Consider the following 72089-nt stretch of genomic DNA (forward strand, 5'->3'; position numbering starts at 1 on the left):
TCTGTTGAGCACAGACGTCGTATTATTTTCTTACAGTTATTGCTCCTTTGTTAGGATTGTCTTAGTGCCATAAACAAGCTCGGGATATAGTATTTTTGGGATTGAGGTTACCATGTGCGTCATTTGTTCTTTGGAAGACCCAACTATGTGCAACATACAAACAAGCTACATTCACCTTCACTTCTATTCAAAATTTTATATATATCACACAAGCCAATATATTCAGAAAAGATAATTCTAGGAAACTTTATTGCATCCACTTTCCTTTATTCCATAATCTATGCCAGTCACATCCCCTATCACCCTATCCACATTATCCTCCTCAGCTTTTGTATGTTTGATGCTTTGCTTTTCCCTTCTCCGCTTCATCCTCCCTCAATCTTTAAAGTCTCCCCTCCTCTCTTCTTTGTCTCACACCACTCCCCTACTATATCCCTTCTCACGCCACTCCCTTCTCGTTGTTCCCCTCCTTCCACTCTGCTACTCCTTGTCGCTCTCTCGTCGCTTCCTTCTCGTTGCTGTCTCTCTGCTACTCCCAATGGCCCCTAGCAAAAAAGCTCTAATAGCATACTTGGAGGAGCTGTACTGTCAATATTATGATATAAAGGATGGGTAGGTAGATGTGCCATTGCTCCTTGGGGGGCATCTATGCCCCCTTGCACACGTCGAGGGTGAAAAATCATTCCAACCAAGACAAGACCGATCACGTGATCCTGAAGGATTCTATTGAGGAGATGCTAAGCTACATCCAAGAGAAAAGCCACATGCCCAAGGAAGCCCCTTGTGCTAAGGAGCAAAAGAAAAAAGAGGTGAAGGATAAGAAGAAGAAGAGAGATAACAAAGGAGAGGGTAGCACTTCATTGAAGACCAAACGATGAAGTATGTAATTACAATTTATAAAGTACTCTGATTTGGAGAATGTAATTACAAATTTTAGTATATGAGAGGGAGCCCTCTCTTCTATCTTTGTTGTAACCCCTCTTGCATATTTGTTATGCTGTATGATGAGAATATGTTGTATCCCTCTCTTTGTTATTTGTTATGCTGTATGCAAATAAGAGAAAGAGAGGGGGGAGAAAGAGCATGTGAAAATAAGATAAAGGGGAAAGAGAGGAGAAGAGAGGAAATAAGAGAAGAGAGGAGAAGAGAGGGGAAAGAGAGGGAGGGGAAAGAGAGTGGAAAAGAGAGGGGAAAGAGAGGGAGGGAAAAGAGAGGAAATAAGAGAGAAAGAGAGAGGAGAGAAAGAGGATGTGAAAATAAGAGAAAGGGGGAAGATCGGAGTGAAGGAAAAGAGAGGATAGAAGAGGAAAAGAGAGCAAAAAAGAGAAGAGAAGAGAAGAGAGGGGAGAAAAGAGAGGGGAAAGAGAGGGAGGGGAGAAAAGAGACAGGAAAAGAGAGGATGGAAGAGGAAAAGAGAGGGGAAAAGAGGGAGGGAAAAGAGAGGAAAGAGAGGAGATAAGAGAGAAAGACAGAGGGGAGAAAGAGGATGTGAAAATAAGAGAAAGGGCAAAGAGAGGAGTGAAGGAAAAGAGAGGATGGAAGAGGAAAAGAGAGGGGGAAACGAGAAGAGAGGGGAGAAGAGGAGAAGAGAGGGGAGAAGAGACGAAATAAGAGAGAGGAGAAGATATGGGAGAAGAGACGAGAAGAGAGAGGAGAAGCGAGGAGAAGAGAGGGGAGAAGCGAGGAAATAAGAGAGGGGAGAAGAGAGGAAAAGGGAGAAGAAAAGAGAGGGGGAAAGAGAGGATGGAAGAGGAAAGAGAGGGGAAAAAGAGGGAGCAAAAAGAGAGAAAAGAGAGGAAATAAGAGAGAAAGAGAGGGGGGAGAAAGAGGATGTGAAAATAAGAGAAAGGGGAAAGAGAGGAGTGAAGGAAAAGAGAGGATGGAAGAGAAAAAGAGAGGGGAGAAAGAGGGGGAAAAAGAGAAGAGGGGAAAATAAGAGAGGGGAGAAAAGAGGAAAAGAAAAGAGGGGAAAGAGAGGGAGGGGAGAAAAGAGAGGGGGAAAGAGGAAAAGAGAGGGGAAAAGAGGGAGAGAAAAGAGAGAAAAGAGAGGAAATAAGAGAGAAAGACAGAGGGGAGAAAGAGGATGTGAAAATAAGAGAAAGGGGAAAAAGGGGAAAGAGAGGAGTGAGGAAAGAGAGAGGGTAGAAAGAGGATGTGAATATAAGAGAAAGGGGAAAGAGAGGAGTGAAAGGGGAAAGAGAGGAGTGAAGGAAAAGAGAGGATGGAAGAGGAAAAGAGAGGGGAGAAAGAGGGGGAAAAAGAGAACAGAGGGGAGAAGAGAGGAAATATGAGAAGAGAGGACAGAGAGGGGAAATAAGAGAAGGGAGAAGAGAGGAAAAGAGAGGTAAAAAAGAGGGAGGGAAAAGAGAGAAAATAGTGAAAATAAGAGAGAAAGAGAGGGAGGAGAAAGAGGGTGTGAAAATAAGAGAAAGGGGAAAGAGAGGAGTGAAGGAAAAGAGAGGATAGAAGAGGAAATGAGAGGGGAGAAAGAGGGGAGAAGAGAGGAAATAAGAGAAGAGAGGAGAAGAGAGGGGAGAAGAGAGGAAATAAGAGAGGGGAGAAGAGAGGAAAAGAGAGAAGAAAAGAGAGGGAAAAAGAGAGGATGAAAGAGGAAAAGAGAGGTGGAAAAGAGGGAGGGAAAAGAGACAAAAGAACGAAAATAAGAGAGAAAGAGAGGGGGAAGAAAGAGGATGTGAAAATAAGAGAAAGGGGAAAGAGAGGATGGAAGAGGAAAAGAGAGGGGAGAAAGAGGTGAAAATGAGAGAGGGAAGAAAAGAGGAAAAAAAGAGGGGAAAGAGAGGGAAAAAGAGGGGGAAGAAGAGAGGGGAAACGAGAGGGGAGAAAGAGGAAAAGAGAGGGGAAAAGAGGGAGCGAAAAGAGAGGAGAAAAGGAGAGAAAGAGAGGGGAGCAAGAGAAAAGAGGAAAGAAAGAGAGAGAAAGAGATGGAAAAAAGAGGAAAAAGAGAGGAGAGTTCCTACACCCATCACTGCAGCTAGTGCTTAAGGCACTAGCTGTAGGCCAATGCATTCACGAAAAAAAAAGAAGGAAAGAGAGGAAGCACATTCTTATCTGGAAATGATGCGTCTTGGCATCGGATGATCCTTCTTGGAAGAGCAGGTGTTTCGTGTTTATTGCCCTATAAAAGAGAGGAAACATACCATTTTAAGAAAACTAATTAATGAAAGGAGGAGTTTGGAGAAGCAACATTCCAAAGGGTACGGATTGAGGAGACAAAGAGGAGCCTACAGATAAGGAGAAAGCACGAAAACAATAGGTAGAGCTTTCATACTCTTCCCTTTCATGATTGTTTTTCAATGTATTGTTTCTTCCTTTAGAGAAAGAAAAGGAAAGGAAAGGAAAGGAGGAGAGAAACTTTAGAGAAAGGAAGGGAAAGTGAAAGTAGAGGAAGGGAAACAAGAGGAGAGGTAGAAAGAAAGACAAAGAAACCATACAAACTTGAAATAGAAGGGGAAGAGAGGATTTCTTACCTTGAGATGGAGAGTGAGCTGCAACAAGTCTTGTAGGTGCAGAGGGACAATGTAGGAGAGGATGGAGAGGTGGGAGGGGCAGCGAGGAGACAAGAGTGAGGAGGCAAGGGTTGCTGGCAATGGAAGTGAAAGCGAGGGAGAGAACACATTACAAATTGAATGGCATCATGGGACAAACAGCAAGGGTTTTTGGTTCCTAGAATCCGTCGATATGAAAGTGGGTATATAAAAGTAGAGCGTCGGTATGGATGTGTTGAGATATCGAGCTCCACTCGTGATATGCTAGGGTGACCGTTATGCATTTATGTCACCGACTTGTTAGCTGTAGATGCGGTTGGTAAACCGCCCATGAATAATAACTGGATGACAGCTATCTTTATGTACTCTAGTTAGTGGCTCAGTTAGTATGCCACCTAGGTTAGCTGAGTTTGGTTTGAGACCCACATATAGGGTTCAGCTATTCCTTTTGTACTTAGAGAGAGTTCTTTTGGCTTTCACAACTAAGAAGAGGAAAACTATTTTCAGCCTCCACCTTTCTTTTGGCTTTCACAACTAAGAAGAGGAAAACTGTTTTCAGCCTCCACCTTTTGTGTGTATTGTCCCATTGTGTATGTGAGAAAGCTGCAAGTGAGACTCCTTACTTCTCTCCCACTCCCTTCACATGGTATCAGAGCTCGGTTTGTGGTAAGGAGCTCAAGAAAGCAAACCAAGTTTGCGGTGTCTTGGTAAGAGGATGAGTGTTGCTTTCCTTTTTCGAGTTTGGGAGCAAATCTCTGCAGATAGCACAACCGAAAAGTGCAAGAGTACATTGTCTCAGATTGGGATGCCCTTTGCGGTGTGGCGAGAGGGCAGTATATGCTGCGGGGCCTGTTTTGGTGGCAAAAGTTTTTCGCAGGTACTCAGAATAGTGCCCTATTTTTTGCTGTGCGACCACTATTCCACAGGTCGGTGAAAAGTTATCGCAGAAATTGCATCATATGCCTGTGCGCCTAAATGCCGACGGATTGATAATGGTGGATAGTATATACTTTCCAATGCAAGTCTTTCTAGTGGTTTTTGGGCTGAGGCAATGAAGATTGCAATGCATGTGATCAATAGATCACCTAACAGGAGATTGAATGGTGGTATTCCTGAAGAGGCAAGGAGTGGCAAGAAGCCCTCTTACTCTCATTTGTGTATATTTGGGTGTGAGGCATAAGTACATGTGCCAAAAGAGCTTTGGAAGAAGATAGATCCGAAATCTAGGAAATGCATCTTTTTGGGTTATGGTGAAAGTGGAGAGATGGGCTATCATCTCTAGGATCCAGAAGCAAAGAAAATCATATGAAGCCATGATGCATGATACAGCTAGAAGGCTTTGAAGAAAAGGGCAAAGAGCATTTGGTTTGCAAGCTAAAAAAGAGTCTCTATGGCCTTAAGCAAGTGCCTAGAAAATGGTATCACAAGTTTGATGCTTTCATTTGGTCCGAGAGTTTCAGAAAAAATGAGATTGATCACTGTCTCTACACTAAAGGGCTCAGGATAATAGCGTGATACTCATGGCACTTTATGCGGATGATATGTTATTGGTTAGCAAGAACACTTATGAGCTTGATGCATTGAAGGCCAAGTTGCATGAGGCCTTTGACATGAAAGATTTGGGACCTGCAGGTCATATTCTTGGTACACGCATCACGCGTGACCGGAGTAGGAAACTCCTTTGGTTTTCACAAAAGGAGTATGTTACAAAAGTGTTGCAGCATTTCGATATGGAGGGGGGGAAGGCAGTAAGTACTCCATTGCCTCCATATGTGAAATTGAGTCAGGCAAATAGTCCCAAATCAGATGAGGAGAGGACCATGATGGCCAAAGTTCCATAGGCTTCAACGGTTGGAAGTCTTACGTATGCTATGATAGCTACTAGATCAGACATTGCATTTGTAGTGGGAGTTGTTAGCCGGTATAGGGCTAATCCAAGAAAGAGGCAGTTAAGTGCATCATGAGGTACATGAAGGGTACCAAGGAGGAGTGTATCTGCCTTGGCAGAGGAGAGATGCATATATTTGGATACACAGATTCAGACTACGCAGGGCATGTGGATAGCAGGAGATCCACTTCTAGTTTGTGTTCATCTTTGTAGGTGGTGCAGTGTCGTGGATGTCTTGTGCACAGAAGTGCATTGCTTTGTCTGCCACAGAGGCCGAGTATGTTGCTGCCACAGAGGGTTGCAAGGAAGCACATGGCTTTGATCGTGTCTAATGAGAGATTTGGGGATTCATACAAGTGTACTGACATTGCATAGTGATTCCATGAGTGTATTCAAATACCACAGAATCTGGTCTTTCATGCAAAGACCAAACACATTGAGGTCAGGTACAATTTTATCAGGGAGGTACTTGAGGACAAGCGCATAGAGCTTGTCAAGGTTCATACAAATGATAACCCTATAGATATGCTGACAGAGAGTCTACCTAGTCAGTGGTTTGAGTATTGTCATGTATTGATGGGCATTTGATAGTATGCTCATTGGTTGTTCTCCCTTAAAGGCACATTGGCCTTTAAGTGGGAGGTTGTGGGGGTTAAAGGCCACTGTACCTTAACCCCGATTATGTACAATACTCAAACACACATATATATATATGGATGAAATAGAAGATTAGGGTATTTTGTACCCACCAAAAGTTGTCTCTCTCAAGCTCCCTCTCACTCTCTCAGCTTCCGTTGCGTCCTCACAAAGAGTGGGTGTTTGAAGGGATTTAGGGGGGATTTAAGCTGCAGGGTGTTTGGTGAAAGAGAGGGGTTTAGGGGGTTTGAGGGAATTTGAGGGATTTGGGTGTTTGGATGTTTGACTTGACTTGGGGTATGGTTGTGAATGTGTGCAGGTGGAGAGGATGAGTAGTGACAGCTCATCGGATAGGGAGCCACCTCTCGGGAGTTTAGAATGGCTTTGTGAGAGATTGCCTAGTCCTTGCACGCATTGCAGGCGAAGGGTTCATCATCAGCCTTGTATTGTCATGTGCCACTTGCTGATGTATGGAGAGGCACCACCAAAAGAGGATATTGGTCAACATGCTAGTGCATCTTCGGTAAACCAATGATATTTGGATGATTCATGGATATTTATATGGCTTGTCCTTGTTACACACACTAACCTTGCGTCATTATATTATACAGGATGAGAAGAGCAGCGAGGAAGCACATGCACCACCACCACAGTTTGATCAAGATGATCTTGAGGATGATCCTCTAGAGGAGGACGAGGGTATGGTGAACATGATGGATTCGTTTTTTGGAGGCACCACAAGAGATGGGGGTGAGATGTTTGAGCATGAGACCATGATACGAGATTTGGCATCAACATTGTTGTATGATGGTGCAAGAATGTCAAAACTACGAGCTTGCCTCTTAATCTTGAATTTGCAAGCAAAGTATGGATGGTTAGACACAAGTGTCTTAGCCTTGATGAGGTTTGATCTTAGTATCTCATTCCTAATTGTTTTAATTAATTAGTATCTCATTCACAAGTTTTTTGGATATGCAAATTGTAATAGGTTGCTCCAGAAGATGTTGCCTGTCCTAAATACCATGCCCAATTCCAGAGATAAAGCAAAGAAGCTATTGTTGACGATGGTTGGGATGGATTATGACACCATTGACGCTTGCCCTAATAATTGTATTCTATTTCATCACGAGTATGGTGATTTCGTTAATTTCCCAGAGTGTGGAGCATAGAGCTATAGACAGGATTTGCTGGAGGAGACGATCCAAGTGAAGGTCCTGAGACATTTTTCCATCATCCCCAGAATACAACACATGTTCAAGTGCAGGTCCATTGTGCAATTGATGATGTGGCATGCTACACACCAATGACACTTTAAGGATCCCATCAGATTGTGCTGCTTGGAAGCACATAGACAACATGTAGCCAGACTTTGTGAGGAAGCCATACAATCTACATCTGAGGCTCTCTATGGATGGTGGAAGGGTTACACTCCACATCCTAGTCGACATGGCCCATAGTCTTGGTGAACTATAATATCCCATCATGACTAACAATAAATAAGGGACACCTCATACTTGCCCTACCTGTGCCGGAGAAGTACAAGGCCAAAAATATGGACGTGTACATGGAACCCTTGACCAAGAAGCTGCATGCCCTATGGAGGGGCATAAATGTCTTTGATATTGCTAGGGCCCTGAGGCAAGCTGCAGACATGTGCATTAGGGGAATTTTGATGTGGACCATGCATGACTATCCAAGATTTGGGAGCGCGCAAGTACATGCTTTTTCATGCCTATTGATACCTTTATGATTCTATTGTGGTGTGATCTATGCATGTCTAATGACCTATGTGTCCATGCATATATGTAGGACTTAAAACACAAGGGTGCCATTCTTGTCCTATTTGTGGCCCTAGTTTGAATACGCGACACCTCAAACATATGAGGAAGATGGTTTATGAAGGTCATGCTCAATATCTTCCGCTTGATCATCTTGCACGTCAAGGCCAACTTGATCCATCACCAAACCGTAGGATGGCAAGTGACTGGATTCGGGATTGGAGAGCTAATAGTGAGGAGCCTCCTCCTGGTATGGCTGTCTATCTTTCACGAGCTTCCATATTGGGGCGAATTACAAAGCAATCACCTCTTGGATCCCATGCATATCTTCAAGAATGTGAGGGCTTCTATTGGGCACACTTGATTGGTGACAAAGACACAAGGGGAGTGTGAGAAGACTTGTATGAGATGGCTAGGATGCCTCACTTGTGTCCCCAAGAGCATGTGCGTAGAACTCAAGATCATGGTTCTACAACCCAGGAGGGTGATTCAGGAACCCAAGAGCGCTCTCCACAAATTATTCTCCCAAAGGCACCATGGATCCTTTCCAAGGTAGAGGAGGCAAGGGTCAAGGCGGATATTGCATCTTTTTTGACACCCATGGGACACATGCATTGGGAGCATTTACAAGGGGCAATAAGCTTAGTGGCCTCAAGTCCCATGATTGGCACAAGGTCTTATAGGTATTCTACGTGTTAGCTTGAAAGAAGAGTAGAACTAAGATTGTGATGCTTTTGTGTAATTAACTTATATGATTGTGACAGATTGTTATAACTCCTTTGTTGCTTGGGCAGTTTCTCGGTAGTTTTTCCTCCCAATTACAGTGAGAGGATGCTTATCAGAAGATGTTAGAGCCGCTATCTACAAGAATAGTGGCATTGTCAGATATGCTTACTATCATATCGCCTTCATTATATTTCATACAATTTTAAATGATGAATATAAAATATTGAATCTTACAAGTGCATGTGGAATAGGTGGATCTCACAAAAAGAGATCTCTCTATTGAGCATCAAGAGGGCTAAGGTGGAATCCATTGAAGTTGTGTGCTTGCTTGAGAAGCACTTTCCCTCAAGCATTATGATGACTCAGGTGCACTCGCTTGTACACATAGTTGATGAGGTCAACATTGCAAGAACCCTACATAGTCGTTGGATGTTTTTCCTTGCACGGTTCATGAAAACATTGAAGGGATTTGTAAGGCAAAGAGCTAGACTCGAAGCAAGCCTGGAAAAGGGATGGTTTGTGCAAGAGTCATTAGTATACATCACAGAGTTTCTTGCATCCATGGATCCCAAAATGCCACATGCTTGGAACATCAAGGATGATGATCGTGGCATTGCAAAGGTTCCCCAAGTTAAAGGGGTTGAAAGAAAGCTGAGTAAAGAGCAAAGAGAGAAATTCAATAAGTTTTGTGTCCTCGATAGTTTCGAGATGCAAAGATGGGTGAAGAGATATGAAGAGGCCAAAGCAAAAAGAATAAATGAGAGGGCGAGATTTAGAGTCATGCATAGTGGAGGGTGCCATATCCACTAGACCTTGCTCTTCTCCTCAGACATATGTCCCATGATTGGCTACAAGAAGCTCTTCATGAATCTGAACATGATGGAGAGGATCTGGATCGTTTGGATCCAAGATGGTGTTACGTGGTCCAAGTTGCTCCTCGAAGCAAACATATTTTTGAAGATAGGAATGTGGATACGGAGATGCCGGCAGAAGATCCAAATAATGATGCCGATGGATCTAGGGAAGAGGATGAAAATGACGATATGGGCCACAAAGAAGGTGACAATAACGACACTATAATGGAGGAAGGTGGAGGTCATGACTTTGGGGAACAAGAGGGAGAACTAGAGGCCAATGAACTAGAGGATCAAGTCTTAGGTAGACATACAATAGGGGATGATGATGTAGGTGATCAATTGTATATAAACCTTGAGATAGACATATTTGGCATGCAAGACTTGGCTTAAGATGAAGCTGTTGATGTCAATGCTACTCATTCATAGTTTTGACATCGGCGAGACTTCTTATGTGTAATTTGGCCCTCATATTTGTATAGTGACATTTGGTACTTTAATTTGTATGTTAAGTTCACTATCAATATATGAGTGTTTTGATCTCAATTTTGGTGCACATACTCTTATATTTTTTATCTTTCAAATGACCAAACTTGTGGTCCAAAATTATTTTGGGACCCTTGGAAATGATGTTCTATAAAAACATCGATATGGAAATTTGTACCCAGTAGGTGCAAGCGTTGGTAAAAGCGTTGGTACAAGGGTTGATAGCAGTTGGTATGGTAGTCGATATATATGTCGGTAACAACAGATATACCGACGAGCATATCGATGGCTATTTTAACGTCTACACTGACACCTTCCCTGCCTGCCAACCATACCGATGATCTTCGTGCCTGCGCCTGTGAAGTCTCGAAAGACAATGTCGAAAAGAGGCCAATGTCTTGTAGTGGTGGTTTAATAAAGCTTTATTGGTTGAGTTATAGGTAAGGCTTGAAGTGGTAGAAGCTTCTCAAGCAAGATGTGTGTCAGTGTGACATGCGAGATTGTAAAATGTATGACTAAGTCGTTCAAAGGTACAAAATGACTCACAAAGGATCACTTTCAAAAGTAAAAAATGACTCATTCAAAGGTACAAAACGACTCGCAAAGGATCATTTTCAATGGTAATTAGCTATGATTATTCATAGAAATAGAAGGAAACACCATAGGATTCATCTCTTGTGAGTTTATATGGTGTAAAAGTTGAAAGTCGACATAAGCCTTATATGATTAGGTGTAGCCATTTTTTGTGAAGTCATTAGGGATATTTGGGGTTTCAAAAGTGCCTCCAATTAGTGTTTCCTAATTTCAAGGGATTAGAGAGAGATTTGAGGATTAACAATGAGAGTGCTCCTTTGTGTGGGGCAATGGTACATTGAGGTGTACAAAAGGACATGTTGAGCATTTATGGGTGGGGAGATCTCTCACCCACTGTTTAGACCTGTGGTGTTCACTCCTAGCCATTGATCTCATCTACAATCTAGGGGATACATTCAAATTTGTCATAGAACCCTCCAAGCCATTAGATCAAGGTGTAGATCCAATGGATACCATCAAAGGATACTCAAAGGAAAGAGGGATGAAATCTAAAGGATCTAATGGGTGAGATAAAAAGAGAAGAAGGCTCATTTTAAGCCATCCATTTAGAAAGAGATCCAAGGGTGGAGATGCAAAGAAAAGGCATTGGAATCCAATCCATTGATCTCAAGGATATCCAAGGGTGGAGATGCAAGAAAAAGATGCTTCAATCCCCACCATCCATTATGCGCCTCAATCTCAACCATTGATCTCAAGTGTCTCCATCTACACCCTTCAAAAATGTGCCTAAATCTAGGCCCTTCATTTGATCCTTTGATCTCCACCATTGGATCCCTAATGGTCCACAAAAAATGGCAGCCTATCCCTCTTGATTACACCTCTATTTTGTCAACCTTTTCTAGTTTGGAGCCCACCAAATGTGCCTTCCACCAATTTGAGCATCCTAGGCCTTTGATCCATCCACCATCCATGACCTCCAGGCCAAGATCGCGATCAATTTCACGATAAAGGTACCCATGTCAGTTGAGTAAATGTTAGGGTACCCTTAGCCCATGGGTTACCATAGTGGTATTAACTTAATCCATTTCTTAATCCATTCCTTATGAGGCCCTTTTGAGACCCCAATTCTCCCATAATGTCAGGGAATATATTGCATATGGCTAAATTTCTCAACCCATTGCGTATGCATTTCTTAATGGATTCTGACAAAGTCGGTGTCTAAACTAACATACACATTCTAAACTTGAATTTGAGATCAATAAATTACATGATTGGCATCTTGAATGAGATCATTAAACTGTTGCCAATGCTATAATGCCTGTGAAGCATGCATCTTGGATTATATATGATATCCAAAAATTTTTAAAAACATCAAATAATTTTTCTACACATATATGGAAGCAATTGTTTATTTGAAAGTGCACTACTTGGCCTTCCCACAAACCAAAGGAGGCAACCAGTTGAGAATGTTTGCTATGGTTTAGGGGGTCTCCAATACGGTGTTGCAATTGTGTGAGGTTTGAAAGACAAACTCTTTGAAAATATTTAATCCAGACTTATGGAGTTTAGTTCACCCATAAATGGATGGTTTAGGGGGTCTTCATTACTATGCTGCAATTGTGCATGGTCAGAAAAGAAAACTCTTTGAAAACATGTAATCCAAACTTATGGAGGTTGGCAAATTTTGTAGCTTAGTTCACCCATAAGTGGTCGCACTAGAAAAAACTAAATTCATACATGTGCAATGCTCTTTGAATAAATCTCACATTATTTATCATTTTGTATTGGTTCCTTTTAGAGACACTGCTTTACAATGAGGCCCATAAGCATGTCAAAGGTGGTTCTATTTCTTAATCTATAGCATCAAACCCGCTAGCGAGCCATTTCGCCTTTTTCTTTTTTCAGCCATTTTGAGCCTCTTTGCACTCGTTTAGGGGGCACAAGTTGGTGACCTGTACAACCGACGCAGCAAAACACGACCTTTAATTTTTTCTACAATTTGACAACTCCTCCTATTGCATTTAAGTTTTTCACTAAATTTACTTCATGGACAAGTGCGGAATGCGATGCCATGTAGGTGCCTTGCATAAAATGATGTGCCACCAAACAACATGATGATGTATCCCTCATAATGTGTCATGATTTTATGACTTATATGACATGAGAAGATGAGCACCTAGCAATTAGGGCCTTGCATGGGATGATGTGGTAGAAAGCAACCAAGCCTTCTAACTTAAATTATTTACAGTAGGCAGCCTAGAAGGAAGTTTTCCTTTTCTAAGCCCTCGTTAAGCCATGTGTCGTGATTATAGGCATTGATCTTTATGAAGATCCAAGGGTTTGAAACGTGCTTTCTAGAAAAAAAAACTTTTGTGAGCTCTCCTTAAGCCATGTGTACAATTTTAGGCCCTTGATTTTAGATTGATATAAAGGACTAAAACACTCCTTCCAAATTTGACCCAAAAGCATACTTTTTTTAATTAATTCTTCCCACAAATCTATTATATAAGGAGAGAGATAATTGCATATTTTCTTTCTTGCCATCACTTGATTGCATAATTGTTAGACAAAGCTCATGATCTTGCTACTGAAACTCCAATTGGATAATAGTGAGGATTCAAATCCAATTTGGAGTTAGAGCCATGATGAAAAGACTACCTACCGCAACCTAGTTTATTATGATTGATCCAATGTCCTAACGAACTATCCAACCATTCATAGACATTGCTAATGAGTTAGTCTACGACCCTTTGGTTGCATAATCTTGGCTTCAAGCCAAGGCAACTAAAGGGGTTAAATATTTGACAAAAAACATGGTGATCGTTGCCATATTATAACTGTAAGCAAAATGCAATCATGGACCCAATGATGGATTCACCTCTCTCTCTCTCTCTCTCTCTCTCTCTCTCTCTCTCTCTCTAGATTGGTTAACTTGACCCTCCCCTTGCAACCCAACCAATTTGAAACTTTATCGTTAATGCCAATTAATGTCCTTATTTTAAAATTTGATCATGTTCCCAAACTTCTAAGTTGAATACATATATTAATTATAATCTCTCTCTCTCTCTCTCTCTCTCTCTCTCTCTCTCTATCTATCTATCTATCTATCTATCTCTCTCTCTCTCTCTCTCTCTCTCTCTGTCTCTAACTTGGTTCCTAGAAACTCAACCAACTTGTCACTTTATTTTTCTTTTGAGCAAAGAAATTTGTATAAACATTGTATTAGTACCAAAAGATTTATATATATAGAGAATAAAAAAGAAATTAAGCCTCATTTCTTTCCTACCCATCATTCATCCCGGTCAGGGTTTGTCTACTTCTTTGACACTAAATTAAGCCTCACTTCTTTCCTACCCATCATTCATCCCGGTCAGGGTTTGTCTGCTTCTTCGACACTTGTGAATTCTTGATTTAGATCTCCACCCGTTGATGTCTTCAAGCTTTTTCACTTCTATGCTATTCTACATAGTACATAGCTTGACTTCGTCTAAATCATCATTAGCAAGGCTCGCAGTATTTATTGTGTACGGTTCATTTTATAGCATCGTAGTTAATAACAAGGGATTGTCATCATCTGACATAACATTCAGATGAAGAGATGGCTTGTGGTCATCTGATACTTCATTATCACCCTTAGAGAACAATAGCCTATGAGGAGTAGGTTGTGGATTCTTTTCACTCATGTAACTCCTATAAAGAACCTTTCCTCTCAAATATTATTAATTCTTTGCTGTATTAAAACGCAACACACATAGTTCTGGAAAAATGTAGGGCAAAGCTTTAGCAAAAAGCCTAACATTCAACGAGATCAATGTCTTAATTTTGCTCACCTTACACTCATGAGGTGAGGGCATCAGTATTTAAGTCATGGGCGAGGGATTGAACTGTGTGTTAAGGCATAGAGATTGCTTGAAATCTTAAGATAATGTAGGTTAATGTGACAAGGGGGTTTTTAACTTACCTTAATCAAGTTAATTCACGAAAAGCAAGGGTACATTTATGTCGAGAAAAGAGCCAAACAATTCTTGAAATTGCATTTGCATCCCCAAAGTTCTTGAGTGGTGCATTATGAGGTGAATGGCAAAATTTGGAAAGTAACCTTTGAATTTGACAATGGGGAGAAGATTGGGAAGAGTGTTCATAGAAAACCTATACAATGAACCCACAACATTTTCATGTTCATGAGTAGGGTCATTGACTATTCATAGAAAACATATACAATGAATCTAGAGCATTTTCATGTGCAACACTAAACAAGTGAGTACAAGTACTAGTGAGCACTGCCTTAATTTGTTTTGTCAAAGGAAAACAATTCCCAAGATGAATGAATGATTAATTTGCAACACCTATGATGGAATCCCATGTATAGGAAAGTTCGAATGATTTGCAAACTCAGAGAGAGAGAGAGAGAGAGACAGAATTCTTAAAAAAAGATTGTGTGTATGTGAGTGAGTGAGTGCGTGCGAGAGAAAGAACCAAAATAGAAGGGGGCCACGTGGCAACAAAGTGTGTGGGATACTTCTATACTATTCTTTAAGGAAGAGATCCACGTGGAGCAGTGTGGAGGTTTGGAGAGAGAAGGACAGAGGTTCGCGGAAGGTTCGAGAAGGTGAGGAGGAGGTTCAGGAATGAAGAGAAAGGAGAGCCGCATTGTGACACATGGTGCAAGCCAGCAAAAATAGTGCAGAGCAGCAGAGGCAGAGAAACAATCCACATGGCAATACAACGGTGACTATTGTGCAGACAGAGCAAAGAGGCGCAGTTGATCCAATGGTCCATAACTCCAGGGACAGTAAGTGCACTTGTAGAGCCAACGAGATGATGAGGTGGTGGCGCCACATGCAGAAGATGCAGCCATGTGGCAAACACGGAAACTTGAGAAGCAGAGCTTGTGACACGTGGGATGCAGTAGCTGCTCAATGCTTAGACGGGGAAGTGGCGGACGAGGATGGAGGGGATAAAATATGGGCAACGACACATGTCGACTTGCATCGAGACAAAGACTGATCACGGAGATGACAGGTGCAGACATGCTAACTAGGCATGGTGCGCGTTGAGTTGAGGGCCAGATGTGCTTCAACCATGCATCGTGCCACATGTCTCTGTAAGAGTAAATGTGAAGAGCTGCACAGTGCAAAGTGTAGACATGGTGGGACAGAGAGCATAAATGCGGATAGAGAGAGTAAAGGAGCAGCGAGAGAGAGAGCATAAATGCAGACACATGGCATCGCAAAAGGTCGGACACATGGCATGCAAAAGGCAGAACATCTAGAACAGTGAGCAGGATGGCGACAGAGCCTGATGGCACATGACGTGGCGTTGGTGCGAGGCATGAAGTGCCACATGGCACTAGGCATAGAGTGCACTACTGGCCTCTAAGTGCCACATGGCATGGATTGAAAGCCACATGCGTGGGTAGGCACAATGTGGCGCATTGGCGTAGGTATGCGTGACGGCATGGCCGATGTAGAGCGACTGTGCAGGCAGTCTGACTAGATATTGCAGACTGCAGACTGAGCACTGAGCAGACCAGAGGTGCAAAAAGGGGGGGGAGAGAGAGAGAGAGAGAGAGGCAGAATAGAGAGAGACAGAGAGGACAGGAGAGAGAGAGAGAGAGAGAGAGAGAGAGTGAGAGAGAGAAAGGAGATAGAGGAGACCAGAGAGAGAGAGAGAGAGAGAGAGAGAGAGAGAGAGAGAGAGAGAGAGAGAGAGAGAGAGAGAGACCTCTCTTTCATTAATATTTTTGTTTTAATAAACTTTTACTAATAATATTTATTTGTTTTTGGAGGCCTACGAGACATACCGAGAGAGAGAGAGAGAGAGAGAGAGAGAGATGGACTCATTGATCTCTCTATTTCCTTAAGGAAGGGCTTTTAGTACATCATGCAGGCATCCAGGCATCCAGGTGGTACATGAGTAATAGAAGTTGATGGACGACAAAGCAAAAAAGAGCCAGGGGTAGAGGCAGAGCCTGAGGCGGCACCAGTAGTAACAGCAACAAAAATGTTTGCCCAATGAGCTCACGTGAGGGAAGCAGCTAGATTTTTGTTGCGAATGATTTCTCCTCCTCCTCCTCTTCCTCCTACCCCACCAATTGGTCTCAATGTTGCTTGATTTCATGAGCCATTGTGACAATAAAGCAAAAAAGAGCCAGGGGTAGGGATAGGGGTAGGGGTAGGGGTAGGGGTAGAGGCAGAGGCGGCAGCAGTAGTAGCAGCAACAAAAATGTTTGCACAACGAGCATGAGGGAAGCAAATGGATTTTCATTGTGAATGATTGCTCCTCCTCCTCCTCCTCCCCCCCCACCAATTGGTCTTAGTGTTGCTTGATTTCATTAGCCATTGTGTGCCATCATGCAGAATAACTAGCAGGTATTCAGGCCGTTCCATGCATTTACAATTTTTTTGGAATCTATGAGCTTATTGATCACAAACAATTCTTGGCTAACACATCTTCATCTTTTGGTATGGCTATTGCGAGGCATAAGCACACATCTCTTGCTGCATTGAATCCTTAGAGGTAAGCTGATACGTACCGGTTCCTTGGGATGCTTTTCATTGTATCAAAAGATTGTGATCTTTGGAGTCTCTTTGATGAACCTGACTGTGTGCGTGTTCCCACCATTGCAAGCCTTGAGTTTGATGCCAGCCTTAAGTAGTTATGATGCACTTAGAAAGGGCAAAACATCACATCTATGATAATTTTTCTCAACAGGGCCATCAATACATACTGTATAATGTTAGTCTATTAAATGTTCACCGCACTCTACTATAATTCTTCTAACCTAAAACCATGGGATCATGACACCCTGGTAGTTTCATTATCAAACATAAAATATGGATTATTTGATGTTCCATAGGTTGTGTGCAAGCTTCACGATGGTTTCGTAGCTGTATGCCGGCTTCCTTGCTCCAGGATCGATGATTGTGGGAAGCCATGCCGTATAATTATATGCAAAATTTTATCACTAGCAATTGGATGAAAGCTTCCGTCGCTCCATCGCCATAGCCAGCAAAGCTATCACATCTTTATTCTAGGCCTAAGTGTGATGCTCCGTTGGAGAATCTCATCAATAGTTTCTGCTCCAAATGAGAAATCTAGCAATCACGTCGTGTAATTCTTCTTTTGATCCAAAGTTGAGCTGATTTGCATACATATTTTGGAAGTCACAATAGAAGGGAATCATAACCTCTAGAAGAGCACAGCTATAGCTATATCTATCATTCTATCTTTAATCTTCTTCTTTATGTACTTATTCATGAGGTGCCATCTGATAGGCAAAGGGCAATGCCATGTGGAACAACCCTTCGAATGCGATGTGGCACATAAAAAATGCAACCTTCTTGAGTAGAACACTAAACAATTTTGAGGACGTGCCCACAACCTCTCCTCGCCCATGACTTGCCCATCATAATTTTCACAGGCAACTCCATAGTGATCTGGCGGAACTAAGGCTAATTATTTTTCTTCATGCAGATGAGACAATGACCATGGTGGGTACATGCTTCAGTCCTAAACAAGTCGAATGGACACCTTTAAACTCAGGCAATCTTATCAAAGTCTCATGGAATTGAATACATTTGTACAATGCTTTGATCTTGAAGATTTCATGCTTGATGTGTTCCTTCAATCTTATTCCAAACTCAATGAGATTATTTGGATTGCTTATAACACACTCAACAAGCATGAGCAAGAAATCCAAGGGGACGTTTAGCTCCTTTGGCCATGCATTTTCAACAAGCAATTCAAAAGCTTGCTTGATAAACCTATTGATGATTTTCCCTTACACAGTAAATGTAGAACAAAGCTTACGAACTTTGCAAATGCAATCTTTTCTGACCTTTTAGGACTCCTATGTTCCAATGGCTCAATGTTGCTAGCAAGATGAATAAATCCTAATAAATTTGATGATATTGGCAAAATTGTAACCCTTACCCTCTCTCTCTCTGTCTGTCTGTCTATCTGTCTCTCTCCTATGTGTGTGTGTGTGTGTGTGTATGTGTGTGTGTGTCTGTGCACGTGCACGTATGTGTTTGTGTGTGTGCACGTGTGTGTTTGTGTGTGTGTATGTGTAATTTTACCCCCCCAAAAAATGTGTGTGTGTGTGTGTGTGTGTGTGTGTGAGAGAGAGAGAGAGAGAGAGAGAGAGAGAGAGAGAGAGAGAGAGAGAGAGAGAGAATGGGTCTCATGGCATAGGTGGTAAATTGGAAATTCATATCATAAAAAATTTCCCATTAGTTGAAACGTGAATGTTATACAAAATATGGAAAGCCCATCTATTTAAATTAGAGGTTGACCATCTATACTTCACTTTTATTGTCCCATAACCAAGATTGAGTGAGCTAAACCAAACTACTCCTAGGATTGAAATTTTTATTTCTTGAAATTAGAGATATTTCACCACCTTGAGACCCAGCGGAGCGGCACTTACCCGTCGTAGACGGGTCAGGCTACTCGTTTTAACAAAAATGTAACTAGAGTGTTGCGGCCTAGAAGGCAGTGCTAAAAAATGATCTTGTAAAATGTGCAAAATGTTAGGCAATTAGTGATATGCGAGCCAAAAATTTTGGAGAAACACCTAGTTTTGGTGAGGTGTTGAGAAAAATGTTTTGAAGTGAAGACGGGAGCCACCCGAAGGCACAAATTTGGAGGGGGGCGGAGAGAGAGAGAGAGAGAAGAGGAGAGGAGGGGGCTAAAAATGTGGAGAGAGAGGAGACTCTAGATTTCTACCAAGTGATGCAAATCCCTTAAATAAATTAGCTTTTCAATGCCATCGGCTTTAGTTAGGCCTCCATATATTGGCGTGATTCAATAGGCCTGTGCAAGAGGAGGAAGAAAGAGAGAGAAAGGAAGAGAGGGAGTCGGGACTCGGAGAGAGAGAGAGAGAGAGAGAAGAGGAGAGGAGGGGGACTAAAAATGCGGAGAGAGAAGAGACTCTAGATTTTTAGCAAGTGGGGCAAATCCCTAAAAAAATGAGCTTCTCAATTCCATGGGCTTTTATTTAGGCCTCCATAAATCGCAGGCCAAAAATTTGCATGGTTGTAAAAAATAAATAAATTTGCATTGAAGACGGAACGTGCAGAATGTCAACGAGAAAACTTGAAAAAGTAGAGGAGACGAAAATTCGCCACCCTGCGCTGCCTTGCCGCCCACTCCTCCTCGCCAGTCAATACTCCTCATCTTCTATACAAGATATCTCTCATCTTCCCATTATCCATCTTTGGATCTCTTCTTCATCTCTCGTCATTCCTCACCCCATCTTTCTTTGCAGCTTCGGATTAACCTCCGTCGGCACCCGCTCGCACCCGTTTGCGCTTCCAGCTGCTTCCACTGCAGCCCTTACTGCGTTCAGGCACGTACGTCGTCACTGCATGTTTTGTTTGACTCATATAGGCCCATCACGTACCTAGTCTGCTGTACAATTATCTCGCTTGCTGCCCCCCATCTTCGCATCCATCTGTCGTCGTCGTTGCAGCGTCAGAAATTAAATAGGCAACCCGTGGGTGGCACGTAAGTCACTGCATGTTTAATTTGACTGATATAGGCTTCATCACAGAAACCTGCACACTCACAGTGAGAGGTTGTATTGCACCCTGCCAGGCGAGGCAGCCAATCATCCACGCTTTACCTTTCGGGTAATCCTTCAAGCATGTCATGGCAAGCAAAGGATTCGAAATAGAAACGATCACAACTCGCGGGTATCCGAGCAATGCGCTTGATTATCAAGGTTTGGAACGCACCGTCAATGGAGCTTTCTGTACATTGAGATAGTAGAAATACTCGTCTCCGGCGGTAAGCACCACGGCAGAAGCAAGTTATTCTCGAGTGTAGCTGGAATCCACGATCTGGAAGATGTCGATCTGAGCTGAATATAGGCGGATATCCATAAGCTAAAGAACTCCGCTTCCTCTTTGCGAAGTTCAAACCTGCGGTAGAATTAAGCCGGCCAGACGCGCTGTCCAAAGCTAGGAGGTACAATTACAATCTATTGCTCCCTTTCGCCATCGATGATGGTGCGGCTTGACCCGCGGTGTTCGTCAGAGGGGATCACAATGTGGTAAAGAAAGGTACATTTTGCCGCTCTCCACAGGCAGCACAATTATGGTTCCTGCAGTCATGGATTCTCCGTCAAAATAGTTGTTATTCAAAGATGTGCGCTTGCTCCTATAACTCGGACTTAATGTGAGGGCATGCCTATAGGTCTATGAGCGAATTGGATAGTCAATGACGTTGAGATCTCGCCTGTCTGAAATACACGGTGTTGAATATAGGAAGTAAATTAAAGAGCGAAGCTGATTAGTTGGCTACAGGGCTCCCGGCTGCCCGTTGATGGTGTATGCATCAGAATGATTAGAAAAATGTTAGCGTTGAGCTAGAGGGCTCCGGGCTGCCTTTTTTTGGTGTATGCATCAGAGACATTAGGAGCCCCCTTGACTTAATGGCTTGATTGATCACTGCCACCACAGAATTGAGCGGACAAAGTTGAAAAAGGGCTTTCCTAGATGGATTCCACACCAAATCTTGAGAAACTTAAAAGATAGATCAAGGAGATTGCATGCCAACAAAGACTCAGCTGAGACAAGATAGATTAACTTAGATTGCCAGAACTTCCCCTAGTTGTAAATTGCTAATCCCGAATGAGATGGGATGTGGTAGTTCATCTGTACGTGGTGTGAATCAACAGCTTCTTGGAGCCTAAGGGCAAATCTCAGAACCAAGGATCTGTCGTAAGTTCCAGGGACAAAAATTCAGCACCGCCCTCCCTTTTCTAAAGAAAATCAGTATTGATCCTCGGTTTGTCATTGGCCCAAAATTCCTATGTGTATATATAAAAATGACAAAAATTTTCCCATTTCCCTTTTTCATTTGACAAATTTTTTTTGAGAGCGCTTGTAAATGAAAAAGAAAACACCCAATGACAATGATTTCTTGGTCAATTTTTGTCCGTGCTGTCGTTGCTCTAACTTATGTAACTTTCATAACGGTTTCATTGGTATACGGTTGTCATATCTACGGCCAATTGTTGAATCGCATTGAGTTGCAAGTTGTTACATTACCTTGACTTCATGCCTTACGGGCTAGTTTTACTATGACAGGTCCTAGTTATTATGTATATTCCTTGAGTACACTCCTGGAGTTATGAAGATAGGCTGAGGCCTCACTTCAAGGTTGCTGCCCCAAAACAACTCGGAATTATATGAAGCCTTAAATATCAATGGCTCTCAATCGGCGCAGCAAATTAAGGACTGATGGAATGCACAGTGCGCATCTGTCCAAAGTGTGAATACTCTACTCAAGACTCTGCACTCTCTGTAGTAGCTATAGATAAACGGCGAACGTCCGAGCGTTAGTCATGATGGGCATTTGGGCCAGACCGGGGCAAAAAGATTCTGCCGAGAAGTATGTAGGTAAGAGGACACACTTGTGTATATAGGCGATAGAAAAGAAGGTTTTAATATCACAACTCACAGCCAGCACAAAGAGAGAGAGAGAGAGAGAGGTCGTCCTTGGTGCAGTGTGATGGAGCATAGATGGAGCGTAAAGGCTTAACAATTCAGCTTCAATAGTTGAGATATGTTCGTTGGCTGTATAGTTCCGAGCAGCAGAAGATGGAAGTGCCAGGACTGGCGCTCTGATACCAATGAAGTGAAAGGAGAAGGGGAGAGATTTGGCAGAAAGGAGTGAGGAAGGGGAGGAGAGAGAGAGATGAAAGGAAGGGTAGTAGGAGGAGAGAGAGAGAGAGAGAGCGCAGTGGTAGTTAACTTTTCAAGGTCACCTGGAAAATATTCAAGGCGAGATCTGAATGAATTAAATAGAACCTTTGGCTTGGAATGGTTTGGCCTCATCATTATTGAGGAAGGCAAGCAAATGAGAATTGACACCTTCAGGATTTGATTGTGTTAATAGCGATCGATGTCAAATTCATGTTTGTCTTGTCATGAGAAGCAAGCTGACGCTTCAATGCTTAGAGGCCTTTCCCACGCACTGTTGGCTTGGCATTGGGCAAATGCCAAGAGTCCTGGTAGTCAGTAGCTTATCATGGCGTTCGTCCCCACGATTGCAAATCAGCGCAAATATGCTAAGTTATCAAACAACTTTTGGACGTTAGTAACTGCGAACATTCGTCTTTTCCTCAAAAAGGAAGCAGCCTCGTATTGCCCAGGTGGAGACGGAAAATTTTCGTCTCCAAAGGAGCACTTGCAATGCTAGGATTTGGCAACTAGAAAATCGGGGCTAGACGAGGGAATTCAGCATTTTTGGGCAAATTTGCCATCTTAGCATACGTGGGAACGACCTGTCAGAGGACGTTCCCGTGTCAGGGAAAATTCCCAAAACTACCTGGAATCTTCAAAGTCGACCTTGTTCTCACGACTGGCAATCAAAATCGCCACGCCACAAAGTAGCACTGCACCGCCCCTTTGGAGACGGGTTTTTTTGCATTCTTCCCAGGCATTTCGACGCTACCTTCAATCCTGCCAATCCAAACGCTGATCTTTCCTCCTGCGTTGTCAGAATTGTCAGATGATTGAGCATTCAGCCTAGTGGTGTATTCATGGGAACATCTCCCAGCCACTGCCACAGAAAACCTTTGCGTGGGCATTTTTGTTGGGCTAGCAAACGGCGACATTAGGGTAGAATTGGGGTCTCAAAAGGACCTCATAAGGAATGGATTAAGCTAATACCAAGTGAACCCACTATGGTAACCCATGGGCTAAAGGTCCCCTAGCATTTACTCAACTGGCATGGGTACCTTTATTTCGAAATTGATCAACCTTGTTCCTTGGATGGAGGTGGATGGTGGATGAATCAAAGGCCTAGGATGCTCAAATTGGTGGGAGGCACCTTTGGTGGACTCCAAACTGGCAAAGGTTGACAAAATAGAGGTGTAATAAAGGGGGGTAGGTGGCCATTTGTTGTGGACCATTAGATCTTGGATAGATCTAATGGTGGAGATCAAAGAATCAAATGAAGGGCCTAGATTGAGGCGCATTTTGGAGGGTGTAGATGGATCCATTGAGATCAACGGTTGAGATTCAGGCGCATAATGGACGGTGCGGATTTGAGTGACTTTTTCTTATCTCCACCCTTGGATCTCCTTGAGATCAATGGCCCGGATTCCACGCCTTTTCCTTGCATCTCCACCCTTAGGTCTATTTCCAGATGGATGGCTTAAAATGATCCCCCTTCTCTTTTGATCTCATCCATTAGATCCTTGCCATTTTCAAGGGTTTAGATTTGATCCTTCTATCCTTTGATGGTATTCATTGGATCTACACCTTGATCTAATGGCTTAGAGCATTCTACCACAAATTTGAATGTATCCCTTGGATTGTAGATGAGATCAATGGCTGGGAGTGAAGATCATAGGTCTAAACCATGGGTGAGAGGTCTCCCCACCCATAAATGCTCAACATGTCCTTTTGTACACCTCAATGTACCATTGCCCCACACAAAGGAGCACTCTCATTGGTACACCTCAAATCCCTCTCTAATCCCTAGTGGGCAGTGGCATTTTTTAGCATTTTTGAGCGTTGAGCACTGAGTTGTTCTCACGCTCGTCGATTTCTTGAACACTGCAAACCTTTCCATTGTCAAGTAATGGGACTTGTTGTTTGCAGACCTTTGCGTCATCAATGTCTTGCTTGAAAGTTCTGAGCAGCAAATGATGTGCAAGTAGGATGAGGAAAAAGACGAATTACTGTCAGCTAGCCCTGAAATGCCCGAGCAGCAAGTGAAAAATTCCATCTCTATTGGGGCGGTGAAGCGCTGCTTTTTGGCATGGCAGGCAGGAGACTTTGTCGTGGAACTTTGCAAGCATCTGCATTTCCTAGCAATCCCGCTCACATAGCCGTGAGTGGGAACGGGCTCTTATAGGTTGTGGAAGGCATTTAGTTTAGGCTGCAATGTCAGAAAAGGCAAGAATATGCAGTCTGAATTTAGAAGATTTTCCTTTGCCATATGGAAAAATGTGTCCCATGCAAGGGTCAAGCCATGTGCAAAAGTAGCTTGCCAACCTTGCCAACCTAAGAATTTTGGATTGACATTACTGATGTCCACGCAAGCAGATCTCCTCTTACCATTTCGAATAATGACCAGTTGCAGGCATTAAACGAAAGTCTGCATCCATTTTTTTGATGAACTTGAAGCCAAAATGGATTGGCTGGGGGCATTGAATGGAGGATTTTTTACCGATCACAGAAGGGAAACATTTGGTTTTCTTTGCAGGCCCAACAAAATCGAGTGGCCTTGCTTCTCAACCAGTTGAAAACTTGTCAGCCTTAAATGAGTATATCATCTCGCATGGCCTTAGAGATTGCAAGGCAGTGGTAAATTTAAACCTGTGCACGGCTTGGCCCTAAGAATACATATAAACATAGGGCCCATCATAGAGCAAACTTACTGCAGTATGAAATTTAGATTCAAAAGATAAATCTGTGGTTTCGCTCTTTGAACCTGAAAATTTGTTAAGGTGCCTTGAAATATGAATGAAGAATGGAAATTTTCTTAAGAAATAGCCACGAAAAATTATTGTGACTAAGCTCCAACCCTACTAGATCTACCTGAATGAAACTTGGGTAGATTTTGGTCTGTTGTTGCACTGATAAATCACATGCTTCTATTTGTTATTCATTCTTATGCTGTTGGCCATCACTTTTCTTCATGCAGGTCTTCGCTGAATATGGAGACAAAGCTGTTGCTATTTGCAGCAATGGCATGTGTATCAGTAACTCTTGTTTTTTTCAGCTCAAAATCAGACATTGTAGCAGGTAGTGGAACCTTAAAGTCTGCCACTTTTAGATCTCCAGCTTTTACCTTGCGACCTGGAGAAGCTCAAGATAAGCACTATTATGGGGTTCCTTTCCCAAAAGGCCATATTGGCATAAAACGTTTTGACGCAGAAGTGATCGATGAGGATGGGAACTCCATACCTTTGAACGAAGTATACCTTCATCACTGGGTTGTTACAAATTATTATAATCAGTCTGGTAAGCAGAATAGCCATGATGCATCCAGGATTCTGGGAAATGATGGTGTTTGTCCCCATAAAATGCTGAGTCATCTTTTTGGTCTTGGATCTGAGACTCGTCATACAAATACTTATGTTCCTGATCCCTATGGCATTGAAGTCGGAAATCCTGATCTTGCTCCCAATGGAATGGAGGAGTCTTGGCTCCTTAATCTTCATGTCATAGACACACGGGGCACCGTGGACCCATCTGGATGCTTAGAGTGCAGGTGTGATCTTTACAATGTGACAACTGATTCCCATGGGCGCCCCTTACAAGATGGCTATATTGGAGGCATCGATTGTTGTTACGATGAGACCCAATGCCAACTAAAGGAAGGGTATGTTGGTGAAAATAGGACTTACTATCTGCAATATACTGTCCACTACATGGACTGGGATGAAAACATTTTGCCAGTGAAAGTCTACATCCTTGATGTTACGTATGCGGGAGGAAAATGCAAGGTGCGTTTAGAAAATTAGTCATCAGCATTATATGATTTGACGAACATCATAGTTTTACATGCGTAAGAATCCTTGGAATGTGCTAAATGCATTCTGATCTCTGTGCATGTTTCTATATAACCTTTATTTCTTAATTATTATGGTCTCCTTACACTGGGTAGAATTTTCTTCACATTATTCGAAAGATATGGGGTATACAACAGAAAAATGTAGGAGGCAGCCGGCAAAGTCAAATTGATTGTGGGTCATACAGCTCTGTCTCTTTTGCTTGCCCCCCCCTTCCCCGCATCCCTCTGCATCCTTCCCTTTCTTTCTGTGTCTTCCTTTCTGTCAAGTAATCAAATATTAGTTGTGAATTTGTAAACAGGTGGAGTATGATATTCCTTCTTGTGTCTCTGGAATTCATGGAGCTGATTGTGTACATACACAAGAAGCTGTTATGGATATTCCTGTGGGAGGGGACGTTGTCTACATTGTTGCACATCAACATGCTGGAGGAATTGGTGCTGCGATTTACGGTGAAGTATGTCATGATAATAATAATTTCATGGTTGATCTTCTATCTTCAGCATTGTCTGTTTAATGGCAGAAAATGGATAACATGGTTGATTTTAGGAAGCAAGGAAAATGTTCGTATAATTATGTTTCATAATGGTACTGATTAATGAATCCTGACTTGATTCGTTTCCTGGAAGGGTGGACGTGAGATATGTACATCCATACCAATTTATGGCAACGGCACAGAAGCTGGCAATGAAGCTGGTCACATTGTTGGCATGACTACTTGTTACCCAGAATCTGGCTCTTTGAAGGTTTCAAGCGGAGAGAGTCTGCGGATACATTCCAATTACAGCAGAATGACTGATCACACTGGGGTCATGGGCCTGGTTTACATGCTTGTAGGCCCTAGTCCTGCAACCAGACGTATTACCTAGAAGAAATGGGTATACCCAGTGTTTCTGGTCATCTGTTGTTTCCAGTGTAGCACGACTTGTGTACCTGGGAAACTGTGTTAGTATGGATAGTACCCTATCAAGCTCATGAATTTTCACATGATCAGAAAGCATGGAAGGCAATGAATCATGAGCAGATAATAATACCCCCCTTGCATTACATTTTGCCCAAGGTCGGGGTTCTTATATCTGTATTCCCATTCATTCCTCTTTGCATGTTCAGTTCTAATGATTTTGAGCCAGCATGTATATGTTAAATACACTGGATGGAAAGTTCTACAGTTGGAAATTTAGCTTTAAATCTACACGTCTGCTAGCTGAAATCTTAAAATAGATATCTCCTTTTTGTTGCTTTTAAGACAAATTGTACAGGCTCTCTCTCTCTCTCTCTCTCTCTCTCTCTCTCTCTCTCTCTCTCATGCATGCTGGGTTCAAATTACTCCTTGGCTAACGAAAATCTTGGCAAACTTGCTCAAATCTGCCCTGTATTCGAAAGATAATGGTGCCAGATATCCGATATAAGTTTTAAAGCACTTTAAACAACAGTCACTGATAGGAACCACCATCTAAGGTGTCTCAAAAATTACCACAAATCGGAAGGAGAATTATGCAAAACAGACCGAAAGACCCCAATATAGAACCCTAAGGCTCAATCTCACCCTAGCAGACCATTTCCAGCGCCAGAATTGGACAGTCTCCACCGTGAATAGCTAGGGCTGCTGCCATCTTTCTCACCTTCCCTACAATTTCACCAACTGAGAGAGCACAGCACTAACTGCAGGATCTTCAGAATCCTCCTCGCTTGCTTCCTGAACAATTGAAGCAGAATAGGAAGCTCCGCAATTCGATTTATGCCGTCCTCATCTACATGATTTGATAGGGCTGTTTCTTGCAATTGCAAAGCATACGTGAGATTCCGAAGAACATCTCCGATGGTAGGCCTATTGATTCCTTCCTTGGTCAGACATTTCTCGGATGTTTCTCAAATTTCCCTAGTGACTCCATGTTAATAGTGCCCACCAGGGTAGGATCAATAATCTCATCAACCGGCCTGCCATTGCATTGCCCATTTCTAATAAGAGGTTGATGTTTGATTGTAAGCATATCCTCTCCCTCGCTTAGACTTTCTCTCTGTAGCTACAAAAGCTTCTTCATGACCTTTGCAATCGTAGGACACTCCTCTATGGATCTTCCCTTGTAACCATGGTAGCTACGAACTATCTATATTCTTTACCAAGTCCATTTAAAGCATTCTTCACCAATCTCAAGCTGTTAGCTTTGTAATAAATTGCATCCAATTGGCCTACTAAGTCCTTTCGCAAAAGATTTGGACTTAGTTTTGATGATTCTCTCTTTGTAGTATTTATTTTTGTTGAAAGCAAGAGAACTATTTGTGGTATGCAAATCTATTTTCAAGGAAATTCCATGCTTCAAGTAGATTTTGTTATCCTAAATGGTTTCTTTCATCTTTTACATCCACCTTGATTGTGTACAAATCTTGTTCATCTTTCTCATCCCATTATGCTTTATCACCATTGTGATCTTTTGTAAATAGAGTGGTTTTGCCATTGACAATAATGATTTGAGTGCCATACACCTAAAGCTTCCATTTACTAAAGCATAGATTTTTTGCAACCTTTACTCAAGGGGAAAACAACTTTGAGTACCCTCCTTGGTTTGTCCAACCAGATAAAAGCTAGGAATTTAATAGCTTTGTGATTGTTCAAACTTATTGTTGATAGCTTTCTGACTAATTTCTAGCTACTTAGTGGCATAATGGGTTCCAAAAAATAAAGCCACTAGGTGTTGGTACTTTTTCACTACTTAAGGAGATGACAAGTACGCCAAGAACATAAACCACCAAGTTGTTAAAATATTTGTGTGCCGAGAAGCATAAAAGCATGTGAATGTGTAAGATAAGGATGAGTTTTGGAGAAATAAGGATGAGGTGAGATAAGGTAGAAAAGTGGCATGGTGATGTGTAAACTTGATTTTGAGGCTATTTATATATGAATCCTCCATTGCGTGATGGGCAATCACATTGCAATAGAGATTGAGTTAAGGGTGCTTATCTTGGTGTCTCTACCTTCATGATGGTTTATATTGTATGGTTTGATCCTCCTTGGATTTTGCACTGATCACATGTTTGCTAGGTTTAGTGGTGGTCATTTCTTATCTTTTATCATGGTAATAGAGCGTAGGTTGACCTAAGCCTAGGTTGTTTTTAGAGTGTTTGTTTAAGATGGTCTTTGTGAGATTAGAATTATTGATTTGTTTAAAGATTAGAGGCCACTCAATGCTACATGTGGAGGAAGAAAGTGTAGATTTTGTCAACTCAAGATTAATGTTGTGGAAGAAAACAAGCTACTACAAAGAGAAATCAATGAGTTTCTCCTCCGGCATGGCTGTTGGTTTTATGATTGCTATAGTGTCCTATTGTAGTTCTAGAATGCTCATCTTCATGAAAGAAATCCTAGGACATTGGAATAGTTAACACTCAATGAATCCTCACATGCAAGGTAAAGTTTCCAAGGACATGATGCTAGTAGTTTCTCAAATTATGTGATGTCGCTGCCTCAAATGCTCCCGCTAGTTTCAAGACCATAGCTCGTGTTCTTTGTTTTGATGGCACTTCTCTAACGGTGCATCTATTGCCTTTGAGGCTAGCTACTCTTCGGAGGAGATTTTCTTACCGTTGTTTGTCCCCCTACATATGTTGCCAAATATTCTTGCCATTTGGATCTTGTATCATCAATTTTCATGGCCTTCAACCTCCTCACACCTTGATTGGGTTTAGCATATTTGCTATCTTTTAGCTTGTATATAGTTCTCTTGCAACTCATGGCAAATCATAACACACAATGTGATATCTTAGTTTATAAAAAGAAATAAGAGATCCAAGAAATAAGAAGCAATTTATGTTAGACCATCAATGTTGTGAAGAGTAATAAGGACTCACTTAAAGGTACATGATGGGAGCAAACCCAAATTGAAGCACATTCCAAGAGAATTAAGAGGAGCATGGAGAGCACATAGAGCATGTAGGGGAATGAACCTAAAGGGACAAGTGGATAGATGGAAAGAAGACAAGATATGATCCAAAAAATGATTTCTGAAATATGTAGAAAGCCTAAATTGCATAGGTCATAGCTTACATATGATAGGATAAGACATGGGGGTGTGATTTATTTGGGATTTACTTTATTTGGGTGTGTGATTTATTTAGAAAGCCTAAATTGGAGAGGTCATAGCCTACATCTGATAGGATAATACATGAGTGTGTGCTTTATTTGGGATTTACTAGCATGACAAAAGTCCAATTTTGAATGCAAGTGCAAGAAATGTCACATATCTTTTTCTTTTGGTTGTACATATCACCACCTTATCAGACCCATAAATGACTACAAAGAGGCCCAAAATGTCTATAAAAAGGAAAAGGGCAAAATGGCTCACTAGCGGATTTGATTATGTGGATTAAGAAATGGAGCCACCTTTGGCAAGCTTATGGGCCTCATTGCAAGGAAGTGAGTAGAAAAGGAGCCAATGCAAAATGGTAAATAATATTGAACTTTTCAAAGAGCAATGCACATTTATGGATTGCATTTTTTTCTTAGTGCATCCATTTTTGAGTGGATTAAGCTACGAATATCGCCAGAGTTCAATGTTTTCAAACCACCTAGCAGTAGCTTCAAAAGTATGGAGTGAATTTTTTCAAAAAAATTGAATTTCCAACTAAATAAGAAAAAGTTGTCAAGCGTGCCCTCAAATATATGTGCACATGTGTAATGCAATATTGGACACCACCTAAACCATTGGATGGGTTATCAAATTAGTTGCCTCCTTTGGTTTTCTTGGAAGACCAAGTAGTAAACTTTGAAATGAAAATTTTCTTCAATATATATGTCCAATTATTTAATGTTTTTAAACAATTTGGATATCCTATACACCCCAAGATTCATCCTTCATAGGAATAATAGCATTTGCAATAGTTTAATAATCCATTCAAGATGCCAATTGTGTAATTTTTTGATCTGGTATTCAAGTTCAAAATGTATATATTAGACACCAAGTTTGTCAAATTCCATTGACCAATGCATAAGCTACCAATTGATCAAGTTATCCATATTTGAATATGGTCCTAGCTATGCTCAATCATGCATTGACCCTATATGGTGATCCCTCATACGAGAGTCACTTTTAGATTTCTCCTTCTGATAAAATTTGTATTTTTATTCAAAATAGTCAAGAAAATTATTGCAAACTCCCATTGTGAAAACTGATAGATTTATGGTTTTCATCTCAACCATTCTTTTGTTCTACTCCTTTGGTGAGCATTATGTGGGGAGTATGTTGCTTCCACTTGCGATTTTGTATCTTCATTTTGAGTCATTGTCTCATTAACCACATTGTGCATAGTATGAACAAGTGAGTCCCCTATATTTTCAACTACATTTATAACTTGCCTCTTACTTGAAGCTCATACCATCATTTAGTACTTATTCTAGCTACCAAAGGCTATTTTGTTGCAATTCTAGTACCTATGCATCCATGTTTGCCTCCACACTTAAAATTTTCAAACAAAATACCTAAAGCATAGACATGTATCAATACAATCTCTCTAGATACTATTGGCAGCTTACAAATTGGGGTGCATGCAAGTTGCACTAGGATTCAAATCCAAGTAAAAAGAAAAATAATAAATTTCTTGGAAATATCATTATCTCACTCTCCTCCATAATCTTCATCGCACTCCTTAGCTTGAAGTGGTGGCAAACCCCTACCCCAATATGCTAGATATTGTGGTAAACCTTACCCCAATTGCTAGATATTGGAGCAATTGGCCACTACCACAATCATAATGAGCAATAGTGAAGCCCCATTTTTAATGTAAATTCAACTTCTAAAAATGTTACAAATTTGATAGAGTATTTATAGTTGCTACTTAAAAGAATTCTTAATCACATGGTAATAGATGGCTAGCATATTTCAAGCACATATAATCATATAATAAGAGAATGGCTAATCCTACTTGGCAATCTACATATACATGGTTATAGTATATTTGCACATGGTGCCAAACATTATGCAACATATTGGTATGCTTATCTCATTGGTATATATGTGCGATGACCACAAATTTTGTGCATACAATTTTATACTTGCAAATCTCGATAAGGGTCAACCATGGTTGTATTGTGGTGCATGCATTTTTTACCATGTGTAAAAGCCTTATGCATTGGTGTGAGATTGGTATGATTATACTATAGGTGTATGTGCTTGATAGCTATAAACGTTTACATAGAACTTTTCTTGAGTAAGATCCATATACTCATAGAGTTTCATAAGTGTCATACATAACTTGATAGGGCATGCACATTTTTTATTTTTTACCATGTATGGTGCATAAGCTAAAACATTGTGCATCAATATGCTTATATTGTAGGTGCATATGAATAAACATGAGTGCCTCAAGACTTATGGAGTGCCTAAATTGATTTAGGATGGGTGGATCTTAAGATGAAAAATAATGATGAAGAGCTAGACTAATTGTTTTGGATGGTGTAAATTGCACCATACCTCTAGGGCATTAGGAAAACCCTAACCCTAACCCTAAGGGGTTCACATGTATATCTTCATGTTCATGTTCAATACAACTTAGTATACAGGTAGCTATATCATGTACACTCCTCTCTCTCTCTCTCTCTTCCTCTCTCACTTCCACTATCATGGTATCAGAGCCGATGGTGCTCCCACTCCCTTCATGAGTGTCAAGCCCTCCTTGTGTGAGGCATCTTCCATCGTGAGAGAGATTTTCATCAGAGAGAGCGAAAGCCCTTGCTTTTGTTAAGGCATTAAAGACCTTGATTCTATCAAGGCATAAGCCCTCCCTTTGAGGCACCTTCATCAATTCTCAAGATCTTCGTGTAGAGGTCATTCTCATCTTTGATTTGAGATGGAAAGCTCAGGATTCTACTTCTTACAGCTCAAGATATCCTCTATTAAGTGTTGTTGTTTATTTTATGAATGATTCATAGTCTTTTGAGTTTGTCAGGTTTCTTGAAAGAGAAGGGGAGAGACACTAGGTTTCTAAAGCCTCCTATAGCCTCAAAATCTACTCCTGCTGCATCTTACGTGAGCTGTGTGGGGGTTAAAGGCCACTATACCTTAACCCCGGTTATGTACAATACTTAAACACATATATATTTATATGGATGACATAGAAGATTAGGGTGTTTTTTTTTTGCACTCACCAAAACTTGTGTGACTCTCTCTTCTGGCTCTCCCTCTCTCTCACACCTTCTTCCATTCCGCTTTTGTTGTTGAGATCTCTAAAGTGGTATCAAAGCACGGGTGTTCTAGCTGAGCTCGGGTGTGAGCCTGGAGCCCACAGTCTGCTGCTATAGCTTTGTGGGAGGAAGGAGAAGCTTCGTTGGGTGTCTTTACCTGCATCTTGATGTACAAAGACCTTGTAGAAACCTTTGGAAATTTCTCTGAGTGGTTTTTTGCAAGCCAGCAGGTGGTTTTGGAGGCAAAAGAAAGTCTATTTAGACCTGAGAGTCTTGTGATGAAGATATCTTTCTCTAGAAGCTGGATCTTTCCTTGAGATCTAAAGCAAAGTTGTAGAAGAATTTGAGTACTTCATTTTTTATTTTTACATCTCTGTCATCTAAGTTTTTAGTGAAAAGTTACACCTCCTGCAAAAAGTGACAAAATTCAATTTCCTGTGTGGATTTCGTGTGTTGGATCTCCATATCTAGACCATTATTTGCAGTTCAGACACTCCCAATGGATTTAGAGCAGTCCAAAACTTCTACCTGTGAAGCTACTTCCGATTTTGTGAAGTTTTGAAGCTATGGTGAAGCTCTGTCTACTCTAATGTCCTCATTCCGTTATTTCTTGTGTGAGTGGAAACTCAACATTCGGGCCTCCATTTGTAAAGCTATCTGCACTCTTGGATCTAGGACTTCCTGAAACATGTCTACAAAGTTGTCTGCACCATTGGATCCGGGACTTCCTGAAACATATGTCTACAAAGCTGCTTGCTATTCCGTGAAGAATCGAGGGAGTTGTGATTCTCTATGTTTTTCCATCGTCTCTTTGAAGGAAATTTCTCAAAGTTTCCAAGACTTTCTCATTAATTGCCATGTGGCATTTTGGCTAAGATTAAGTTTCCTAAGGTTCATTTTTGCAAAGAAATGCAAGGGTTGACTGGCTCTTACTCCATCCTTGTAGTAGATTTTGGAGTTGTGGTAGAAGAGATATATTTGTAGATTGTCTTGCTGAGTTCGAGTATGCAATGATGCACATGTTTTGAGACATCCCAGGTTCTATTTTTACTAGCGGTCATTGCCGTGGGGCCGTGATTTCTTGGACATACCTTATGCAGATCAATCTAGTTGTTGTCTGAGCCATGTACGCTCATTTGTGGTTTGCATTGGGTTGCAGTGGATGCTTTAGGCCATTTGGATGCATTGCAATACTTGTTGGATGCGCTGATAGGCCCAGATTGCCTTGTGGGATGCTTGATTGATGGACGTTTAGCACACAGATGCTATTTTATGCTAAGGGACAGCTTTGACATATTGCAATGGATGTACAAGTTGGGCTATGATCTCTTGGATGAGACATTATTGATGCTTATGCCCATGGATGGTGTTTATGCTTGAGGCATTTGGCTCTTATTGGCATTGTATTTGCCATTGTTTTGTCATTGTGGGTTGACATTTTCTTTTGGGACAGATTTGCTCATATGGATGCATAGTATATGCACATGAGTCAGATGCATTTTTTATGCTTTGAGTCTTGAGTTTTGGTGACACTATCCTTGATTAAGGCAGAAATATTGGGTGCACCTAGTATTTGGTGTGATTTCTCTCTTGCAGGTACTAGTGTTTGGGATTTTGTTTCAACTGCATCATGGCATCCTCTTCCATGTCTGAAAAGGAGTTTTTCAGCATTAAAAAGTTTGATGGGACAAAATTTTCTTTGTGGAAAGAACATATAAGGGATGCGCTTATTCAAAAGAAGCAGATTAAACCCTTGGCCAGGATTGAAATTAAGCCTGCAGATATGTCTGAGGATGATTGGAATGAGTTGAATGCATTAGCAAAGTCTACTGTAAGACTTCATCTTGCAAAGTCACTTTATTTCACAGTAGTAAATGAGCAAAGTATGGAAGATTTGTGGAAGAAATTATGTGCCACTTATGAGAAGGAAAGTGCCTCTAATAAAGTTTACCTCATGAAGAGGTTGTTTGAGCTACAGATGAAGGAAGGGGTCTCCATTGCTTCTCACTTGAATGAATTCAATATTATTTTCAGCCAGCTTCAGGCTCAGAAAATGAATTTTGATTCAGAGACTAAGGTAATATTTCTCTTATGTTCATTGCCATCCTCATGGAATACCTTCCATACAACTGTCAGTAACTCTACACCTGGCGGAGTACTGAAGTTTGATGATGTTGTGGGTAGCTTGTTGGCCAAGGAGATTAGATGGAAGTTTATGGATGGCAACAAGCAAGATGCGGCCTTAAATGTGCAAAGGGGAAGATCACAGTTCAGGGGGAAGTCTCGTAGCAAATCCAGAGCATGAAACATTGAGTGTTACCATTGTGGCAAGAAGGGCCACATGAAAAAGGATTGCTACTACAAGCTGAAAAGAGAGCAAAAGGATAAGAAAAAGGATTGCTACAAGCTAAAAGGAGAGTAAAAGGATAAGAAAAAGAATGCAAATTAGGGTGCAAATAAGAAGGAAGAGAGTGTGCCAAGGGAGGACAAAGGAAAGATAAAGATCGAGGAGATTAATGCAGTGATTGATGATAGCGACAATGACATTCTCTTCATGTCTATTCTACCTGCAAACTTGCTTACCACTTCAGATGATGCATATTCCCAAGATTGGATTTTGGATTCTGGTGCTTCATTCCATGTTACTCCCCATAGGGAATGGTTCTCCACTTATGACAGTGGAAAGACAGGTTGTGTGCATCTTGGAAATAACTATGCATGTGACATAGTGGGAGCAAGTGACATAAAGTTTTCTTTTGCAAATGGGTCTGCATTTGTTTTGAACAATGTGAGACATGTGTCTAAGCTGACCAAGAGTCTTATTTCAGCGGGTCAGCTAGATGATGATGACTTTTAGACCACGTTAGGCTTTCAGAGTTGGAAAATTCAAAAGGGCTCTATGGTTTTGGGAAGGGTGTGGACTTTGATGAGATATTCTCTCCAGTTGTGAAGATGACCACACTTAGATGTGTACTTGGACTTGTGGCAATAGAGGATATGGAGCTTATGTAGATGGATGTCAAGACAGCTTTCTTGCATGGGGATTTGCATGAGGAAATTTACATGGTACTACCAGAAAGCTTTGAAGAAAAGGGTAAAGAGCATTTGGTTTGCAAGCTGAAAAAGAGTCTCTATGGCCTTAAGCGAGCACCTAGAGAATGGTATCACAAGCTTGATGCTTTCATTTGGTCCCAGGGTTTCAGAAGAAGTGAGATTGATCACTGCCTCTACACTAAAAGGGCTAAGGATAATACCCTGATACTCCTAGCACTTTATGTGGATGATATGCTATTGGCTAGCAAGAACACTTATGAGCTTGATCCATTGAAGGCCAAGTTGTATGAGGCCTTTGACATGAAGGATTTGGGACCGGCAAGTCATATTCTTAGTATGCACATCACGTGTGACCGGAGTAGGAAATTCCTTTGGCTTTCACAGAAGGAGTATGTTACAAAAGTATTGTAGCATTTCAATATGGAGGGGGGGAAGGCAGTAAGTACTCCACTGCCTCCTTATGTGAAACTGAGTCAGGCAGATAGTCCCAAATCAGATGAGGAGAGGGCCATGATGGTCAAGGTTCCTTATGCATCAGCAGTTGGGAGTCTTATGTATGCTATGATAGCTACTAGACTGGACATTGCATTTGCAGTGAGAGTTGTTAGCCGGTATATGGCTAATCCAGGAAAGAGGCATTGGGAGGCAGTTAAGTGCATCATGAGGTACATGAAGGGTACCAAGGAGGTGTGTATCTGCTTTGGAAGAGGAGAGATGCGTGTATTTGGGTACATAGATTCAGACTATGCAGGGCATCTGGATAATAGGAGATCCACTTTTGGTTATGTGTTCATCTTTGCAGGTGGTGCAGTGTCGTGGATGTCTCGCGCCCCGAAGTACATTGCTTTTTTTACCACAGAGGCTGAGTATGTTGTAGCCACATATTGTTATAAGGAGGCTACATGGCTTGATCAGCTAGTGGGAGATTTGGGGATTCATACAGGTATATTGACATTGCATAGTGATTCCATGAGTGCTATTCAGCTAGCACAAAATCCAATCTTTCATGCAAAGACCAAACACATTGAGGTCATGTACCATTTTATCAGGGAGGTACTTGAGGACAACCGCATCGAGCTTGTCAAGGTTCATACAGATGATAACCCTGCACATGGTGTTTCATGCAAAGACCAAACACATTGAGGTCAGGTACCATTTTATCAGGGAGGTACTTGAGGACAAGCGCATAGAGCTTGTCAAGGTTCATATAGATGATAACCCTGCAAATATGCTAACAAAGAGTCTACCTAGTCAGCAGTTTGAGTATTGTCGTGTATTGATGGGCATTAGATAGTATGCTCATTGGTTCTTCTCCCTTAAAGGTACATTGGCCTTTAAGTGGGAGGTTGTGGGGGTTAAAGGCCACTGTACCCCTTAACCTCGGTTATGTACAATACTCAAACACACATATATATATATATGGATGACATAGAAGATTCGGGTGTTTTGTTTTTCACCCACCAAAACTTGTGTGACTCTCTCTTCTGGCTCTCCCTCTCTCTCTCACCTTCTTCCATTCCTCTTCCATTGTTGAGATCTCTCAAGCTGCATTTTTGCATTGGAGCCTTCAAAGATAAGGAGTTGGAGGACCTGGTCCATGACTAAAGAAAGGCTTCAAAGTCCATCTCTGCAAAGAAAAAGCCCTTAGGCCTCCAGGGACGATAGCGACTACATCTGCACATAAAAGTGCCTTATGCAACGAGAAGCTTAGACAAAACACGTCTTCAACAACTTCACTACAACTACTTAGCCTGAGGAACACAACAATGATTGTAGCCAACTGGCCTTCACAATAGGCACAATGCTCCATCCCTTCCGACTCACATAGCCCACCTCTCCACCGAGGATTTACAAGGCAACCAAGCACCTTCAACAAGACGACTAACAATTGACTCCTACGATCTGCAACATCTACAACTACATGGCACCCTATGCCTTCACATCCACCTCTAAGCTTGCAAAACTGATGCCTCAAATGCCACTCATAGTGACAAAGCAACGTCTAGTATCTCCAATATCTCATAGATTGCAATGACCACCACAATGGACCATCTAGCTCTATGGTTGAAGCTTTAGCATCCGGACTGCAACTAGAGCAACGACTTCCATAATTTCCACTAATCAACAGCCACACAAGTAGTGCTCCACCTTTATGACTACAGCACCACTCTACAACTCCTTAGGACCCTCTGGTGCACCAACAACTCAAGCCTCACAAGCAACTGTCCAACTCAGCACCAACAACTCCTCTCGCATTTCCTAGCACATCACGCATCTCTAGCACCCTTCTCAGCAAAATGGCTCCCAGCACCTCCAGCCATTAGTTCATATGATTGGCTCTAGGCTATGATGCCTTAACGAGAAGTGCTAGTGGCTCCTCACATAGCACTTTGACCTAGATGGCTCATGGCTTCTACTGCTAAGCTCAGCCCTCGAGCTCCCTCCAACCAACATGTACTTCAGCAGCTCCATCTCCATCCAACACAGCAGCTCAAGCTCTACCAAGACCTACATCCTCCATGGCTCTACAAACAACAACCTCATACAACTCACCTGCCTCCACCGGAGATGACTCCACCTCCACATAGCCCGACGTAATCATTTGTGATTCTGACAAAATCTTTTTAGATTCTGTGGAGGATTATCTCCCTCATCCCAAACCAGAGTCACCAGTGGCCACATAGAGGGTATGCTCACCTTTCTACCACGTGGTAGATAAGGTTGGACCAAGGTTACTCCTTGAGTTAAGTTGCTCTGGAGGTTGGTTGGCCACTAGTTACTCCTTAAGTTACTTTGGGGGTTGAGTGAAAGTTTCTTTGGGGTTAGGTTTGGCCAGTGGCCAAATTTATGGCACATGGTAAGCTTACCCATATGCCACGTCAGCATGTCACATAGGCATGCCACATCAATTGTCGTGTCAGCAGCCCCATCTTGCCATGTTTGCATGCGTATTCACCAGTGCCACATCACTACAGTTTAGTCATCTGCACAGTCATCATGTACCTTCTAAGCATAGAGTGCCAGATAGGCATAGTTTTCCTCTTTGCATGTGACACATAATGCCACATCATCCTTGGACACCATCATCATTTAGCTCTCTTTTGTGATCAAATCCTTCCGGGGGCCATATCTTTTGATCCAGAGGGAATTTCCCGGTGATCCGAAAAGCAAAAATGATCACTAGATATGCACTGAGTACCTTAGATCTGCCATATGATATTTCCACAAGTCAGCATCATTGAATCTTCTTCATTGGAACCACCTTCAGATCCACTTCAGTGCATCTAGCACTTAAAATCAATTCAAATAAAATTCATTTGTTGCATTTGTGATTCGATGTGTAGTCTAGCTGTAGACCAGCACCAGCAAAGAGGATATCCAACTCCACCAAGCCAATTCATCCATTTCCACATTACCCGATTAGTTCTCAGTGGCATCAGTCTCATCGGATCTATCATCAGTATTCACATTTAGCTCATCCCCTTGGCATTTGGCACTTCAGCATCTCAGTGTCACACTTGGTAGTGATCTTCCTCTCAGATTCAGGATTGTTGACACATCTTGCACGCTTATATGCCACCCATGTACAGTCACATTTGTTGACTTTTTTGGCATTGGTTCGTGCACACATACACATAAGCCTTGTAAAATCTCTTGGCTATGCCCAACACATAGTTGTTAATATTCAATTCTAGGCTTGATCCTTGGCATACACTTCTCACATGACTTGGTTTTGATAGTTTAGCGTAATCCCCATAGTGGCAGCTCTCACATAGTATTCTCATTAGGTAGACACTCTCACCACCGAGACACGAGTAAGCCTCTTGCATAGAGCACCAGACCGCCTCCAGCATGGATCTCTTCACATCACGCAGTTGATGAGACACCAATCATGACTTTGGACGAGATCCATGAGTGGAAAGAGAACCTTGTTCAACCAGTCATTGCCACAGGGTATGTATCAATCTATGATGCAATAGACTCGAGCCTCATTGGTCTTGAGCAATTGGACCCAGATGTTTCACATGCTAGCATGGATCAACCCATAGTTTCTGATCATGAACATTCCTTAGTATGCCCTCATCATGAGGCACACTTTTTGATAAGCCCTTAGCATGAGGGACATTCGACGGTAAGCCCTCAGTATGAGGTAGTCCCACCTACATCAGCATAGTCTGATTCTCATGATGATGCACTGCCATCATCTTCATGAATGGATCTGACTCCATCCTTTGCCACACATGCAAATACTCAGCAAGAGTTCACCATTGATTATGCAGTCTTATAGCAGATAAGTCCTCAGTATGAGGCACTCACATCTCCAGGTGCATGTGGAGATACATGTCACAGTGCATTCAACTCTTCAAGTGATTCCATTCTAGCATCTCACTGATTCTGTCACCTCTGATACAGAGCGCATCATCTCCATGGACATAGTTTCCTTGAGTAGATCGACATATCAGTCTTCAAGACATTCTAGCATCGGCTTAATCATGCTGCATTGCACCCTCATTGCACCACCCTTGGATCAAGTTATCACCACCTCTTTCAATCAGTAGATCATTCCTCAGCATGAGGATACCTATGCATCAGTGTGGTCCTGCCCTAATGCAGTAGACATTATCAAGTTCAACCATTGTATAACCTGGGGAGACTCAGTGTTTTAGCATGCACTTATGGCTGTCGTATACAATCAATACTTGATGCAAGTTGGATCCACGACTACAAATCGATCCCTATATCATCATTTGGCACCTCATTTGCTTCAGGGACACCTTGTGATTTTTCAGTTGTACTTTAAGCTTCTAAGCCTTTACACTATCAGCTCCTTCTTGACAAGCCTATGACACATGTTCCATCCCATGCTGATGGATGTCTAGCTATGCACACATCAGATGATCTTTAGCTCATGACAGTTGAGCATATAGGTTTGAAAGGTTCTCGTACCTTATCAATTTTACGGGCCTCTTCTTCATAAAAACGGTATATCATACTTGCACCTTCAGCCCCATCCCTTGGATCACTATGTCCACATTCATTATGTGGTCTTCTTTGACCCCGCATCATTTGATAAAGATTATTCTACTATAGCATACCTCTACCATTGTTGCTAGTTCTTTTGGGTTGGTGACACTCTCATATGTCACAGCCTACTAGATCACATCTTCATAGCTACATCAACTAGCCTCACATCCAGATGCCTCTTCTATAGATTAGATGCACAGTCCATGGTGACTTATGACATGTTCAGCTTTGACATGTTTAGCATGCAGCCATACACACCGTTGTTCATGCAGTCATCTTTTGATCAACCAGTCTTTGATCCAAGTGGACCTGACTTTCTGCATATTTCCTTCCTCTTCCCTTCGGCCTATCTTCTGGGTTTTATTCCCAAAGGCTAAGGATGACCCACAACTTAAGAGGGGGAAATCCACATTATGTACAAGATCATTAAGTTGTACTCATTGTACATGCTTCCGCTACGTAGTCATCACTGTGCTCACATACGCACATACTACTCTGATTTCTTTTCAGTTTTGGATGCTATCACATGCACCAAATGAAATCCAGAAAGAGATCTTCAACATGCACCCTCCACTTACCTAATGCACTTTAAGGGGGGTGTTGAGGATGGTGTAAATTGTACCATACCTCTAGGGCATTAGGGACAAACTCTAACCCTAATCCTAAGGGGTTCACATGTATATCTTCATGTTCATGTTCAATACGACTTCCTGTATAGGTAGCTATATCGTGTGCACTCATCTCTCTCTCTTGTCTCACTTCTTCTATCACTAATGAAGCATAGAATGTATGTTACATGATTGATATTTCTACTCATCAATAGACTTCAGATCTTGGATATATTATTGCATGACAATTACCTTTATTTTATAGGAGTGGATATACACTTGCATATCTTGCTAAAATGTGGGATAATTCCCTCTTGCCATGGGGCAACATGCTCTAGCCTTCATACCTTTCCACATACCTTGTCTTATCCTGTGCTCATGGCACCACAAATCTCATTAGCATTTGTGTCTAGTGGCCATGATACTTTGGGTATAATTTTTTTGACGAAGATACATATAACCACAAATTTTCCGAAGGATATGCCATCATTTATACGGTGAGACTTTTTCAAAATTTTATAAGGCTAAATAATCCTTTGTATGGTGTTTCATGCACATTTTCTCGTTTCAACCATGCATTGTGCATAAGTTCCAAAACATTGTGTATTGGTACGCTTACCATAGGGTACATGTCCGATTGCCATAAAAATTTGCATGGACCATTGTTTAAGTAAGGTCCATATACTAATAAATTGTCACAAAGGTTTATGGTGGGGCATGCACATTTGATTATTTCCAACCATGCATACTGCACAAATGTCAAGAAATTGTGCTTTGATATGATTATATCATACATCTATGTGTTCTATGGTCATGAAACTTTGCATGGACCTTTGAATGAGTAAGACAATATACTCACAAGGGTTCATGAGGATAATAAATCCTCTATATAGAAACCATGGGGGACAAGGGGGGAAAGATAGATACTCAAGGGGGGTGAAGAAGAGGCAACATGATGCAAGACAATTCACAAAGAAAACCAAAGCTTCTTACCATTTCCATAAAGAAAGTATGTCATATTATAGCACTAGGGCACTCCCATCCACATCATTTCTTAGTCACTCTTAGTAACTCATCACTTACATCACTTAATCTTAACCCTACCTATGTTCAAACTTGATTGAATTTTTGACACAATGTGGAGAATGCAAATTTTCACAGTTTTGACCATGCATGGTGCACAAGGGATAATAAATTTATCAATATGATAATAGCATACATGTATGTATGAGATGATCATGAAAGATTCCAATATAGCTGCAAAGATTAGTAAGGATTGGACATAACTTGGAAAATGCACGTTTGACTCTCAATCATGCATGCTACATGAGTCATGAATGCCAAAAATAGCATATCGACATGATTATAGCATACATGGATGTCTAATGGCCATGAAACTTTTCATAGTTTTTTTTCAGACTATTTTTAATATACCATACATGGATCTGTCCAATCAACACTCTTCAACATCAAACAATTGATGCAAAGAGAAGGAAATAAGATTCATAGCTTTCTTTTGACCTCATTCACACCTAACACATTATAAGTTTAATTGCCTTTCAAGGATTGTCAAGATGAATGAATTAAGCATGCTAGCATCAAACTTAGCTCCTTACTCTATGTAATTGAAATAATAGCATTGAGTAAACATACCAAAGTAGGTAACATGCACATATAAAAATTCATTCATAATAAACATTCACATTAACTCTAACAACTACAACTTGAAGGAAATTCACTAAAGATACAAGTGTTTGATTAAAAAATTGTAAATTTGTTATAATTCTTCAAGTGGATATGCCACCGACAGCTTACATAGTAGAGGATGAGAACATTTAAGTCTCCATCTTCGTGCACTCACCTCCATCCTAGTGTCTTGCTTTGAACTCCTCTATGACACAATATTCAAGTTGCTTATCTTATCAAAATGTGTACATTGTGTATGTAAAACCACAACTATACTATATTATCTAATCTCTCACCCACACGTACATGGTGCTACCCAAATTACCATAGGCAAAGCCATTAGAAAATTTGGATTTAAATCTCTTGAAATATAAAAATCATAATGTTTAATCCATACCTGCTTACACTGGGTTCGAGCCTGGGTCAGCTTCCCATCATAGTTATAATGTTTTTCAATGCCTTGATGGAAGGATAATCTATAATATCATAAAGAAATTCATTAATAAAGTAACATATTTCACCTCATTAGCATTGCACCCAAATATGCCTGCCACAATGGAGGGTAATATCACCAAAAACTAAAAGCTCAAAGCATCAAAATGCATCTGACTCATGTGCATATACTATGCATACATATGAGCAAATCTGGCCCAAAAGAAAATGCCAACCTGCAATGACAAATTAATGGCAAACCCAATGCCAATAAGAGACAAATGCCTCAAGCATAAACACCGTCCATGGGAATAAGCATCCATAATTTCTCATCCAAGAGAGCATATCACTATCATTGCATCAAGTGCAATGTGTTAAAGCTATCCCTCAGCATAAAATACGCATCTGTGTGCTAAACGTCCATCAGTAAAGCATCCCACAAGGCAATCTGGGCCTATCAGTGCATCCACCAAGGATTGCAATGCATCCAAATGTCCTGTAAAGCATCCACTGCAACCCAATGCACACCACAAATGTGCACACACTGCTCAAACTGCAACCATAGTGATCTATAGAAGGTGTGCTCAAAATCATGGCCTCAAGGCAACGATCACTAATTGAAAGTAAAACCTCAGATGCCTCAAAACCACTATAATCTTTGCATACATGGCATCAATGACATGACCCATGCTTTCCATGGCTCAAAGAATACTTCAAATAGTCACTCTGGATGTGAAATAAACCCAAGTCAAAACTTGCAATTGACCTGTAAATGATAAAAGCCTAACGTTCAATTTTAAAAATGCCACATGTAAAAAAATCAAAGGTTTGAACCATTGAATAATTTTTTATAGAGAAACAGACGATTCAACATCTCAGGGTTTTCAGGCCTCTAGAATGCAATGGAATAGATGGTTTTGGAAACCATGATCCCAATCACCGGATCCAACACACGAATTGAAAAATTTTTTAGCAAACCGATCTATTTGTAAACACCACCGGAGTGTGAATGATGAGCAACACAAAAGTTTTAGGAGCTCCTGAGTCCACTGGAACTGACAGATCTACGAATGGTTACTTCAAACTTGAGTTCCAACACACTGGCAGAAAAACGTTGAAGTAGAGAGTGAGTTAGAAATCCCACAAAATGATCTCAAATTCAAGAATGAAGGGGTTTGCAAACTCCCAAAAGCAAGCAATGGTTTCCTCTGCAAGTCATTCTAGATTCTCAGTTGTCGAAAGGAGCATGCAATCATCAAAAAACATCTTTTTGCTCCAAAACTACCTACAGACTTGCAAAAAACCACTCAAAAAAACCAAAACAACATTTATAAAGGTTCCTTATAGGGCTTTGAACACCAAGATCTAGGTAAAGTCACCTACAGAGCTTCCCACAGACCTTCTCGTTCCTCCCACAGAGTTGTAGCAGCAAACTTCGAGCTCCATGCACACACATGGGTTCACCTAGACCACCCACAAGCATCAAAATAGACTACTCGGGCTCTGATACCAGTTAAGAGTGCTCTCAACTGAAGTGGAATAGAATAGGGTGAGAGAGAGGGAGAGCCAGATATTAAGTTCAAGCTTTTTAGCATGGGAGATCTGGTATTGGTATATAATTCTAGACTGGGAAGATTCCTGGACAAAATGAAATTGAGGTATCACAGTCTGTACCGGATTGTGGAGGACCTAAAACAAGGGACTTTTTGGATCGCAGATCTACATGGCAATAGGTGCCCCAACAATAGTCAACGAATTCCTCCTCCTCCTCCTCCTCCTCCTCCTCCTCCTCCTCCTCCACCTCCATTTCCCCCTCCTCCCCCCTCGAAAATGCCTTGGTCGCCGTGCCTCAGCCCTTGGGCACAACGCATTATCCGCTACACGTCCTCAACCGCTGCTAAGCCTCGGGCAATGCACACCAAGGCACCCAAGGTGCTACAGCTGCCGTGCACCCTCGGGCGTTGTGTGGCCAGTCATTGTAGCCGCCACCACTCGAAGTTCATGCCGGCACCACCACCCCGTATGCTGCCACCACTTGAAGTTCGAGTTGCCGCCATCATCACGCCAAAACCTCCCGCTGTCACTCGAGATTAGAGAGAGAGAGAGAGAGAGAGAGAGAGAGAGAGAGAGTAGAGAGAATAGAGAGGAGAGAGAATAGGTAGAAGAGAGAGAAAGAGGATAGATAAAGAGAGAGATATTAGGGTAGGACCAACTAATGCCTAGGTTAGTCAAACTAACCATAGTACATTAGGTTAAGTTACCCCCCTAAAAAAAGGGAGAGGGAACCAGCTCAAGGTTGTTAGGGACATTAGATTATTTTAGATTAACCAATCCTCCCCCTTACAAGGGGGAGAAAAGGAAAAAAAGATCTCTATCCAAAAAGTGTGCATTTTGGCCCTTCTTTGAGGGCTTGTATCTTGGCCGTTTGTAGGCCAAATCGCACTCGGTTTGAGCCCAAATTTCACACACACAAAGATCTATATCAAAAGAAAATGTTCAATTCATTTTACCATCGTTTTGGGTTTCAATAGTCACCATTACGTAGACTCTGATTTTGACTCGTCGATTGCATATTTTTGGCCATTTTTAGGCTACAAAGTTCAAAGTCAAATACACTCACTTGAACGATACAATTACGCATTGTGTATGCTCCTCAAATATGGATGAAGACTAGCACCTGCATACTTTCACAAACTTTCTTCTGCCCTTGATGCTCTCTAAGAATTCAAACTCTCACCATCGACAAGCAGCATGGAGGAACTAAGGATTGAAGAAGAAATAGAAAACGATGATCTGCATCCAGAAGATTACTTCGGTCAATGATGCAACCATAACAACAAAAACAATGGTAGAAGACACTTTGGCAAATTGGAAATGCCAAAGTACAATGGACAAGGGGATCCTGTCAGATTCCTTCAACTCTTTGACGTAGTAGGTGCTGTTGGAGGCGATCAATCAAATGAAAGCAAGGTCGCTTGGTTTCCAATGGCCTTAATCGATTAGGCCTTGGTACCTTGACCTTCTCGTAGAAGAAAGAGCCACATGGGCACTACTTTTCGAGCAGTTCAGAAGAAGGTTCCAAATAGGAAGACTACAAGATGACGTCGCATTGCAACTAGGAAATATGGAAATGCACAAGAAAGAAAGGGTCATAACATACTTAGGAAGAATGAAAAGATTAATAGAAAAGTGTGTTCCTCCTCTGGACAACAAGTACCTCATAGCATGGTTCATCTCTGGACTTTAAAAATCCATTTGTAAGGACATGCAAAAAGTATGCAAGTTATGTGCATTTTAGCAATGCTCATGAAGTTAGAATTGACATTGAGGATGGCATGACCGATTCTGATAGCGAGAGTGATGACTATAAATCAAGTCATCACAACAATAAATCTTCAAAGAAGGGAAGCACTCCACCAAGGATCACACCACCAAGGACAGAGTGGAAGCCATGGCCCTAAGAGTAAAGGACGAAACGATGCAGGCCATAGAGCAAAAGTTTCACGTCTCTTAGCCACCACAGCTCCCACAAAGAGAGAATCTCTGGTGCCCACACTGTATGGCCAACCACATTGTCGATGAGTGACCAATCCTAAGAATAGACTCAACCCACTAGAATTGTCTCAACTCCCATGGTTATGGTGTGTCATTTGCAATGTTGTAGGCCATGTTGTAAATACCTATTTCTACAATATGAGGGTAACACAACCCCGGCCCCAACAATACCAACAGTTGCTAATCCCAGTTTATAGGCAACCAGAACTAGCCCAGTGTATAGGCAACCAGAACTAGCACCTAATGCACAAGTGCCAAGCTCCCAATCTTGCTCCAATAGTTCCAGTGCAACAACTCCAACCTGAGGAGCTGGAACCTCACTATGAGTATGAAATAAAATACCCTATGTACTACATGGGTAGTGTCAAAGGACTCATTCCAGTGTATGCGAATCAAGTAAGGACAACCACATATCAAACCTCTATCAAACGCCCATCAAGGGTTTCGGTTGTGGGGGAAACCACCGCATAGCAGAATGCCCACACAAGGGTAACCCCCTTACATTTCAACCTGTGTGCAGAGAATGTGGAGTTGGGCATGCATGCATGGAGACTAGCCGCTTAGAGCAAATCCTCACCCAACCAATGAAGTAAAACCTGATGTACCCATGGGGATAATTAGTGTGGAAAATCCTAGTGTGGCTACCCAAAGTGTGGTATCACAACGAGTCTTAGTCATAACAAGGCATTAGAAAGAAGTGACATGCCAAAAATTCCTTTCCACTCAAAAAGCAAAGAGCCCTCTAGCAAAAAAAGCCTTGCCAATCCCACAACTTAGTGAGCCCATGTCCAGTAGATCTACGAACAGTGCCCCCCAAGAAGCAAAGGAAGCATACCCTAATGCTGAAATTGAGAAAGCTCATTATCAAGCCTTGAAGAAATGGGTACAATAGAAGCAAGAAAAATTTGAGTCAAACAAGATGGCAGAAGTAGAGGTTAGAGCACCCTCATCACCTAATATTGACACAGTGATTGATCCCAACACCTTCCAAAGGATAATGGAGCAACATACAAAACATCCCCAATTGGATGGTGCTGCACTAGCCAGCTTGATAAGTTGCCCCATCACGATGACAATTCACCTTACTGCACTTCTTGCTTCCACCTCAAGTTGGTCCCCTATAACCTCTTCCTCTCCCCCAAGATCACATATTCCTCAGATATCACTTGTGTTTCCAATGCAAGACACCAGTAATGATTCCATCAATGAGCTTCTCGAATTGGATAATCCAAATTGCATAACCACATGGGAGTTGCAATATGATACAGATAGGATTCCCATGCCTGGTAATCCCATTGGTGATTTTTGGAAGTTATACCCAGATATGTTGTCAAGATGAGGATGGGACCTCTCCGAAATTTCAATGAGCATTCACGAAGCGCAAATCACTCCAGACATACGCAACGAATTGGAGCCACAACTTGCTTGGCGTAGACCAAAGCTGCTTAAAGAAAAGTACCTCCTTGAATACTTACAAGCTCCATCTTCCTTTCGAATGCATCCCACGTTTGATGTAGGTTCCCGTCACTACCGGTGGGATGCCAATCATCATGATCCACATAGTGTAGATACTACTCGTAATTGGCTGCTAATTAATAAAAACTCCAGGATCAAATGGACAAGCCAAGAAACACTCATCATAGCCTTGGAAAAACATGCATCAACTATGCAAGGAAGTTATGACAAAACACTTAGGGAGAGTGAAAAATATAGTGAAGCTTTAGCAGTACTCTTGGAGGTGTCCCTTACCATTGATGACCATTTACCCAACCTCAGTTTCAACCCAAATCAATAGATAGACAACCAGCTGCCTCTTTCAAAGAGCCATATTATTCAAGGACAGTGTGTGATTTTTTTTCAAGAAATGGTTGAAACTGGCTTTTTAAAGACTAAGCAAACAATCTACGGTGCTCGTGGATTACAAGGAAAAGATCGACAACAAGCTCGATCCATCTATCATCGATGCCATCTTTACCATACTCATTAGGTAAAAAGAACCGCAGCACAACATCGTCTGTAGACTCAATCATAACCCGAGCATGGATAATCAAATTGGTCCAAGGGAGTTGTTAACTCTGTGGCAGCAAGGGCCAGAAGTGCAGTCTAGAGCAATAACGATGAGATCATTATGTGTGTAGAGTAGCAGCAAAGCTCCGCTTGTAATATCTTGAGCTTGAAAGATGGTGTGATGAATCTTAAAGGATGAGGATAGCCAAAATCCTCTCTAGAAAATATCCAATCATACTTGCAAAATCAATATCTAGAGAGAGAAATACTAAATTTAGAGAGAGAAAGACTAAAAGCCTACACTTTTTGAGGTCCCCCCACACTGTGTAGGGACCCAAAAGGTCCCCCCACTTTGTGTAGAGACTCAAAGGTCCCCCCACTTTGTGTAGAGACCCAAAAGGTCCCCAAAAAACTGGAGGGACTCTTGTCCAAAAGGTCTCCTACAAAAGAGATCCCACCACGGAGGTACCTACGGATTGTGTAGAGACCAACGTATATATCTCTCAATGGAATGAAGCTCCACTCTTTGGGGTTCAGTGTTCAAGATCACTATTTTGTTCATGTGATTGATCTCCATTGCCTTTACCCTTGCACTCCCTACCCTTGTACTCCCTCCTCCTCCGCCCTCTCCCTCCTCCCTCCTCCTCCTCCTCCCTCCACTCTCCTCCTCCTCGTCCTCCCTCCTCCTCCCTACTCCTCCCTCACCCTCCTCGTCCTCCTTCCTCCTCCCTTGTCCCTCCTCCTCACCCCTTAAACCTTGAAGTTGCAAAGGAGACTAGCTCATCACTCGTTAACCATGGACTCCTCCTAAACCCTGCAACCCCTCTGAACCCTGGAACTCCTAGATAGCTCTCTTAACCATGTCCCCTTTTTGAACCCTACAACCCCCTTCTAAACCCTTGAACTCTCGTGGAGGTGAGAGCCTTCATCCATCGTTGTGATCAAGCCCTCTTTCTCACCGATGTGTGCATGAGATCTGCTTTCCATGCTTTAGCCTACACCTCTCACTAGAATACGACCTGAGGACCTATGCTACAACAAGCAATGACACGATTGTAGGTGACCAACACCCTCGGAGCTTGCACTTGGGAAAGACAGTGACAACATCGGAGCTGTCAAAGTCATCACTAGATTTCAAGATCTCTTCTCTATCTATGTGATAATGTTCCATAACTTCATTAATTAGAAGATATTCACCATCCAAAATATTCAGTTGCTGAAATCATTATCACCTACCTTGATGTTCTAACCTAGATAGATAATATCATCATGTGACTTTGCCATGATGAAACTACTATGTACAAAAGATCAAGCATACATGAGATATTGGCAACAACATGCTAGAGATAGCCAAAAGGATTATAAGGTTGATGTAAGCAAGTGCAAGAACCAATGACAATCATCACCTCCTTGCTTTTCCTATCATCACAACATCGTACAGTGTGCTCTAGTATCGCAAGCTATGCGCGTGTGGCGAGACACGCTGGCGCCAAGTCAGCAGGCACGCAAGGAAACAGGCCCTAAGGGAAACAATTTACAAAAGCTTAAGGGAGGGTTGTGATGATGAATTTCATGTTGTAAGGAGAAAGAAGAGGGACTTCAATCAAGAAACTAAACTGTCCTTTGAAAAGGTCAATAGTTTTTGTGAGCAAGCAAGCTATGGAAGAGAAAGCTGTGGACGATTCCTCTTTTGGTAACCGCGTCGATCGCGTCTTTGGCTCCCTCGGCTCTGTCTCTTGGCGCCTCACAGACCAGCAGCTCCAACGCAAGGAGTGGCTCTCTGGCCGTGAGCGTCGCTCCTCCCGTGATGACGCCCCCTGTGCCTCCTCCTTCCAAGGCCTCAACATCCACCGCAATCGATCGCGCAAAATCTCCTCTTCTTTCCCTGCCGGTTGCGATAATGATGATGACGAAGATGATTATCCTGCTGACTTCGACGACAATGATGATGACGGTGATCATTCCGATCGTGGGGATCGCATGGATGTCGAAGGAGAGCCTGTCTTCCCGGCAGGTGGGTCTTTGGAAGATGCAGACGAAGAGGGTCGGCATATGAGAGGGCTTGTTGGATTAGATGCGACCCTTGATTTTGAGGTGTGTTTAATCTGTATCTTTTGACAGGGTAGTGGGCGTTGTCCTTATCTTTTCGTAAACAAGAAAGAGTTCGATTATGCATAAGTTGTTCGTAACTAATAACAACGTGTTCTTATCTAGGCAAACTTCTTACATTGCTTTCCTATTTTTCTTTTCTAGGATGAAGAAGACGAATTTGATAAGGCTGCGGTAGGGCGTGAAGGAAACGATGAAAGACTCTACATGAGAGAAGTTAAGGGGTCGCAAAGAAAGGTTGATATGTCTAATTCCCTTCCTCTATCCCTTTATGATTTGCAACATGCTCCAAGGGATTCTAGGGCTAATCATTTGGCAGCAAGAGCACGGTTGGAAGAGGATGCTAGGGATGCAGCGGCTAGCATAGTGTATCCTGAAAGGAGAGAGAAGCAGGATGGGATGGAACCAGAGCAGGAGAGATTGGAAGATGTCGAGGGTAAAATTCTTGCAGCAGAGCTTATTCCTGATGGAGAGAATACAACTATTGGAGCAAAGAGGGGCAGTGCCTGTTTGAGTAAAAATGCAGATTCTCAACTTTCAGCTACACAGCTGTCTGCCAAAAGCGAGGGGAAAGACAAACCAGTCAAACGGGTGAGATTCGCTCTTGATTTCGAGCATGATGTTGACAACCTGATACATCAGGAGATGGAACCGGTGCTTGGATTTGAGCTTACACATCAGGAGAAACCAAGAGTTAGGGCACCCCATGCATCAATAGTACCTGACCACGTGAGAAATCCTTCCAAGTACACTCACTATACTCTAGATTGGTCAGCTGAGGACAATGACAAATCAAATGCAGAGGCATTTAAGGCATGTGCTGAAATTTTAAGGAAGGATCTGGAAGAAGAATGTGAAGACCCCGAAGAACCTTTACAGAGGATTCAGTTTATACCTCGACCTTCTAAATCTTCAGAAGCTGGTCAACGGAGCAGCATGGAAGAAGCCAATCAGTCTTTGGCTTGTCCAATCAGGATAACACATTGTGAAGATGATTCCGAAAAGCAAAGCGAAAACCTAAGTGGGGCGGTCATTAGCTCAAAGACTGAGGAAGCTGCTGCTGCTTTGGAAACAATTTCAGAAGGCAAAACAATGAGGACACCTAAGAAGTACAGGTCAAAGAAAGGAGAAGCAGAAGCTGAAGACATGATGGAGATGTGAACTGGTCCTATACTCTCCAACATCTTTCAATGTGTCTTATCTAATAGGTGGCATTTGAAGGATAACTGTCAGGGCCCTGATCAAATTTAGTCATTGTCTCCTGCAGACAGCTGAGTTTCTTCATTCGTTTCTTGTTTTTTTGGGGTAAATTCTGCAATCGTGGTATCTTAATTTTAGTGCTGGTGTTGGAGATTGCTGTTGTAGTGAATGTTGTAATCTGACTACACTTCTTTGCTGGGCCTGAGAGGCATTACCTCATGATGAAATTCTTCATCATTTGCACAGAAAATTCCCAAATCTCCCCAACAAAGGGGTGAAAAGGAGTTTAAAAAAAACTTTAAAAATCCCAAGAAAAGGAAGATAATCCACCCCTTTCTTTCCCCCGAGCTCCCAACCCACCCACGCCTACACACACATGCATGCCCTCAGATTTTTCCATGAAGGTTGAACATCCAGTTTCTTTTTCTTATCTGACACTCATCCATCGTCTATTTACCTTGCTGGAGGGTGGTGCCATAGGTGTTAACGGTTCTTGTTATGTTATCTGTCAGTGCCTACTTTATTTAGGTACTGTTGTCTCTGCAGGACATTCACTGATAGCATTTGGTTGACACGTTGTTTGCTGCTACTGTTACTCTGTTGCATGGATTTTTTTCTGCTCGTATTGTATTCAGTTTAGATGCTCATTTGGGAGAGACTAAAATGAAATCTTTTAGACTTCACAAGCAGTTGTAGCTTGAATGAAATAGAAAGCCTAGAATGAAGGCGCTTCTTGAGATCATGAAGTATCAAAAGAGCATAGAGCCTCTAATCAAGAGATCTCCATTCACGCGATTGGTTATGGAGGTGGAGGTGGAGGTGGAGGTGGAGGAGTCCATAGAAGAAGGCATTGTAGAAAGCCTGGAATGAAGGCTCTTCTTGAGATCATGAAGTATCAAAAGAGCGAAGAGTCTCTAATCAAGAGATCTTTGTTCACTCGATTGGTCAAAGAGATTTTGCAATCCTACATGGATGATTGTCGTATTCAATCACTTGGACTGGCTGCATTACAAGAGGCAACAGAAATGGCTATGATATCCCTTCTTGAGGACACGAACTTGTGTGCAATCCATGCCAAGAGGGTTACAATCATGAAAAAAGACATGTAGTTAGCAAGGCAGATCAAAGGCAACCAATTTAGTGATTTATTGTTGTTGTGTTGACTATGGACACCAATTTTGGTTATCAGAATCAATTTTGTGCAAAGATGGTTATAAATATTTTCTAGTAATAGGATACCATTATACACTATAATTCTTCTTGATAATTTGGATCTGCATAGAGTGTTCGTGCAATAATAATATTTTGGGAAAATTAGTATGTTTTTAGTGAAATTAGGACTTCCAGATGAAAGGAAGTTTTCAAAGAAAAGGCCCAATCAAGGGCATGAAAAATTTTGCATCAAAATATCCAAAATTTGAATTATTTAAGGCTTGTAAACCTTGGAGGATGCCTCCCTAAAAAAAATTTCACAAAAAATGCCCCCGAATGGGGTATGTCCATGCAGGCACCAAATGTGGCCAGATGGGGATCCTTTGCTAGCCCCAAGTCATGCTTGCATGCACATACCTCCTCTAGGGGAAATTTTTGTGAAATTTTTTGGGGGGAAGCATCCCCCATGGTGTATTACTACCTAATACACCATGGGGGATGCTTCGCCCCAAACATTTTCATAAAAAACTCCCTCGGAGAGCACAGGCATGACTTGGGGTCAAACGGGAGTCCTCGTGTGGCTGAAATTTGTGCCTACATGCACATGCCCTCTTCTTGGGGATTTTTTTTGAACTTTTCTTGGGGGAAGCATCCCCCCCATGGCGTATACTACTTGTTTACAATGAGAACACAAAAATTTGACATAATCAAATCCAATGATATTGCAAAATACCCAACATCTAGGAAAAAGGAGAAGTATATATTAAATTTTGATATGTATATACAATATTTCTTGTATACTCCAACAGATGCACTTTTTATAAAATATTTTCTTGCTTTGCTTGAGCTAATATTGCTATTCCTCTAAGATGACAAGATAGTGGGTTCTGTGAATGTTTCTACAAGCTGCATGGCATCATAAACACCTACCAAAGCATCCAAAGTAGAGGCCACAATAAATCTTCTTGCTAGTCTCTCTCCAAAAGTGGAAAGTTCCAGATCCCACGTCACCAAAATACACCTGCGCACAGTTGGGGGTTGGGGTAAAGGCACCAAAATATACCTACACATAGATGGGGGTAAAGGCACAAAGGAGACTAGCTTTGAAAGTGCCCTACACTTTATCATCTCTCCTCCTTCCCATAAGGAGAGAATAAAGTATGGAAGCACACTAGGCTATGGGAATGGAACATTCCCATGTAGTGTCCTAGTGGCGAATCCATGCTAATGTTGTCACCTCAACTCCCATGTCATGTTGCAAAAGGATCAACTTCAATGACATCCTAAAAGTTGTGATAACATCAGCAATCTTTTTTAATCTCAAACTAAGAACATAAAATCATTCATATTGACAAAATATCATTGACTTACAATGTGGGCAGAATCTTTTTTGTCATATCTTGGTTGAGAAATATGGATGGAGATTTTGCTCTCATCAATTATTGGAGGTGGTGCTGATGATGAGGCCGCCATAGTGGTCTCAAGTCTCTGGTGTTTCTCCTCCCTCTCTACCTCGAATCTTTTTAGACCTCATGGAACTCCATCTCTGTAACTGTTGCATTACTAGAGTCATGCATTTCCTCCCACATAGTCAAGATTGGATGCTCCAACGTGTTTGCAGGTGCCAAATCTACGGACCTATCCAACCTCTCTTCTAAGTAGTCTAAGTCGATACTACTCTCCCAAGTAGAGAGTGCCCATGGTACTTCATCTTCTCTCAACTTTTTGACGTATTGGATGTCAATCAGAAATAAATATTCTCTATTTTCAATCAAAAACATACGGAAGGGTTAGAATCAAAACCTCATCCATCATACCTTCCTCCTTCCTCTTCTAACCATCCCATGGATGATGTTCCACTTACTTCTTCGGGGACCACATCCACCTTTCCTATGTGTTTTACTTTTGATGTGTGCTTTCCCTTGTCCAATGTTGCACTAGACCACTTTAGAGCAAGGGAGGCTTCCGCGTTGCACTAGACCACTCTAGAGCAAGGGAGGCTTCTGCAATCACATTGAGATTCTCTTCAACTTCAACATCTTGCTCTGCTACTGCTAGAAGAAGAGGTGGCTCTACCTTGATGAATGGAGGTGCATCTATGTTCTCCATTTCTAGATAAATTACATAATAGGCTATTTCTAGCGCTACAAAACAGGTTCCTACAAGACCTGCTTGTAGACCTAACTCTTCATCCTTTGAAATTCTTTTAATTTTTTTTGGAATAAGCGATTTATGAATTCTCTACAACCTATTCCTAAAAACACTATCAGCCTGAGGAGATTGATGAGAACCCATTCTACTCTATCTATTTCTAGCTAGATCATGTAAGGCTTAATTTTTTCTCTGATGTAATTTACCACATCTTTGAAAAGATCCAGGTGCTTGTGGACTGTGCCAATGACATCTATCTCGCGATCAAAAATCTCATACTTCTTTGCCTCTCTACTCAAATAGCGAGTATAAGTGTGATGAAGTCATGGTATGCCTCACAGGGCGTGGCCATTGGTGGAGGTTTATGGAAGATGGCAAGAGCAAGGAGAGGTTGTGAGGTGAGCACAATAAAGGCTATTTTCATATCTATGGCCCTTTATATAGTTGACTTCAGACTCTTTAAAGACCCTTAAAAGTCTACTACAATCTAGGTAATAAAACATTGGACAAAGTAATATATTGGCTTATTTTTTAATAGACCTAGTTCAATCCATCACCATGCTATGAATCACGAGGATAATTTAGCACAACACTCTTGCCAAAAGCAATCAATGTTTTAGAAGATTCATAAAGATAATGTGCCCTCATTGCAAAGAATCTAAAAATTGTGAACGAAAAAACTACTAATTTTATTGTGTTTAAAAAAATGACATCACACTTAACAAAAACTATTACATTTATTCAAAAACTATTACAACACACTTCCAAAACTATTACATTTATTCAAAAGCTATCACAACACACTTCAAAACTACTAATTTTATTAAGTATAGACTCATTGCCAGTACAAATGACATCACACTTTAAAAACTATTGCATTTATTCAATACTAATATGAATGGCCAAGTTACAAAGAGGCTTCCATTTGTTGAGCATTGATGTTCCTTTGAGTCATCTTCTCACTATCCTCCCATTTAGTGTAAAGAAAAAATCACTATCATCAAAGGTGACAACAATGTATTCTCGAATGTGCTTCAAGCTCCCACTATCTGTGACCTCAAGATATTGTATTTCCCCATTAAGAATATGTATCTCTTCCTCTGTGGTGTCCACTACATCACAATCCATAGGTATCCACCATGTGCCATGATTATTTTTCCAACGTCTGTAGCCATATCCCATGTAGCAAAATACTCTGCACTACTTGATATGTTATCACTATACTTTCTTTAGTAAGTATACATAGAAAATGGTCTCCCTTCTGCAAACCCTCCCTAACATCCCACATTGGGTATAGAAGATTATCAAGACATTTCTTTGCTAGGTATTTGCATACCCACATGGTCTTTGTTCTGTGGATGAAGACTAATTTGAAAAAATCTATTGTGCCCTGCCTTGTTGCAATAGAAGCACTGGATCTTCTTCTTTCTCTTTTTATCATCAAAAGAAGAGTATAATGGAGGGCATGAGCCAACAGACACCATAGATTTTAAACCGAAAGTAAACTTCATTGATGATTGAATATCTTATCTCATCTTCATCCTAACTACATCTATAGAGAATGGATCAAGGAAGAGGACATTCTTGACTATCAAAGTGAGGGCAGGAAAAAGGAATGAGGCTTCCATATGCAACTTCTCTTTGAGGTACTTAGTAACATGAATTATAGAAAAAAATACTAGAATTTGACAAGGAGGAAAAAATCCATCCTGAGAACATTTTCTCCCTGATATTTGAATCAATGCTTGAAATGTTCCTATGAGACTATCCAGAGGCTAGGTTTCAACTTTGGTAGAAGGAAAGATATTTACATAGGAAGCAAAGAAATATTTTAATGGGCCAATCAATCTCTCTCTCTCACTCTCCACCTCTCTCTCTCTCTCTCTCTCTCTCACACACACACACACACACACACACACACACACACACACACACACACACACACAGAGTTATGGATAAAATTGTCTAAGGAAAAAGGCATTAATATGTGTGTGTGTTTGTATATGTGGCAATAGTATAATAAAATATGGTGTGCATAGGGCCCAAGGTTGAGGTGGCAGGGCATGACCATGTGCCACCCTTCCATGTAAGAGGACCCATAAGGTGTGTTGTACATAATCCATGATAGTAATATTATAAAATGCAAGGTGGCATGGCTCCTCCATGTGCGACACCTCCACCTAGGCTGCATTTAGTGAGATATGGCTCAAAGTCCATGGGAGAAGCAATATAAAATAGGTGGAGATAGATATTATATTGAGTTATTCCTTCCATATGGGATAGGCCCATGTGGGGGAGGTATAGAAGGACCAAGAGAGCTAGTTAAATAATGGGGAAATTGGTAGGGATCACCTAAAGAGTAGTTGGCACAAAAATTTCACATACATCCATGTCTAGATTCTTCATAATCTCCAAGGTCTTTACCCTAGTATTGTTGCCAACCCTCCACTTGTCCTCCTAGAGGTTTGAACATATTATAAAATTGGAAAGAGACCAAGGGAGTATCATAGACTTGAGATATGGGGCTTGATTTATGTGGAAAATTGAGGCAAAGGGTTGTCGCACACAATTGAGAGTGCGTAACCACCTAGCCCACATGGGAGACTTTTCCACACACACCATGCATGTGGGAGGATACATTAATGTGGAGAGACCCCCTCTTTTGGCTATAAAAGGAAGGGGCAATTCCTTGATGAGACATGCTCATTCTTGTAAAGCCACCTAGCTAGTATTTTGATATTTCCTCTCATCCTTTCTTTCAAATAAAGTATGGTTCTCTTCCCTTGATGTCTACATCTCAACATTCCTCCTCCTATCATGTACATGCTTCTCTTCCCCCTCTCCCTTTCCCCTTGTGTCATAGTCTCCCTTTTCCTTCCCTCCACTTCTAATTCCTTTTTCACTCCTATGACATCCCTTTGCCCTCTTGATCTCCTTTTCTCTATGGCCTTTGAGCATCGCCATACTTAGCCTCTAGCCTCTGGTCTCGATTACTTTTCCGGCTAAAAGTTTTGGTGTGGCTGCTGGGATACGAATCTCCACGGCTAGTGGCCCCTCTTTTCCATCTTCTAAGCATGGCTGACATTCCCGTGTTTTGTGGACGGGTAGAAGAAAATCCAAATGAGTATCTTGTGGCCTTCAAGCACCGTTGTGTTTCTCTCAACTTTCTTACTGAAGACAGATGGCTATTGGTTCTTCCCACTGAGAAGATTGTGGGAGAGAGGGAAGGAGTCTCACTTGCGGCTTTCTCACATGCACAATGGGGGAATACACACAAAGGTGGAGGCTGAAAACAGTTTTCCTCTTCTTAGTTGTGAAAGCCAAAAGAACTCTAGTACAAAGAAATAGAAGAACCCTATATGTGGGTCTCAAAACCAAACTCAACTAACTAAGGTGGCATACTAACTGAGCCACGAACTAGTGTAGATAAGGATAGCTGTCATCCAACTATTATTCATGGGCGGTGTACCAACCGCATCTCTGTGACATAAATGCACAACAGTCACCCTGGCATATCGCGAGTGGAGCTCGATATCTCAACACTCCCCCTCGAGCTCAATCCCAATTCCTGCACACCAAGCAGGTCTCTGAACTTGCGCAGCTTCTCTGCGCCCAATGCTTTCGTGAATATGTCAACTACCTGATCCTCTGTGCTGACAAACTAGATCAATAAGACCTAGTAAAACCTTCTCCCGCACATAGTGATAATGCACCTCAATGTGCTTTGTTCTAGCATGAAAGACTGGGTTCTTTGCCAAGTGTATACTGCTCATGTTGTCACAATAAATGACAACTGGCCCATCCGTAGACTGATGCATATCATAAAGTAGCTTATGCAACCAAGCTACCTCACATGCCTCCAACAAGTTGAGAGTACTCTGCCCAAAAAAGACTGAAACCTTCGTCAACATCTAGGGGGAACCCATACAACACATCCATAAAGAGGCCTTCTGTGAGCATGTCATCTAAGGTGGTGACATGCATATGTAGGGGGAATCGATTGTGGGAACGAAGGGTTTCCACGAGTGCCAGCATTTCTACTCCAGGTGAGTGCAATGCAATCACCTTATATGAGAAGACAGATAACATTGGGATCATAGCGCATCGAGGGGGGGGGGTAGTACACATGGTGAAGATGAGTGGGTGAGCAGCAAGTAGATGAGTAGGGGAGCATATGAGTGATGAGTTAGAGGAGAGAGGGTGGGCCAAAGTAGAGCAAGTGTGAAAAAGAGCTGGAGGAGGGGTGTGGAGCAAAGTAGCAGAGCGTGTGGAGCAAAGTAGCAGAGCAAGGGAGGATGAGAGCAATGTAGTAAAATGCCAAATGCCACAAATCTTATATATTATAAAGTTTGAGCCATCGTGGTGGTTGGAGCCCAAGGTTCCATCCATATTAATTGCAGACCACCGTGGTGGAATCTTAGGTGCCACCCCAAACAGGCTGGTAATCATGAAGCAGATGCCATGTGGTGGGTGCACAGGCGACTCTGGTGGCTCGTAATTAACTGCTAGCTTGGTGGAATCTTAGCCACCATGATAGATGTGGCTGATAAGAGCCACCACCATCGGGTAGTAATTCCCACAAAGGTAAATAATGAAGCTCTAATCACTCACTACCATGAACTCTAGTTCTCTACTGAGCATCCGAGCCCCCGGTGACTAGTAATTTTTACTGCACTTGTAGCAATCATGCACGCTTAAGCCAAGTGGTGGGTGAGTGGTGGTTAGTAATTTTAACTGCCATCCTAGTGGAATCGTAGCCACAATAGATGTGGCTGTAATCACTCATTACCATGCACTCTAGTACTCTACTGAGCATGCGAGCCCGATGACTGGTAATTTTTACTACACTCATAGTGATCATGCATGCTTAAGCCCAGTGGTTGGTTGGTAATTTTAATGACCAGCCTGGTGGAATCGTAGCAACGACAGACGTGGCTGATGAGAGCCACCACCACTGTGTTGAGATATCGAGCTCCACTCATGGTAGGCCAGGGACCATTGTGCATTTATGTCACCGACTTGTTAACTGCATATGCGGTTGGTACACCACCCATGAATAATAGCTGGATGACAGCTATCTTATGTACTCTAGTTCGTGGCTCAGTTAGTATGCCACCTTAGTTAGCTGAGTTTGGTTTGAGACCCACATATAGGGTTCTTCTATTTCTTTGTACTAGAGTTCTTTTGGCTTTCACAACTAAGAAGAGGAAAACTGTTTTCAGCTTCCACCTTTGTGTGTATTCCCCCATTGTGTATGTGACAAAGCCGCAAGTGAGACTCCTTCCTTCTCTCCCACTATCTTCACATGATATCAGAGCCTAGTTCAGGGTAAGGAGCTCAAGAAAGCAAACCAAGTTCATGGTGTCCTGGTAAGAGGACCAGTGTTGCTTTCCTTTTTCGAGTTTGGGAGCACATCTCTACAGGTAGCACAGTCGGAAAGTGCAAGAGTGCATTGTCTTAGATTGAGACACCCTTCGCGGTGTGACGAGAGGGCAGTATAGGCTGCGTGAGTGGGTGAAGCCCTTGGTGACTTTATTTTTTTGATTCGAGGACATTTCGTCGAGGCCCAATTTGGAGGTGGAAGTTCTCTGCAAGCACTGGGAAAAAGGCCCTATTTTTGCTGTGCGACCACTGCTCTGCAGGTCGATGAAAAGTTGCCACAGAAATTGCATCATATGCCTGTGCGCAGAGATATTGGGAGTTACAGAATCATCCTTATTGCCTGTTCATGCAAAATCGTCACTAGGAAGTGACTAAAAAAAAAAGGGCCCTCACTCCTAATGTATAAGCTTATGCCTCATTTCAAAAAAAACCCCTATATCTCTGAGGTATTATGTATTTGTCTTTTGTCTTTTCGAGGGCCTTAGTCCTCATCATCCCCTGGAGTGCCTCCTTCAGAATCTGACCTGCAAGCCTTGCTCAACCATTTGACCAATAGAAACCAGGTTCTTGGTGATATTCAGGAAATGAAATACATCAGACAAGTATTTCTTTTTCCCATCCTGCATAGACAAAGGAATTTTACCAATCTGCATTTAATGATCAAGCATTCATAGCTTCAGACAGAAGCAGAGGCAGAGGCAGAGGTAAATCATATCAGAAAAGTGGTCCCCTTGATGCCATGATCCTTTGGCTACTACAAGGTGGTCAGATGTGAGTTACAAGATCAAATCCTCCCTTGGGTAGAAGCTGTGTTTTTTTGCAGTGACAGAATATTTTGCAATGTTCTATAATGGCATCTGATTCTCTTTCACAGATTGTCACTGAAAAGCTTGACAAGAATAACTTCCAAGCATGGAAGTTTAGAATGACGAATTTCCTTATGGGAAAAGGCTATTAGGAGTTCATTATGGGAAATGAAGAAGAACCAGTTCTTCCTAATGTTCCCAATCAATAGGAAATGCAGGCATTTAAAGGATGGCATGAGAGAGCCAAAAAAGTTATGTACTGGCTGTCTATCAGTATTTTAGATTCTATGATTGTGCATATTCAAGATGCAAGTACGCCAAAGGAGGCATGGGATACTTTGGCAAAAATGTACAGCACAAATACGCAAGCCAAGAAAATGCAGCTCAAGCAGGAGTTGCACAATGTGCAGAGAGAAAATATGAGCATCAATGACTACCACATGAAGGTGAAGAAAATTGCAGATGCACTTGCTTCCATCGGGTCGCCAGTGGAAGATGATGATTTAGTTTCTGTGACCTTGAATGGTCTAGGAAAGCATTATGCACAATTCCAGACATCCATTGTCGTCTATGAAAAATTTCTTGATTTTGAGGAGTTGTTTGCTCTTCTAATTTGTGAAGAGTAGAGAAATGGTGGTGCATCTTCTTCAGGAGGAACTTCAAAAGAAACTATCTTCTACTCAAATGTGCTGGAAGAGGTAGAGGTAGAGGTTGAGCAGGCCAATCTAGAGGCCATGGTAGAAATTAGAATATGTAGCAAACTCAAGAAAACTAGTCCTATGGAGGAGGACATGGTAACTCTAGAGGCAAGGGGAGCCAAAGAGGTCGTGGTGGATGGCAGAGAGGCCAAAATGCAAATAGCAATGTTGAATGCTACTACTGTGGTAAAATGGGTCATATGGCTAAAGACTGCTACAAAAAGTAGAATAACATCATGAATGGAAAATTGCAGCAAGGGAATTATGCATCTTCTAGTAGACAGGGTGATGACAGAAATGAGCATCTGTTTCTGTGACAAGTGCAAAAGAAAGCAATGATGTGTGGTATGTTGACTCAGGTGCATCAAACCACATGATAGGTCATGCAGAATGGATGCAGGATGCAAGGAAAATGGAAAGACCAGGATTTGTGGAGACTGGTGATGATACTGCACATCCTATTGTGCAGATTGGTAAAATTCATTTGTCTATGCAGGATAAGAAAAAGAAATACATGTCTGATGTATTTGATGTCCCGAATATCACCAAGAACCTAGTTTCTGTTGGTCAAATGGTTGAGTAGGGCTTGTAGGTCAGATTTAATCCTCATGGATGCTTTGTTGAGGATATGAAAAATAACGGTCGCTTGATAGCAAAAGGAAAGAAGAACAGCAGGATGTTTATGTTGGATGTGGACATGCCTGAATTGAGTGCAGCAATGTTTGCACATGGGACCGGTGTAGTTGCAGATATTGATATCTGGCATAAATGCATTGGTCATGTTAATGTACAACGACTTAAATCAATGCAGGCCTAAAATGTTGTTGCAGGATTGCCTAAATTCAAGGTTGCAAAAATGCATAAGGTGTGTGAAGCCTGTCAATTTGGAAAATAGGCAAGGAAATCATTTCCTAGACATGTTCAAGAGAGTAAGAAGCCATTGGAATTAATCCACTCTAATGTGTGGACAACTAAAGCTGCATCTATTGGAGGCTATCATTATTTTATCACTTTTATTGATGACTATAGCAGAAAAGTTTGGGTGTATTTTATGAAAAAGAAAAGTGAAGTGTTTGGTCATTTCAAAGCTTTTAAAGCTACGGTTGAAAAAGAAATAGGCTTGCAAATAAAATGCCTAAGGTCAGATGGAGGGGGAGAGTACCTCTCAAATGAGTTTGCAAGGTTCCTGCAGGAGCATGGCATAAAGCAGCAATATTCATGCATCATACCCCACAGCAAAATGGACTTACAGAAAGGAAAAACACGCATATTGGAGAGGTATCTCAGGCCATGCTAAATGAAAAAGACCTACCAGATTATTATTGGGCTGAAGTAGATGCTACAGCAGTTTACATAATGAACAAGACTCCCACTGCAACAATACATGGCATGACGCCAGAGAAGATGTATACTAGTAGGAAACCAGATATTTCTTATTTGAAAATTTTTGGTTGCATTGCCTATGTTCATGTGCCAGAGGAGTTGAGGTCCAAGTTGGATCCAAAAGCTGAGAAGTGCATCTTTATTGGTTATTCTTTGCATCAGAAAGGGTATAGATGCTATAACCCTTCTACTCGTAAGTTTACAGTGAGCAGAGATGTTGTATTTGATGAGATGAGTAGCTGGTATAAACCAGTAAATGTGATTGATGATGTAGATGCACAAAATGGTAACGCTGCACAGAATTCACAGTAGCAATCACAAAATATTAGTGGACCTGCAGTGTCCTCTAGCAGTGGTTCACATACTTTGCCATGGATAGGCAGATTGAGATCAAGAGAATCTCCTCAAAGCAATGCAGATAGTGGTATGCAGGTATCACGAAAAGGAAAAGAGAGGTAGAGCATCCCATGTTTGATGTGAATGCAGGTCATTCTTATGTGGATGGTGAATCTAGTGGCTCAGAACGAGCATTGATGATGAGTTGGGTATTCCTTTTATTGTTACACCTAAAGTAAGGAAGACTAGGGATGTTTTGAGAGCACTTGGAAGTGAGCCTATTTTGTGCAAGTCTACTAGAGCTAGGTATCTTGTGGATAGGCTGAAATATGATGGATTTACAACCATTCACTATGCCTATATGGTCAAAGTGATCTAGGAACCAAAATCCACTTCTTTTGAGCAAGCCATGGGAAAAGAAAAATGGGAGAAAGCCATGGATGAAGAAATGGATGCCTTGGAAGCAAATGCTACATGGGAATTGGTGCCTTTGCCTAAAGACAAGAATGCAATTAGCTGTAAGTGGGTTTATAAGGTGAAGCACAATGCAGATGGTTTTATGAACAGATACAAGGCAAGATTACTTGTCAAGGGGTATGCACAGACATATGGCATTGATTATGAAGAAACATTCAATCCGGTTGCAAGGATGGCAACCGTAAGAGCAGTCATTGCTATGGCTGCATCAAAGGGATGGTCTTTACATCAGATGGATGTAAAGAATGCCTTCTTGCATGGTGACTTGCAAGAAGAGGTCTTTATGGAGCAGCCACTAGGTTATGTTCATGCTGTTCATCCTGAGTTTGTTTGCAGGTTGAAGAAAGCCTTGTATGGCTTGAAGCAAGCACCTAGAGCATGGTATGACAAGATAGGATAGTATCTTGTCACTATTGGCTTTCAGATTTCCAAGGCAGATTTCTCACTTTATGTGAGAAAAACAAAGAAAGGTATTATGGTGCTTGTCATTTATGTTAATGATTTGATCATCACAGGTGATAGTGATGAAGATATCCTTCATGTGAAAATGCTATTGAAGCAGAAGTTTGAGATGAAGGATTTGGGAGAGCTGCGTTATTTCTTGGGCATTGAGGTGATTAGATCACCAAGTGGGATACGGCTCTTGCAGAGGTAGTATGGATTGGACATGCTGTCCAAATATGGGATGACAGGCTGTAAGACTATTTCAGTTCCTTTGGAGCAAAATGTGAAGCTAAGCACAAATGCAGGTGAGCTTCTGGAAGACCCTACTATGTACAGATGCATAGTAGGAAGTTTGATTTATATGACGATTACCAGGCCAGATTTGAGCTATGCTATTGGATTGGTAAGTCAGTTTATGCAGGCTCCAAGGAAACCACATTTGGATGCGGCCAGACGCATACTCAGGTATGTGAAGTCCACATTATAGTATGGAGTACTTTATGAGACAGGGGTTCAAATACAGTTGCATGGATACACTGATGCTGATTGGGCTGGTAGTATTTCTGATAGACGATCTACCAGTGGATATGTGTTCTCTTTTGGGAGTGCTGCAATCACTTGGAGTAGCAAGAAACAGCCTACAGTTGCCTTGTCGAGCACAGAGGCTGAGTACAGGGGTGCAGCAATGGCTGCATGTGAGGTAGCTTGGTTGCATAAGCTACTTTATGATATGCATCAGTCTACAAATGGGCCAGTTGTCATTTATTGTGACAACATGAGCAATATACACTTGGCAAATAACCCAGTCTATCATGCTAGAACAAAGCACATTGAGGTGCATTATCACGATGTGCAGGAGAAGGTTTTACTAGGTCTTATTGATCTAGTTTATGTCAGCACAGAGGATCAGGTAGCTGACATATTTACGAAGGCATTGGGCATAGAGAAGCTGCACAAGTTTAGAGACCTGCTTGGTGTGTAGGAATTGGGATTGAGCTCGAGGGGGTGTTGAGATATTGAGCTCCACTCGTGATATGCTAGGGTGACCATTGTGCATTTATGTCACCGACTTGTTAGCTACAGATGCGGTTGGTACACTGCCCATGAATAATAGCTGGATGATAGCTATCCTTATGTACTCTAGTTCATGGCTTAGTTAGTATGCCACCTTAGTTAGCTTAGTTTGGTTTGAGACCCACATATAGGGTTCTTCTATTTCTTTGTACTAGAGTTCTTTTGGCTTTGACAACTAAGAAGAGGAAAACTGTTTTTAGCCTCCACCTTTGTGTGTATTCCCCCATTGTGTATGTGAGAAAGCCGCAAGTGAGATTCCTTCCTTCTCTCCCACTATCTTCACACTGGGTAGTAATTCCCACAAAAGTAAATCATGAAGCCTAATCACCTCTAATCCCTCATTACCATGCACTCTAGCACTCTCCTGAGCATGCAAGCCTAGTGATTGGTAATTTATTACACTCGTAGTAATCATGCATGCAAGCCCAGTGGTGGTAACTGGAAGGTGAGTAATTGCGGGCCACTATGGTGGCTGGTAATTAACTACCAACTAGATGGGTCTTAGCCGCACCACCACATACATGGCTAGGAATCTTACATGCCACCACCTCTAATCACTCATTACCATGCAAGTTAGTGCTGTCACCTTGAATTACTCAAAATTCAAACCAACTACCATGGTGGCTCTCACCTTGACAGTGTAGTGGAGCTACAACCACCACGGTGGCTCTCACCCTGATAGTCTAGTCAGGCTACAAACTACAAACCATCGCTATTCCATTCCCTTAAGTGTTTCGTCTTCTATCCCTCTCGACCATTTCATTCTCCCTTGCAATAGGACTACAAACTCAAGCCTCTACTATTCCATTTCCTTCAGTATTTCATCTTCTATTCCCCTCAACCATTTCTTTCTCCCTTGTAATCAAACTCAAACTCAAGCATCCACTATTCCATTTCCTTCACTGTTTCAACTTCTATCACTCTCGATAATTTATATCTCCCTTGCACTCTTCCTGCAACTTCTATCCCCTCTCGTAATGGACCTTGCATAGTCTGGGAGCTCCTCACACAATCCTCCCCCTCTGTAGCATAGTGCAAGAGCCTCTTCTCCCCTGATCTTGAAATCGTGACATATGGGTATGGGAGCTCCTTTCTTGCTCTTCAAAAGCCTGATTTGGATGCTCTCCAAAACTTCACCAGGTTGGTACATGAGGTGAATGTGAACGAGGGGCAACTAGTCTGTTAAGGTCAAAAGATTGCCATCAATGAAAGCATGATTGAAAATGCTCTAGGAATTTCTAGAGGTAGTTTGCAAGCACACTTTTTCGAGAAGCAGTTGAAGAGACATGATTTTCTAGATGTATAACTCAACGATCGGATTAGTAAAGACGGTGGAGTGAAGCTTTCTAGCTTGCCAACAGACCTCCAAGATGTGCTATAGAAGACCATTCACTTCTTTCCTTATACAAGAGGAACCGTGAAGTTATGGCAAGTTCAAGCAGCACTACAGGAACTAAAAGGACATGATGTATCTTTCTTAAGGCAATCTCCAAGAGCGTGTTAACCAACATAAAGAATTGCATGGATGGCAAATCCCAATTGTCATCTTAGTTTGTTGGAGTTGCAATGCACCTGATGGCATCTACCCTCAAAGGGATTTTTGAGCAATACGATAAGCAGATGTCTCAGAAGGTGACTTTTCTACAAAAGAAAGCCATTGATGCAGCAAAGGCAGTGCAACTTGAGAAAAGTCTCACAAAAAGTGAAGAAGCCAAGGTAGAGGAGGCACGAGAGCAAGCTAAGGCCGTTACAAAATGGTCCACATGGAAAGGCATAGAAAAGAAGAAGTAGAGAAGCGCACGAAGGAGCTCCGAGATAGACTCAAAGAAGTGAGAAGTGACAGGGACATCACAGACAAGGAGCTAGCAATGATGCAAAAGGAGCTTGAAGATCAGAGAGCCAAAAAGGAGGGTCCTTACAAGTAGCTCTGCAACATGCAGAACACATTGAACATTGGAAAAGACCAGATGATGGAGGAGCTGAAAAGGGAGAATGCAAAAACCAAAAAGGTGATGTAGGAACTGCGAGAGAGCTTCAAGGCTAGGAAGGATGGGGCAAAGAGTAGCTGGGGTGGAGAAGACAACGAGACATCTCTCTAGGAGAGGAAGGATGTAGAGAGTAGCCATGGTGGAGCAAGTTACAATAGCCACATAGTGGAGCGATTTGCAACAGCCACGGTGAGGGTTGTTTTTTTGAAACATTGTTCGAAGTCCAAAGAGTAAGCTACAAGACCCTGCAACAAGATTATGATAGGGTTATGCACGAGCTTTTCGTGGCTTTCAACTGTTGTGAAAAGAAATCCGTCCTCCTAAAAGAGTAGAGTGGAAGTCTTGGAAATGGCCCATGTTGATGTTTTTGAGCAATTTAAGCAGCTTCAACAGATGATGAGGGATTCAGATGAAGTTGTTGCACAGAGTAATCTAAAGGAAAGGAGTCTTTGAGATGTAATCTGTGTGTAATCTATTAAATTGTTAATCTTCTCCAGAGTTTACTTGGGCAATGTTTTCTCAACTATGTGACTAGATAATGTCCTTTAATCCATGCCAAGGACCATAATGTGAGACAAAAGATTTCAATTTGATAACTAATGTGAGACAAAATATTTTGATTAGTTCACTAATGTGAGACTGAAAGATTTTGATTAGTCAACTAATGTGAGACGAAAGATTTCGATTAGACAACTAATGTGAGACTAAAGATTTTGATTAGGCAACTAACATGAGGAATGAGAAGGTCGGGCTCAATGAACTCAAAGATTTTGATTAGACAACTAACATGAGACTGAAGAATGAGAAGGTCAGGCTCAATGAACTCTCTCCCTATTTAAGTGTAGTGCAGACACAACTAAGAGCCCATTATGAAATCTAGCCCCAAAACTCTATACACCGATCCAAACTCTGTACACTGATCCACCTACTGCAAATATATGGCATACCCAAAATACTTTGGAATGATTTTGTTCTATCTGAAAATGAGGTTGGAGGATATCCTCACAAAAATAGACCCGGCAAAGAAGGATAAAAATAGCTACAAGGATGACATGCTTCGGTGGTGGGTGTATTACTTAGAGTTGGCACAAATGGTGATATTAATTTCAATGGCTATTGTTTTTCCTGGTCCTTTAAGGTACTTGTCAAAATCATGATGTAGCTTTCTTTTGGCAGGACATGATAGAGGCGCAAAGATGTATAGAGTGCAAAGACCAAGATGACATGGACCCCAACAAAAGGAGTAGTTACTATGGGTATATAAGTCGGCATAATCAAGCAAGCAGTGTGTAATCTGAGTGTGTGGAGAGGTCTGCCATTGTGCATCAAACCGGCCTAAAGAGCTGGGAGATGCTTGCTATAGAGAGGCTGATAAGATAGTTGGGAGTCTTGAATTTTGTTGAGCGGCAAAATGTTATATTTTGAAAAAGTAAAAATCTTGCAGAGATTTCTTCGACTTGTGGACTTTCTCATGGTGCTCGTAATACTTGATTTTGTGTCGACTTGCTTCCATGTTAGTACATAAATGTTTTAAGTAGCCCGGTGGTTGAAATGTGACTGTTAACGAGATGATAACTAGTCTAAAGGGGACTATTTTAGTATATGATTATGCAACAAATTTTAGGATAGCACGGTAGTAGTGTAGGGATAGCACAGTAGTAATGTAGGATAAGTTATTGCCACCATGGTGGTTGGTTGCACTAGGCTATTAACAGCCACCAGTGTGGTGGTTTGCTTCTATTATTACAAGATGAATGGATTTGTGGATGTGTGGATTCGTTATGGGAACCCAGCGTGGTGGTTGTTGAAATATACTAAAAACAACCATGGGATGAAATCTGACGTTAACAAACAATAAACAATTTAAAGGGGACTGCTTTAGTATAGCACTGTGCAACAAATTTCAGGATAGCACGGTAGTAGTGCAGGATAAATGATCACTAGCATGGTGGTTGGTTGCATTGGGATATTAACAGCCAGCAACGTTGTGGTTTGATTCTATTATTACAAGATGAATGGATTTGTGGATGTGTGGATTCGTTATGGGAAACTAGCGTGGTGGTTGTTGGGATATACTAAAAACAGGCATGGGATTTACCATTTGGAATTTACAAAAACAATTTAAGTGTGGTAGCATGTTTGTCTGGACTAAAAAGTAGTGTCCATGGACACTTCTTTTTTAGTGCTTGTAAAAGCATCTTTCAAACTGATTGTGAGATTGGTTAGGAGTGTAAATTTAAAAATAAAGACCACATCCCACGTCCATGATGCGTAACTAACAAAGATACTATAATTGCTAGTTTCGCTTCTCTTTTTGAAACCTTCCGCTTTGAATATGCAACCTGGAATCTCTGTGTGTGTGTGTGTGTGTGTCGGTGCTCCTAGTTCTTTCTTTGCATTCTATCTCTCAGAAATAGCCTCAAAGTAGTAGCACTTTAAACAAATGCTGAAAGAGGTGAGATCCTAAGTGGAGTGGAGTCTGTAAATTCCACTACCAGTGAGGAACAAATCAACTTGAGACTAGAGTAGAGTAGCAGCATTTCAAACCAACAAAATATTTGCAAACACTCCTGTTGAATTAATAGCATCCCTAGGACCATCAAAGTTCATACTCAGATTTCTTGTCAAAACTTGAATGGTACATGCCTCTGTAGGAAACGCCTTTGCTTTTCTATTTCTTAAATGACATGCAAATGAGTTCAAGTGGCGATGCTTTATGCTACTTTTTGTAGGTGTGTCTAGTTTATTTGTCTCTAGGACCTGAGGATGTCAATTTTGAGACATTGATGCAACTGACCCATCAAGAAAAAGAGGTAGATGCTGTTAGAGAGTACGAGGCTGCAAAGAAAAGAAAGCAATGATAGAAAGCAAGGGAAGCGAGGTATGTCAAATCAGGAAAATGTTGTATTTGACATGGACAAGAGATGAAAGATAGCAAAGGAGGTTGTTTCCTTCTTTAAAGAACAAACAAGAGAAATGGACCAAAAATGATATCTTCATGCAAATCTTATTTCATCCCAATATCAAGCATTTGCATGCCAACAAAGAAGTTCACTTGTTGTAGGAAACAATCATAACCAATATACACAAAACCTTAACCCATGTCAAACAACAATGGAGACATGATGAAGTTTTCTTCAAAAGGTCTACTATGATGATGTTGATGAATTCTGATGGGTAAGAATGCCAAGATTTCAGCATTGCAAATGCTTCCAAGCTTTTGGGTGTCCACAGAAGAAATGTCTACTCTGCAAAATCTCACTTACCCATCGAAGAGCAGGAAATGTTGTCGCTATCCTCCTGTCGAAGACAATAACAACAACGATGTAGCAGCATTACACATGAGGTTCAAGATATTATGTCTACATTTTGGACTCAGGAAACACGGGTGTCCCCCAATAA

At 41.6% G+C, this 72089-nt stretch overlaps 2 protein-coding genes across 3 annotated transcripts; both read left to right on the plus strand.

Moving 5' to 3' along the window:
• Positions 1–23771: 23771 nt before the first annotated feature.
• LOC147887093 (uncharacterized) lies at positions 23772–27095 on the plus strand. Of its 2 annotated transcripts, none has more exons than XM_087394700.1 (4): positions 23772–23789; positions 25076–25880; positions 26248–26403; positions 26576–27095. In XM_087394700.1, the coding sequence occupies exons 2-4, from the start codon at positions 25089–25091 to the stop codon at positions 26813–26815; spliced, it is 1188 nt and encodes a 395-aa protein (XP_087250826.1). In that variant the 5' UTR covers positions 23772–23789; positions 25076–25088; the 3' UTR covers positions 26816–27095. The 2 variants fall into 2 exon arrangements, with proteins under 2 accessions (XP_087250826.1, XP_087250825.1); XM_087394699.1 differs by lacking the exon at positions 23772–23789 and adding an exon at positions 24706–24735.
• A 23982-nt stretch (positions 27096–51077) lies between these two features.
• Positions 51078–53406, plus strand: LOC147887094 (uncharacterized). Its single transcript, XM_087394990.1, has 2 exons — positions 51078–51581; positions 51741–53406. Exons 1-2 carry the CDS (start codon positions 51147–51149, stop codon positions 52755–52757), a joined length of 1452 nt encoding a protein of 483 aa, XP_087251116.1. The 5' UTR covers positions 51078–51146; the 3' UTR covers positions 52758–53406.
• Positions 53407–72089: the final 18683 nt, after the last annotated feature.

Source organism: Dipteris shenzhenensis, chromosome 23 (genome assembly GCF_047967505.1).
Source record: "Dipteris shenzhenensis isolate YYH24624 ecotype China chromosome 23, Dip_SZ_1.0, whole genome shotgun sequence".
Lineage (NCBI taxonomy): Eukaryota > Viridiplantae > Streptophyta > Polypodiopsida > Gleicheniales > Dipteridaceae > Dipteris > Dipteris shenzhenensis.

Coding starts and splice junctions, on each gene's coding strand:
- LOC147887093 (XM_087394699.1), top strand. CDS start 24,710: ATGGCCTTAGAGATTGCAAGGCAGTG. Junction 24,736..25,075: donor TTAGAGATTGCAAGGCAGTG/GTAAATTTAAAC, acceptor TTCTTCATGCAG/GTCTTCGCTGAATATGGAGA. Junction 25,881..26,247: donor ATGCGGGAGGAAAATGCAAG/GTGCGTTTAGAA, acceptor ATTTGTAAACAG/GTGGAGTATGATATTCCTTC.
- LOC147887094 (XM_087394990.1), top strand. CDS start 51,147: ATGGAAGAGAAAGCTGTGGACGATTCCTCTTTTGGTAACCGCGTCGAT. Junction 51,582..51,740: donor ATGCGACCCTTGATTTTGAG/GTGTGTTTAATC, acceptor TTTCTTTTCTAG/GATGAAGAAGACGAATTTGA.